The 72,089-nt window shown below is 42.2% G+C and overlaps 2 protein-coding genes across 3 annotated transcripts; one reads left to right on the forward strand and one right to left on the reverse strand.

Moving 5' to 3' along the window:
* Positions 1-5,062: 5,062 nt before the first annotated feature.
* EIF3L (eukaryotic translation initiation factor 3 subunit L) lies at positions 5,063-22,655 on the reverse strand. Of its 2 annotated transcripts, XM_075182971.1 has the most exons (16): positions 22,552-22,655; positions 21,992-22,057; positions 19,952-20,000; positions 17,959-18,169; positions 15,572-15,651; positions 12,748-12,809; positions 12,569-12,638; positions 12,388-12,461; positions 12,075-12,246; positions 11,643-11,797; positions 10,894-11,064; positions 10,662-10,795; positions 7,889-8,062; positions 7,622-7,811; positions 7,409-7,489; positions 5,063-5,215 (listed from the first exon to the last, which is right to left on the reverse strand). In XM_075182971.1, exons 1-16 carry the CDS (start codon positions 22,570-22,572, stop codon positions 5,177-5,179), a joined length of 1,749 nt encoding a protein of 582 aa, XP_075039072.1. In that variant the 5' UTR covers positions 22,573-22,655; the 3' UTR covers positions 5,063-5,176. The 2 variants fall into 2 exon arrangements, with proteins under 2 accessions (XP_075039072.1, XP_075039073.1); XM_075182972.1 differs by lacking the exon at positions 21,992-22,057 and having other exon boundaries at positions 22,552-22,636.
* A 13,582-nt stretch (positions 22,656-36,237) lies between these two features.
* On the forward strand, positions 36,238-43,854 carry ANKRD54 (ankyrin repeat domain 54). The gene is made up of 8 exons (XM_075182974.1): positions 36,238-36,495; positions 37,533-37,580; positions 37,660-37,758; positions 40,264-40,335; positions 40,423-40,470; positions 40,584-40,708; positions 40,946-41,053; positions 41,502-43,854. The coding sequence occupies exons 1-8, from the start codon at positions 36,288-36,290 to the stop codon at positions 41,574-41,576; spliced, it is 783 nt and encodes a 260-aa protein (XP_075039075.1). The 5' UTR covers positions 36,238-36,287; the 3' UTR covers positions 41,577-43,854.
* The last annotated feature ends 28,235 nt before the right edge of the window (positions 43,855-72,089 follow it).

Below are 72,089 nucleotides of genomic sequence, written 5' to 3' on the forward strand. Positions count from 1 at the left end.
CCAGAGGCTGGCTTCAACAGCCATGCCATTAAATTGAGCGGAGGTAAATTCTGGTGATGGAATGGACCTTGAAGAAGGTAGTCTCGATACGGAAGGCGGAATCCCGGACCTTCCGCCATAGATATTATCTCTGCGAACCACACACGCCGTGGCCAGAAGGGAGCTACTAGAATTACTAGTAGAGAGCCCTGCCGTACTCGTCTAAAAAGACACGAGGAAGCATGGGGATCGGAGGAAACAGGTATCCAAACCTGAATTCCCATGACATTGTCATGACGTCCACTGCCACCGCTAAAGGATCTCTTACCCTTGCGCAGAACCTGTGAACCTTTCTGTTGTGTCTGGAGGCCATGAGGTCTATGTCTGGAAGACCCCACCTGTGGACCAGAGATTGGAAGACTTCCAGGTGTAGTGACCACTCCCCCGCCATCATTTGGTTTCGACTTAGATAGTCCGCCTCCCAGTTTTCTATTCCTGGAATGAAAACTGCTGATATTGCCGGAACATATAGCTCTGCCCAAACCAATATTTGGGCTGCGATATCCATCGCCGCTGCGCTCCTAGTTCCTCCTTGTCTGTTGACATATGCCACGGCCGTGGCATTGTCGGACTGGATTCTGACCGGGTGGCCCTGAAGAAGGGACTGTGCTCCCCGGAGGGCCAAAAGAATGGCCTTCAATTCCAATACATTTATTGGGAGAGCAGACTCCTGAACCGACCACCGTCCCTGGAGCCGGAGGTGCAGGATTACCGCCCCCCAACCTTTCAAGCTGGCATCTGTCGTGGCTATAATCCACGACCATGGTGCGAAAGATCTGCCCACATTCAAGTGATCCTGGCACAGCCACCACTGAAGAGATATTCTCGCCCTCTGAGATAGAGAGATCTTTTGAAGTTCCAGGTGTAGGTGTGATCCTGACCACTTCGACAATAGGTCCCACTGGAAACATCGAGAATGGGCTCGACCGAAGGGAATGGTCTCGAAGGAGGCCACCATCTTTCCGAGTAGCCTCATGCACAAATGCATTGAGGGTTTGGGGGAAGACAGAACCTGAGTAGTTACCTTTTGAATTGAGGTGACCTTCTCTACTGGGAGAAATATCCACTGCTTGCTGGTGTCCATAATGAGTCCCAGGAACACCATGCGCTGACACGGAACCAACTGGGATTTCCTTGAATTTATCAGCCATCCGTGGCCCTCGAGAACCGCCTGGGTGAGGGATAGGTGATAGCCTAGGCAACTCTCTGTGGAAGCCTTGATGAGTAGGTCGTCCAAATAAGGAACGACCTGAACACCCTGCAGGTGAAGACATGCTGCCATTACCGACATAATCTTTGTGAAAACCCTTGGCGCTGTTGAGAGGCCAAAGGGGAGGGCCCGAAACTGATAGTGAACTGATCCCACCGAAAATCTGAGAAGGGACTGATGGTGGATCCAAATGGGAATATGGAGATACGCGTCCTTTAGATCTATGGACGCTATGAACTGATCTTTCTCTAGGCCGTTTATTACTGACCTTAGAGATTCTATCCAAAACTTGTCCACCCTTAAGTGAACATTGAAGCCCTTTAGATTTAAGATAGGGCGAAAGGAGCCGTCCGGCTTCGGGACTAGGAATAGGTTGGAATAAAACCTTGTTCCTATCTGGCAATCTGGAACCTTGGCGATGACCCTCTGAGCTAGAAGAGAATCTACACAATCCTGTATAGCCTGTCTTTTTACTGGATTTCGGGAAAGAGGGGCCTGGAAGTAACAGCGTGGAGCCGGGCCTGAAAGGTCTATTTTGTACCCCTCTGAAATAATTCCCCGAATCCAAGGATCTTGGGAAGACGCTGCCCACTGTTCGTAAAACAGAGACAGACGTCCCCCCACAGGCACCCCCTGCAATACAGGGTGGTCGTCAGGACGCAGGCTTCTCCTGAGATTTAGGGGCCTGGCGTTTGGATGCAAACGAGGACCTCCCTCTGGTAGAGGAGCCTCTGGAATTGGATTGCCTGCCTCTAAAGGACTGTCCCCTATGGGGAGAGGCCCCACGAAAGGGCTGACGAAAGGAGCTACCCCTCGGGGCACGGCTCCTGCTAGCATAGACTGGCAAGGACGTGCTCTTGCCCCCCGAGGCCTGGGAAATAAGGGTATCTAATTCCGGGCCGAACAAACCTGCAGCCGAGAAGGGGATAATTTCAACGGACCTTTTCGATTCCGCATCACCTTCCCAGGATTTCAACCAAAGCGTCCTTCTGGCTGAAATGGAGGCCGCCTGAATGGAAGAGGAGACTGCCGCTGAGTTCTGGGCTGCTTCATAAATATACCCCGAAGCCTCCTTTAGGTGTAAGGCTAGGGGAAGAAATTTGGAGTCCTGTAAGGCCTCAGCTAGCTGGTCTGCCCATGCCTCCATGGCTCTAGCCACCCAGGCCGAGGCAAATGTGGGTCTAAAGGCAGAACCCGCAGCCGCAAATATGGATTTGAGCTGTGATTCAACCTTGCGGTCATTGGCGTCCGGCAGGGACGCTGAACCCGGGGCTGGGAGTAAAGTATGTTTTGCGAAGCGAGCAATGGGAATGTCCACCTTGGGAATACTTTCCCAGCGAGCCACTTCTTCCTGTAAGGGATACAGGGAAGAGAACCTCTTGGGGATAGAAAATCTTTTATCGGAATGTTTCCATGCCCCTTCAGCGATATCTCTAAGTTCCGCGGAGGGAGGAAAACGGCTGGCCTTCCTCTTGGCCTTTTTAAAGAGACTTCTGTCTCTGGGGGTTACATCTTCCGGTTCCGGGAGATCCAACGCCTGTCTTACCGCTAAAACCAAATAGTTTACAAATTGGCCCTTAGACACTTCTCCCTGCTCAGAGGAATGACCTTGGTCAGTGTCCGAATAAATTTCCCCTTCTTCTTCAGACTCCTCCTCAGAATCTGAGAGGGTCAATAGGGGATTAACATATCTAGGCCTTTTTCTTTTAGCAGGCGGGGTACTAGAGGGGTCAAAGTAGCTGGTTAAGCTTATTCAGCCCTCTGATAAAAGCTGTAGACCATGCCGGTTCTGTAGCAACCAGGGCTGGGTCAGTCTGTAATGAGGATGGTCCCGGCAAACTCAAAGCACTAGAACCTGAGGAAGCCGGGGGGTCTGACTGTAAACTTGCATTACTAGCCACAGAAGTTGCCACAGTAGTCAGCAACTGGTTAGACTGAAGGACCATTTGAGCTAAAGAGCTAACCGACTGCGTAAGGGAGGTAACCCAGGCCGGTTCCACCGACGGTGGGACTGAAACCTGCGGTATCTGTGCAGTGGAAGCCTCTGCTTCGCATGTCGTGCAGAGCGCCAACGGGTCCCTCTGAGCACTAGGTAATTTAACATTACATTTTGAAGATGTGAAATATTTTGGCATAGGGCCCTTTCCCTTATCTGTCATATTTATAAAGGAAGGCACACCAAGCACACAGAGTAATAAAAAAATCTAGCTGAATATACAGATAGATAGTTAATATAGAGAGTAAATAAGCAATGAAAAACAGAGCAATACCAAGTAAACAACTGATATATTCTAAAAGTTGTACTTGAAATAGTAAACACCATAAATATCAATGGCTAGTAGGAGGCTATAATAGTAAACCTGCTAGCCCAGTATAACCACATCAGATATGTGTGTAAATAAAGGTGATACTTAGCCAAAGGCCACCCTGGGGAGCAGATCTGACAGCAGTCTCTGCTTTCTCCTCAGCTCTGTTCCTTTTCCCAGGCTTGTGCTGGCGCCAAAAGACCTGGGAAGGACCATCTCTCTCTCTGAAGGAAGGGGGGAACTCTATGTATTAGCTCCCCCTTGCTGTAGATCTTTTTTCCATGTCTTCTCCTTCTTCTTCAAAAGAACTATCATAATAGTGGCAGAGTGGTGGAGACCTCTAGGACAGAGGTCTCCGCAGCGGAAGGTATCCGACGCCCCCCTCCTATGACTGAGGGGGGAATCTTGGTTTAGCCCCTTCTCCTCGGCGCTTCTGCCGAAATCCAAGATGGCCGCCGCCATCTTCATTACCCGATAACCAGCGCTCTATGCCTGTAATGGCAGCGCCGGTTATCGGGGAGGCTATGGGAGTGCAGCGGTCCATGAGACCGCTTGTCACTCCCTTCAATCAGGCACCTTGTCTTCAGCCCCTGTCAGTGAGAACCGCTGGCTCTCTGCTGACAGGGGAATGCCTGCGCTGCCAAGCTGTGAGTGAGTTCTCTATATTAGAACACACTCCAGCACTGCCACCTAAAAAAGGAAAAAAGGAAAAGGAAAAAAATAAATTTTTAAACATTAAACTAAGCAGTAAAAAATAAGGCTGCCCAACTCCAGGGCACCTAAAAAAAACTGGACAGGAAGAGGCAGGGGGTTTGTAGAGGGGAGGGGTTTGCCAGCAGTACTAAATTAACTAGTTAGGTGCCAACTCCCAAGCTCCCCTCCACAACCCATGGTAAGCAGTGTCCCCCAGACTGGATGAAGGAGAAACACAGGTAACATGGGGGAGGCGCATCTGACATATTTTGTGTCTTAGTCGGAAGGACAATGATCCAACTTTAGGTAGACGCTATATTATTCAGGCCCCAACGCCACAGGGATATGTGGGCTAATGTGCCAGGCACACCGGCTCTACCCATAACATCTCCAGAAATATAATAAACCCTGTTTCTTTCCTATTACAGGTACAATGTATGAATATAATCTAAACTAGAAGTACAAGCTTTTCTCTTAGGAAATTGTGCACATAATTTAAATTGACACATCCAGCACTGTATGTGATGCAGTGCCACCCACTGAAATATCCAATTTAAAAAACAAGTGTTCACAAGGTTGGCTTCCACAGCAGGAACATTTACAAATGTCCCCATGTAATTTCTCACAGCTACCATATATAAATAAAAGGTTAATTTTGGAAAGTATTAAGAACCACTTTATTTCCACGATAAGGGCTATGCAAATGCATAACAGACAAGGCAGTCTTGAGATGGCCACTATACCTTCATACATTTCCTACACACAGTCACAGATACAAACATAAGCTAAAAATAAAAACATAAAGATACTTGAATGTTTTGAGCATTTTTATTAAAACATTTTCGTCCAACTGGTGTTAATTGTATCGTGTTGGTAGCTGTTGGTTGACCTCAAGTCCTTATAAATATTTTGTCTATGGGGAATCTTTTCAAGGTTTCTGGCTCATCTTCTTCAAGGTTTTATTGAGCTGTAAAATATTTCAATACACAACACAACTCAATTATTATAAAGGCGTTTCACAATCCCGTCCCACTCAGAACTAGCTATAATAGATCACTTGTATAGTGAACCATTTAATGCACTAAATTACTCAACTCTGATTATTGGATATAATCAATTTTTGCTCAACCACCATATTTTAGTCAAGGGCTGTTTAATATGTATTAAAAGAATATGCCCACTTTTGTAATGTATTTTATACATGTAATCGACCTACCTATCTACAATAGATAATCTATAGAGTTTTTGTTGCTAACCATTGCCTACAGAAAAGTGAATTTGTTGGCTGCTTCAGGGGGTCTTCTGATGTCCACTCAATAAGTGTTGGTGGGGCCAAGCATTGACTTTTACCCCCATACAGCGCTGGCCCATTAAAGTAGCCAGCAAGGCAATTTCTTTTAGTTTCTGGTGATGTTAGATATATTCTACTTCATAGTGTATACAGCATAACCAACAATTATAGAGAAGAACATAATTTACTTTTTCCCCTTTAAGTAGGTATTAAATACACAAGACTCACCAATTTTAGCGAGTCTTGTGTATTTAATACTTATTAAAATATCAGAATAGCACTTTTACACACGGTTGTGCCTAATCAAGGTGACGGGAAAAATGAGAGAACAGACCTAAACTTTGTATGACAGAAAAAAAGCATCATGGTATTTTCCCCCAGTGTTCTGCCATTAGTGTGTCACCCACTGCTGATGGAGTATTAACTATCTGTCTATCCGCAATACATTTCTAATTTAGTAAACATACACAATAAACAGTTAAGTGCTTCACTGCACATTATTCAACTACAGATCTATGAAATACCAGGAGACAAACAATGTAGAAAAGGTTTAAAAAACAAATTATATATATATATATATATATATATATATATATATATATATATATATATATATATATATATATATATATATATATATACATACATATATACATATATATATATACATATATACACATACACACACACACACACACATATATACATACACACATTAACCCGTGCATGATACTCATGCATTTTTTTTGTCAAATAATGTCAGTATACCAAATTTCAGGTCATTCAGATGAGCCCTCTCTGAGAAAATAGATTTTTCCACAGACACACACACACACTAACACACGCCGCCGCTACACATTCAGGGGCGGATCTAGAAAATGTTTGTTCCCCGGGGGGATGTTAGGGTGGGGCGATTTAGGCCCCGCCCCCTTTCCGATTTCTGAGGCTGCCGGGGGCTGCACAGTATGTGCAGGTCCGCTCGGCAGTGACAGTGTGTTTAAAACACAATCAGAGCAGCCGGGCAGCACACTGTCACTGCCGAGCGGACCTGCACATACTGTGCAGCCCCCGGCAGCAAACCCCTGCTAGGGGGGCGATTGCCCCGATCGCACCACCCTGGATCCGCCACTGTACACATGTGTTCATGAGGTAAAATTACCTCACGAAAATGAGTTTGACCCCTCAACTCGTCAATAATGTCAGTATACCAAATTTCAGCACTTTGAGTTTTTTTCCACACACACTAAGAATTTAGTAGGTCAGTTAACCCGTGCATGATACTCATGCATTCTAGTCAAATCAAGCTACTTAAGCTGTTAAAAACTCCCCACTGTCACCCCCGGCAACCACCAACCACTCCCAACTGTCACTTCTCCTTCAAGAAATATATAGGTCAGTGTATAACTCTGCCCAGCAGGTGGCGCTGCAGCTTTTTTTTTTTTCACACAGACAGACTAACACACGCCACTAGACACATACACATACACATACACATACACATACACATACACATACACATACACACATATACATATATATACATACATATACATACATATACATACATATATATACATACATATACATACATACATATATATACACATACATATACATACATACATATACATACATACATATACATACATACACATATATATACATACACACATATATACATATACACACATATATACATATACACACATATATACATATACACACATACACATATACACATATACACACATACACATATATATATATAAAATTAGACTTATATGGCCAGCAGAGAAATTAGCAAGGAGATGCAGATAATGATTGTTACTGAATTAACGGGAGGATCTAATGAGAATGACAAATCCTTACCTCTTCAAACTTATGTATCTGCCGTATGAAGAAATCTCCATACCGCCGAGCAACTTTGGTATCTGCGATATGAATCATGTCCTGAGGGAAAATAAAATGTTAAAGATGTAAGGTGTAAAATGCCTGCTAAAATATGGATTTCAATAAACTGACGGAGACTTGTACTCTTTTTTTTTTTTTTTTTTTAACATCAAGTCTGCTACTTTTGATCACCTTATCTATGTAGAAGTCAACTTCTGACGCAGATTGGAATTCTCCCTCCAGTGCAGAGATACCACTAGTCCACACCAGATTCTTCATCTTGTGTTTGAAAACAAGCAACTGGATACGGAACTCCTGCTCTGGCAGGTCCAAGAATCCTGCCAGCTTAGCCACTGGCATGGTGGTATACAACTTCAGAAAGCTGAAAGCAAAGGCGAAAAGGTGAGGAAACGTATGATGGAAACAATCTCCAAGAAGGTCACAGGAAGAGAGACTGACCTGCGGATGGTGGACAGCTGGGCCTGCTGTTGAACTTCATCCAGAAAGACTTTGAGCTGTTGCAGATACGGTTCCTTGTGATAGTTGGGATGAACATTGTCATAGTTCGGTACAACTGGTGACAGGAACTTGGGGCAGGCAAAATTAAAAAGCTCCTCATAGATCTGTGCTTCTCTATTTGATAAGAGAAAAGGAATAATATCACAAAATGGTCAAAACATTTGCCATAAAAAGTCAAACATTTTCTTATTTGTTTCTAAATCCACAAACTGTTCCCAAATGAATTCAGGATAGACTTTGGACTATTCAATGTATCTACTCTGCCTTTTGTTTCACCTATACTAGAGATAATTGTATGTACTTTCTTAATTTCAACAGAAGCATGACATACAAACAAAAAGCAGCAGTTATTGAAGCATAATAGAAAGTGAAGAACAAACGGCTGCATGACCTTTACATGGGCGAGTACATGCAAGTGAAGAAAAAGGTTTCATAATATTTGGGAACTTGGTTGTCCTATCCATCCCTGCATCCCTAACCTTAGTTTATGATTAAAGTGTGTAGTTGCGAGGTCCCGACATTGACGCTTTAAATTTACATTTATCTGTGTCGCTGTATTAAGCTACATCAAAGTAAAGTGCCGGACAGCTGTGTACTCGGAATTAGTTCCCGTCACCGTCATTGGAAATGTGCTGCTTCGGTTTTGAGGGAAGTCTGTATTATGTTCCTGTCGCTTTTGTAGTAATCGTTTTATTTTTTTGTAGGGATTCTGGTTGTCCGGAGTTTTCTAACTCAGGAAAAGGTACCCAACCCTTCAGGAGATTAACCAGGACTAGCTTTCAAAAAAAACAAAAAAACGCATATACATACTAAAACTACGTTTTGACTGGACATTTGGGTTAAGTTTTTAAAAAAAACAAACAAACAGACAAACAGGTATATCGGACCAAAGTTAAAACTGCAATGAGTATATATACTATAGTGATATTTGAACAAATGTCAGGTTATGGAAGCAATCAACATACATACTTGAAAATAGAGGAGTGACACAGAGAAAGAAGTTAGCAAGCAAGGCAGCCAGACTACAAAAAAAAAAAAAAAAACCAAACCCAAAAAAACCAAAAAGGTATTTCATATTGCATTCTTAGCCATATATCTTTCCAAGTATACCCCACCCCCTCCAGAATCCCTTCCACTGAGGATTTAGCAATTGAGGACTAATTAGAGAAGAGTTAAGGATGTTTAATATTAAACACTCCCATAGCAAATATTGGAACCACAGCATGTAATGGATAATGCTTCAGGAGAGGAAATAGTTTGTCAGCTTGCAGATGATCCCCCCCGCAACAAGAACAGAAAGTCTACACAGAAAAGGCCTTATCCACCAGGATAATGTCTAGGAGTAAAGTCCAGCAACAAAAACTTGTTTCCTTGTGTCTAGGCTACTCTAAGTGAGGGGGCATCAGAGCATGTCTATCTCTGCATAAGAGACCATAAGTGGAAGCAAGCAGGTATAAACAGGTTGGGAAAGTTTCATGCCTTAGAGGGATAGTTATTGTGTCCACAGTAAAACATTAACGTTACAAGGGCTCTATCAAAAGGTTTCAATATCTACTCAACTATTAGAGCCAAAAGTTAATTGCCAGCAAACTATTCCAGCCAACCGAGATTTAACAGGTGATTAGAACATGGTCACCCAAATATGTTCTAAACATGAGCTTGAAAACTCAGGAAGGATCTGTGACTAGCAGAAAAACTGAAAACCTTATGTATCTGGTGAAGCTATCAGAAGGTATCTATGACAGGGAGAGAACAAAGATTTCAAGAACACAGATCCGTCAAATATAGACTATATGTATCCCATCCCTCCAAGAAAGAAGGAAGCTCTTAATGCACAGGATGGAACATGACACTATAAATCTCAGATGTGCAAAAGAGATCTTAACCCCAAAGTACTTAACAGTCATGCTCACGAAAACAAATGGAAGTTGCAGTAATGGGAACCCATCCAAGCATAAGCAGAAGTATGGCAATATAAAAAAAAAACTGGAATGGGAAAAGTATTGACTTCAGAATTTAAACAGACCAGTCAAGAACTGAACTTATAACCAGACTAGAAACCTGTTTAGAGAGAACAGATGTTAGGAACTACAGCAAGAGTCTTTGTCCAGAAAACTGTTGCAGGGGACATGGATAAATACTGAAATTTATTAAAATGCAGAGCAAAAAGTCCACCTGGAAAATGTGTTTTACAACTGCTCTGTTATATTTGTAATCAAATTTGACTTCTACTTAATGCATACATGTAATTAATTTGTTTTACTTCCTATTAATTTGATAGAGGTGGCGTGGACCTAAATTTAAAATTCTATGTCCCAGACAAGCCAGGAAAGTTGAGCTTATATCAAACCTAAACAATTTTTAAGAAAATAAAATAGTAAAAACGGGTTCAGAATCGTATAATTTGTGGATTCTTAAGCATCCTAATTAAACAGTACTTGTAGGAGGGAATTTAATTGACCACATTGCAGTGCGTGGGCAGCAACAATGCAGTCAATTGTAGTCCCCCTTTAATGTACTAAAAAAATGTATGCACCACCCTGAGTGTATAAAGATGCAATTAGAATATATTCTGCTACTTCTGAAATGGCAAGGACTTATCTAAAGAATGCAAAGTAAAAGTGGTGTTCAAATACTGAGTAGGCTTTAAATTGTCAAGAAAAGAACAGGAAAACATGGTGTTTCAGATACTAGAAAGAACCGCCTTTCTTACCCTTTCTGCATACGCAGCATTTTGTCACCGTATTTCTCTCTCAGTTGAGTGTGAATACTCTCATCAATGCGCATAGGATACATTGTAAGGGCGATGGCCAGCAGACCGTGCATCTGCTCATTCTGTTTGTTAATCTAAGTAGGGACAAGAGAGGTTAGTGTTCCAGGTGACCATCAGAACATAATGTGATGAAAGGTGAAGGACTGGATCATAAGTAACAGAAGGTACATACCATCTCATACTTGTAAGTTGTCCTCTGGAACATACTCTTCGTTCTCTGGATATATAGCAAGATGTTGGCAAACACACGTATTGCGTCCTGATATCTTCGCATCATAAGGTATGCAAACCCCACATAATAGTATGTGGTGACTTGACACTCAGGAACACGTGAGTACATGCTCTGCAAAGACAAGAGAACTGGAATTGGTGGACTCATAAGCAGACATGAACTAGCATAGAACAGTGTCTCCTAAGTAATGTAATATGAAATATTTTAGAGGGAAGAGAGAAGTCCACTTAAAAAGTCTTTAATATTGAAAAATATTAACAAAAGGAGGAGACATTTAAAAAGTGGCTGTAAATGAAAAATTAGCAAATCTAGTATTCCTTTGTTCATCTCAATTAAAAAGCCTGGCTACGCAGGGATTTTTTTTTTTCTTTCCAGTTTGCTATGGATCAGTTATACAAAAGTAAAAAAGTTACATAGACATATGATTATAAAGTTACAAATTATAATTGAAAAGAGTTAGGTGCCACAGAAAAATAAATTGGTATTTCTAAATATTGCAATATTTTAGAACATGGCCAATAAGTGGCAGTGTAAAATTTGTCTATGCACAAGATTTAGTTTTACGATAGCAAGACAAGACAGATTAATGAAATAAATCTATAACTGTGGCTCCATGTGAAGACTGACTTCAGGACAGTGAAAATAATCTAGATCAACAGGAGAGATAATCTTTCAGGAGGGGCTGATACCTTCTTGTTGAGCTCTATGTTCTCCAACACCTTAATAGCCTGGTAGTAATCCCCAAGCAGTGAGTGTAGACGCAGCAGGCCAACCAAGCTGAAGTATCCAAGCATCTTATAGAGTGAGTGTCTGCCATACTCTCCAGCTACACTTTCAGGGTCACCTGGGAACACAGAACTATCAGAAACACTGTACAACACCATACAGAAAACATTGCATGATTAGATGCTACAGTAACACAGTTCTCAAATTTCCACATCCCAAATATACAATGTAATAATAAAACAACTTGGTAACCGTATAGAAGTTCAGACTGCCACAGAGCAAAAGCTATGTTTTACATTTCAGAATCACATTCTTTTTCCCCCGTTATATATTAGGGAGCAAAGAAACTACACATAGACAAAACCACTCTTCAGGTCACAAAGCATTTCGCTCACCTCCACTGGTGTAAACCTCCAGCTGGCGGTTGATGTTGGATTTGTCCACCAGAGAATGAAGGACATTGAGAACACTGTGAACATTCCAGATCTTGGGGTTGGAGCGCAGGAACTCAATTTCCTCTTCTGACTTCTTTGCTGTCTTGCACCGATACTGACTAAATGACTGAAACTGAAACAAAAATGGACTTATGAAGCCAAAGCTTAAAAACGAAACAGGAGTAGAAATGAATGAAAGTAAAAGCCTGCTACGTAGTATGGTGAAAGTATTACTCATATATAAGGTGGTACAGGATCATCTTTCATCTGTTACCTGGTATATGAATTCATCAATGATATCCCACAACCACTGGTTAGGCAATTCCAAGGGGGCTGGTCCATCTGCATCTATAAAAAGGATACATGTCTTATGCTATCTATCCAGTAACAAACTACAGACACATACAACAGAGGAAAGGAATCTGTCTTGTGCATATCTGAACCCAGAAACTTACTGAGAATGTAGTTAAAGAGGTTGCAATAGTTGTAATAGGATTCAAAACGCTGCTCCAATGTGGGCCCTCCCTATAAAGAAAATATACGCAAGTTCTTATGACTACAAACACTGATATCAGACACAACAGCTACACAGTCCATGCACCTGTTCCCCAAGACATGCAGAATGGATACTTACACTGACTTTGGCATATATGTGCCTGTAATATAGTTCTTTATATAAAATTAAGAACACTGCATCTGAAAGAGTGGTAAAAGATAGTCATGGTTAATCAAGGTTCACTATCAAAATTATAGATACTGCATAAGCTGTTAAAAACAATACACAATTACCATAAATGATATTTCTGTAAGTGGAGATTATGAATAATTGGTAGAACAGCCAATGAAAATGATTTACAGTTCGTACATTTTAGAAAGGAAAGAACAAAGGGAGGAATTCAATTGTCCGCGTTACTTGAAAAAGTAACACGGCCTGCGCACCATTACTGTTATCACGGTCATAGTGCGCGTAAATACCATTAAGGTAGTTTTAGCGCCAGCTTTTTGCTCAGAGCCGGGTTATTACCGTAATAACGGTAATAGTTTTTACACGGCAGTACTTTGGGGGTAATTGAATTCCCCCCAAAGTATTTTTATATTTCCAGCAATAACTTCAATACCTTGAATGAGTACATGCTCATTTCATTGTAGAACATTACATTTTTAGTACATTGTAACATCGACAATTGTACATAATTTCTCTGTCTCACATATACACTATATATATATATATATATATATATATATATATATATATATATATATATATATATATATATATATTACAAGTTAACCTGTGCATGATACTCATGCATTCTAGTCAAATCAAGCTACTTAAGGTGTTAAAAAGGTTCTTGTCATGCATTTGGGCCTAGCCCAGGCCTCCTCAGGGGAAGAGCGTTACTTCCCGACGCAAGCGCCCTTTTTTAACGTGGTTTTGTCCACATGTCACCACCTCATCATTTCTCCATCACCTCATCCTTCATCAAGCTACTTAAGGTGTTAAAAACTCCCCACTGTCACCCCCAGCAACCACCAACCACTCCCAACTGTCACTTCTTCTTCAAGAAATATATAGGTCAGTGTATAACTCTGCCCAGCAGGTGGCGCTGCAGCTTGTTTTTTTTTTTTTTGGTTTTTTTTTTACACACACGCCACTAGGCATTTATATAGTAGATATCAGACTAAGGTCCTAACATCACACCTGTTAATGAATTAATCAAGGCGTCAGCATAACTGTCCGTCCTCGCTTGGAGTTCGAGAATAAAATCCTACTAGATTTATTAGCCAAATGAGTAAGTGCTTTCAACAATGAATTTCATTGACGTTCAGTATCTCAATCAAATTGTGCTAGTTCTTCACAACTAACACCCGACAATAGCTGTGCGACTTATAACTTGGATGCAACAAGTATATGCGGGGATAATCGTTCTAACAGGACTGACCAGGGGGAGTTCTTAACAAAACTTTCTACTTCCAATAACACTACTCTGTGCATTGTCATGCCCTATACTCAGGATACCAAATACAAAACATACTATAGTAATGCTCCATGTTTGGAAATGTTTTTTTTTTTTTATCATTACTGCACAAGTTAGGCTGATTTTAGATGATATTTTCTGAATTCCTCTGATATTAAGCTTTGAATAGTTTTTTGTTTTTTTTTCCATACGTGAATAATTCCACTAAATGTATGTGGATTTGTGTACATTGAAGTTAAGTCAATTTCTTTTGATCATAATTTTGCCATGACTTGAACTAGAAGGTGAGTTACTATTTGATTACCATTACTAAATATTAAGATTTTATTACATTTGAATAATTATATTGATTTTCCATACACCACAGTGATGTTTCCTATATAGTTTGTTTTTTGGAGTAGCAATATTCCCTTCTGAACAGCTGCAGTAGTTGGCATCAACAAAATTTAATAATCTCACAAAGCACCAGATATTGTAATTAGTTTACATTCACACTTAAGCCATTTCAGTGAAAAAAAAATGTAGATTTTGCTCAAACATGTCTTCACCTGCCTATCACGAGAGTCAAATCATGCCTACCAAAGTGCAGTAAGCCTTTAGTTCAGTTTTAATGAGAAAAGTTCAAGATCTAAGGATCTGGGACATAACTGTTACAAACTGTATTGCACATAAAGAAAAAACAAAACAGTCTAATAGGAAATTATAAGCAACCAATAGTTATGTATTCTCTCAATGCTTTGTCTTCTGTTAGTTTTATTGTTAATGGAAATCAGTATTTTAAACACACAAATGTATATATGAACAACTTCAATAAAGGAACAATTGTTTAAAAACCAAAACAATCTCACACTTATAAACTCTGTGTCAGAACAACAGATAAATAAAGACCCCTGGTCATTCCTTCTCTCTCGCCCTATACCCGATGAGAGCGCGCCTTCTAACAAGCTTATCTCCCATATTTTGGCAGCTGCTAAATCCCTAATAGCAAAGCATGGAAAGACCCTAGGGCTCCCTGTATGCAGGAATTACGGTCCTACATAGGGCATGTCACAAGCATGGAGAGTACAACGTGCTGCCTGCATGATAAATCATATAATTTTGATAGGGTGTGGGCCCTGTGGTATTCACTAGAAAGCCGCAGCTGCCTATCCAGTACGGCTCCCCCTCTCGCAGATGGAATATAGTTCTTGGACTGTCTCCGGATCCCCTAAGTTGGATATGGCGCGCTGCTGGCGAGTAACATTCGTATGCTATTTTTCTTTTTTGTAGCCAATGTAATCGTGTGGTCTAGCTTTTCCTAGCAATGCCACAGAGGAGACACCTTGTATATTAATACTTTTATGTCAAATATTTTGATTGTTTAAAGAGGAAACAGGAAAAATACAAAGAGTTTAAAAAAACAAAACAAAAACACAAATGCAGTCACCTTCCGTGAAAATTGTGGTAGTGGGAAATCTACATACATCTCCTCACTCTTACCATTTCCAACTTGCGGAGCAATAGCTTCTGCTTCAGGCCAGGGGGAATTCTTAAAGAAACGCTCTGTTAACTTTGCCCAGCTGTAATGTAAACAGAAATTTACTAGAAAGCAATCTGTGATAAATTTAAAAAAGAGGACTTTTCATGCAATTGTTTTTTGAAAAGCACATTAAAAACAGGTCAAATAAAAGTTACGTGTCAGTTATTGTGTTATAAAATTTAATTACCGCATTTAATATGTTAGAATGTGGCACAGCCTATTTCTTATGTGTTATTCTGCTCTACAGGTACAATTTATTGTATTGGTAAAAGCACAATGTCTAGGACTAAAACACTTGTGTGCAGTAGTTTTCAAGCATTGTACCCATTTTCACGGCACAAATGTATGAGCAAGTCCTTAATGCTGCAAGGAAGGAGAAATGTAAACGTTTTTCAAATAGGAGGCCTCATATACACTAAATGGCCAAAAGTAAAGGGACACCCAAACATCACATTCCTATGTGCTTGTTGAACATCTCATTCTAAAACCATGGGCATTAATTATGGAGTTAGTGCCTCATTTGCTGTTCTAACACCTTCCACTCTTCTGGAAAGGCTTTCCATTAGATTTTGGAACATTGTTACGGGAATTCGCATCCATTTAGTCATAACATAAATGAGGTCAGGCACTGATAATGGGCGATAAGGCCTGGCTTGCAGTCTGTGTTCCAATTCATCCCAAAGTTGTTTGATCAGGTTGAAAGTCAAGACTTTGTGCAGGCAAGTCAAGTTCTTCCACACCAAACTCTAGAAGCCCTTTTTTGATGGACTTTGCTTTGTGCACAAGGGCATTGTCATGGTGAACCTTCCCCAAACTGTTGCCACAAAGTTGGAAGCACACTTTTCTACAGAAGGCCATTGTGTGCTGTAACACTAGATTTGCCTTCACTGGACCAAGGGGCCCAAGTCCAAACCATGAAAAAAAGCCCCAGAGTCCTCCTCCAAACTTTACAGTTGGCAGTATGCATTTGAGTAGAAGAGTTCACCTGGCATTCGCCAAACCCATACTCGACTATCAGACAATGAAACATGATTTGTCAGTCCAGAGAATAAGTTTCCACTGCTAAAGAATCCAATGGAGGTGTACTTTGCACCACTTTAATCAACGTTTGGCTTTGCGCATGGTGGGGCCTGTGTGCAGCCATGCAAACAGAATCAATGAAGCTCCCAAACAGTTAAAGCCACCATTGCTTATAGTCAGTTTGAAACTCGATAGTAAGTGTTCTGCGAGCTTGTGGCTGACCTGTAGTTGCTCCTAAATGTTTCCACTTCACATTAACAGCACTTACAGTTGACCAGGGCCTTGCTGGAAAGGTGGCATCCTATGACCATGCCACATTGAAAGTCACCAAGCTCTTTAGGACAAACCATTTCACTACAAATATTTGACTATGGAGATTACATGACTGTATACTTGATGCACCTGTTAGTGTGCTTGGCCATTTCAGCCACATCCATTGCCAACTAGGAGTGTCCACATACTTTCCTATTGGTCGCTTTTTGACGATAACAGGCCATAAAAATAATGTAAGGGAATAGACCTGTACACACAAACTTTCTGGCAACAGTTCACTTAGCACAGCTTTATTGCTGCAGGCAACATTGAAACTAATGCAAACACTCAGTGTGTGTAGTGACACGATGGTCGAAAGTCTGCCCAAATGGACGATTGTTGCCTCATTTGGTTGGTCGTACCGTTAAATATTTTCGCTCCAATCTCGTTTCCGTTGTGTAGTGTGTATAAACTTCCGACCGATCCACAACAGTGAGTACGAAATTACAGTCATTGCTCACGACAACATGGCTGTAAAAAGTAGCTAACGGGACAGCTGCTCTTCCCTTTATCGTCTAAAACAAGGCTAGTGTGTATGCAGTCCATGGACCGAGCGATCGGACCATTGATCGCATGTAAAATCGATCGGCACAGAAAGTTGGTGGAAAATTCTGTAGTGTGTACCCAGCTTAAGTCTTTATGTTAAGTGACAAAAACCTGTTATACCCAGCAGGCTGCAAGGAAGCTTTGAAGCACACAACAATCTTTGCAAATTGTATTATTTGAGAATCATGTATCAAGAAATTATCCAGTGAAGTTGCCCCCAAAAAACAATAAGCTATATCATGATCCTATAAATCCTGATAGTACAAGACTGACTTACACACAATCATTGCGCAAACATGACATCCAGACTTTATTTCACCACACGTTTAGTGAAGGATACAGATACCAGTTATTCTGTACAATAAAGATTTTGCTTACTTCGTGGGATATGCAACACTGTCAAGGTCAAAATAGTAGAAGGAACAGAACAGTGCAATGGTAGTGCATCATTAATGATAACGGTTCTTACCTGTTTTCATATATATCTTGGATCTCATAAACCTTCTGGTCGATTAGATCACTGGACACTCTGCTGGCCTGCAGCTCATACACTTTCTGGTCAATTAAGTCAGACACAGTTTTGTGGAAGTACTGGATGAAGTTCTTGATCACCTCAGGGATGACCTGATAAGTCTGCTGCTCATACTGACGTTCGTATGCTAGGTCCTGTTTCGGGTCACCTGTGACAGAAGGGAGAATATTTTGTGGAATAGTTTATTGCCTGGACTCCGTACAATTTAAATTATATATTCCATCTGCCAAGGTCTTACAGGAAAATTGTGGTTGTGTAAAGTCAAACCTAAACAATTATAAAATAAGCACCTAAATACACTAGGATACAAAAATGTATCCAAATAAACACATTTGCATTACCCAGTATATTTTAACTATTTATTATTATCCGTGCCCTCAATTAGTTATTACTTTCATTGATTTGACATCTGCTACGAACATCAAAAGGTGTATACATATCCCCAGGGGACATAGACATTACTCTGGGGTTAACAGACGACAGGGACAATCTTACAAGTGGCTTCGTGCCCTGCATAATTTACACCTTTTTTTAAAAAATATTTTTGTTACCTTGATATCTCTGCATTCAGTCTGTTGGATAACCTTATTGCTGGAACCCTGAGTGTGGCATTGGAATGATCCCCTCCACAGGATACTACCCCTTTTTGTGGAAACTTCCTTATCACAGCACAGTGCACACACTTAACGCTTAGCTCTTTACCCTACGGGCAAGAAAGGTGTTGGGAGTTCCAGCGTGATGCATGCACTTAGCACTTGTGTAGGGGCCGTTATGTCCCTCCAACAGCATCTCGTATCTTGCACACCCCAAGACAGTGGAGTGCCAAAGCTCAGCGTAGGCTGTCTCAGATGCACACTCAAGACTACAGAGTGCCAATCTACACTGTCAGCCATCCCCCGTGTACAGTGCACACACCAAACCACAGAGTGCCAATCTACCACCTTCCCTATTAAATTAACACGAACACCAATTTAGTAAGAATCCAATTAACCTATGAAAATATAAGGATATTACGACTAGCCATGATTTATAAGGTGTGCCTACAGAAAATATTAAGTCATTCACATCGGTCCAATGGGGCTTACATTCTATATTCCCTATCACACGAACAAGGGTTAAGATCGCCAGAAACCAATTAACCTACCAGTAAGTTATTAGACTGTGAGAGAAAACCAGAGCTCCAAGAGGAAACCCATGTTAACACAGAGAAAATACAAACTCCACACAGATAGATTCTGACCAAGGCCCTAACACATGCTGCCCGTTAGGCAGTAATATTAACCACTGGACAACTCCATGATGATACCACCCTGGGTCAGAATATGACCCAAGTTTCCTAGTTTTACTAGCCACAAAAGTTGCAAATGTAATTCAAGCAAATACTAAACACACAAATTACAAAATTAATTAACTAACAACATTTCTGGACAGCTTCAATTCCTGGCAATGTGAATTTATTTTTTAAACAGCTTCTTATACCTACTCTGTTAAGTGGTCTGAATACAGCTATTAATGCCATTATAGGAAATTCCAGAAAGAAAATTAAGGTGGTAAACAATTGCTGCTGTTCCGTGATCAATGATCATGTAATATATAGACATGATCACTAAATACTTTATCCGCTTGCAATTACAAAAAGAATGTAACTGCATCAATTAATAAGGAAGGAATCTATGTAGACGGAGCGAGGAAAAACAAAAGTCGATTATAAATGCGACTTAGTAGGGTTTAAGCATGGTGCACCATTCCAAAATGGCAATGAGCATATTACAGAGCATTATGAGCATCGCACAAATGTTCTGTATACCACAGTAACCAGCCACTTTAATTTTCTATACTTTTCTTGGGAAAATAAATTAGAAACCGATTCCTATAAACTGCAGCATATTGTGTCTAAAATTTCAACAAATATACAGGAGTGATTACATACCTGTGTGTGCATCATACTCTGCTTGGTAACTGTATGGGTCATATGGGGTCTACAAAAAAGTGGTAACAGGTCAGTAAGCATATTATAATCTTTTATTTATAAGGCGCCACAAAAGGTCCACAGTGTCATACATGACATTCACAATGGTATACAATAAACAGACAGCAACAATCCATAATATTACATAATACACAAAAGTGTAATAGAAGGACCAGATTACAGATTTAAAAAAATAAATAAATACAGATAACTTAGTAATGCAGATCAAGTTATTTACGGGACAGTGAGTGAGAGTGATGGTAGTATCTAATGTGAATTAAGCCTGGGCTCAAGAACACAGGCCTAGAGATACAGAGGGCGATGGAAGAGTAAAAGGAGAAAACGAGGAAAGAGGGCCCTGCTCAAGAGAGCTTACATCCTAAGTGGAAAGGGAAGACACAAATAGGGTGATACCCGAGACAAAGGAGGTCTTAAATTAAGAAATTAGTTTTAAGGGAGGAGAGAGAGCGGAAGGACAATATTTTATAGTATGGGGGAGACAAGGGCATTAAATTGTGACTCACAACGATGAGGAGTCAATTACTAGAATCCATACACAAATATAAGTTAATGGAAACAAATTAGTTTTAATAATATAATTTAAACTAAAACATAATATTAGATGTATTACTAAAACATGGCACATGCCTTTTTTGCGTATCTCCAAATATTCAATATTTGAAACAGCTGTTATATCATTAATGATGCCTAACCAGTGCACTTATCTATGAAATCCTTTTCCAAAAATAGAAATAGACCATCATAGCTGATCTTCATGGGCTATGTGTAATGTTATTGTTTCAAAGATGCAGATTCCATAAGACAACGTTACTTTAAAGTACACTTGGTTAGATCCGAACTTACAAGTGAAACAAGCAACACAATGTTTTTTTTTTTAATCCCATTAATCTGTAGATAAAACTTCGATGCCGGCATCATTAAGAGCACACTGTGCAATCCGACTTAACAGGGACAGATGTAAATTCTCTCATTCAGAAGTATTCAATATGACAAATATTTCTTCCATATAAATCAACAGATATCCAAGCTGTATGCTGCTCAAACATTGATTGTAAAAAGCTGCAACAGTTGCTGCCAGTACAAACAATCTGGCTATATGTCACTTCTGAAATATACCACGTTTTAGCACAGGAAGATACCAATGCAGATAGCTACTGTCTTCTTTTCTTTTTTCCTTTGGAGTCTTCAAGTGATGTTTCACTTCATAGATTTCCCGATCCAGACTTAGCAGACTTTCCGGATATGGATCTGTTCGCTGTTCTTCAGAAACAATTTTCACTCAGCTTTGAACCAGAGTGCTACTCAGCGTTTGAGCAGCATACAGCTTGGATATCAGTTAATTTATATGGGAGAAATGTTTGTCATAATTGATATTTCTGAACGAGATAGTTCACATCTGTCCCTGTTGCATCAGATTGAGCACACTGTGCTCTTAATGACAGCAGAATAAAACTTTTATCTACACATGCTCAAAAAAACATTGTGTATTTTGTTGTTGTTTCACTTGTAAGTTTGGCTCTAACAAAGTATGCTGTGAAATAATATTGTCCTATGGAATTCTAAAACCCCAGATCAATGTGATCTAAGACACCGTATATTATGCTGCTGGTTTGATTTGCATCTTTGAAACAAGAACATTACAAATAACCCATTAAGATCAGAGCTGACAGTCTATTTCTATTTTCAGAAAAGGATTTCATAGATCAGTGCACTGATCAAGACTCACTAATGATACAAAAGCAGTGTTTATATTGAATATTTGGAGATATGCAAAATAGAATGTGCAATGTTTTAGTAATACATACAATACTATGTTTTAGTTTAGTTTTAATAAAGTAATTGATTTTAATTTATGTTTTCATGAGCTAATTTTTGTGTGTGGGTTGTGGTAACCAACTCCTTAGCAATGTGATTTAAAGTTTAACTGTATTTGGTTTCAGGAGCACACAGGCTCTCTCACAGCTGCAGAGGACAATTTACCATCTTTCCATTGGTGACTTCTTGATTTAAGGTTTCCAGCGCCAAAGGATTAGTTTGTTTTCTTTTCTATTGGAGACAAGAGCATTTTTGAAGTTGGAGGGGAAGGTACCAGAGGAGAGGAATAGGTTGAGATGGGCAAGGTGGAAGCAGGCCTCAAGACAGAGAGAGCAGAGAAGGTAAGCGAGGGTGAGGAAGACAGAAGGTGCAGACTTCATGTGCAGATACTGGAGTGATGAACTAGAGAATGGGGGTGACAGTGAGGAGCTGTAGGAGGGAGCAAGGAGAGCGAGAAGAAACTGAAGCATTAAGATAAAACAGTGCAACATTGGTGATTCATTCACTCTCAAACATAAAGACATAACAGTAAATCAGCCGAGTTATAAAAAACACAAAACAAAAACCATTTATACTGCATGGGAAGTAAATCCCACTTTATCCTGCTATAAACACCGATCAGCTGTTTTTCCTCAATTGGTATCTCCACACATGGACCTATAAACAATAATTTCACTGTAAATAAAAATAATTAAATTCATTAAACAATATGTGACCAGACTTACATCGTAATCCTCGTACGACATGTTTAATTCTGCTGCACAAACCGGAGCTGATGACCGGTAACAGCAGCGCGGACAGAAAGAAGAGAGGAGAGAAACTTCCGGCGACGTACTATTACCTAACTTCCTGTACCATGCCTGTCCAATCGCAGGCGTTCTTACAAACCCATTTCCGATAATGTTTTTGTTATTCTCCAGCCGATTGGCTGTGAGTGGCTACGTCTAAGAAAGCTGCTTCAGCGTGCTCGTGCAGCCAGCACATGGAGCTGAGCGCCTGCATCAGCGCTTATGTAAATAGGGGAAGGCGGCTTGTGGCTCGTCGGAAAATTATCACTTTGAAGTGCTCCCTAACAACCCTTTTGAGACCACCCCCTTCATGATTTTAAAGTTTTGTCCCCCCCCCCCCAAAACACTTGTTTTGAGCCTCATTTATGTACTAGATAAAGCATACGAATGAGTGGGCATCGCCTGTTTTTATTACATGTAGCGGTATTGTATAGCGTTATATTTTAAATTACATTGAAAAAGTGCTTTTGTGTAAATAATGCAACTGGAAAAAGTCATCATTCAATCAAAGTATATGCCAAGGAGTGATCTTCACCACCTCAGAGTATGTGTAAAATTCAAGCCCTTTTGTTGGAAGAAAATGGATCTGTATACCTTTATTAAACCTTATAAATGCTCTCTGTTCCTTGAGTCTCATTTAAATATCCTGTCCCAATAGGGCTGGCCTGGCATACCTGTAGCTCTCCAGGTGTTGTGAAACTACAAGTCCCAGCATGCCCTGTCGGTTAACTACTTGCAATGCATGCTGGTGCCTGTAGTTTCACAACACCTGGAAAGCTACAGGTTGGCCAGGCATGCAATAGAAATACCTGCAGCCCCGTATTAAAAATACCATGTTGTTAAAAGTAGGTAAAGTTCTAAAGAGTACACCGGTCCAGACGCTCTTCTCTGCCTTTTGATTAAGATCAATTGTAGTATTTGTTCTTATCAAGGAGCAGTCTCTGGGCCCTCTAATGTAGACAGGTTACCTTGGTCCTCTGGCCAGTAGGCCAGGAGCTGCGCTGAAAGCCAGGGAAAATATGTGCCTCCGGAGTGGTGACCCAGGGGTGTCAGAAAGTCACAGATGCGCTGCACATGATTTTTAAGGCACTCTTGCACATTTTGACCAATTTCCTTTATGCATCACCTCTGGCTGGATGGGAGAAATTTTATATTAGGCTGGGGCTGTGTCCACATGGCACTCATTTATTTTCACTCTAACTTTCACTTTTATTTTTTTATGGCTTTTAAGGGTGGGGTGGGCCCTTATGGGCTCTGTATTCCTGAAGATCCAGAGGGTGGTCAGTGTAGCACTGCGTTTCCCTTCCCCCTGAAAACCTCAGATGTTCCAGAGGTTATCAGGGTGGGATTGGGCAAGTTTCCAGGCCCTTGGTGAAACTGGTGGATCCCAGGGCAAAGGCACCCCCCCTCACCCCCTTCAAGCTTTGTGGTCTTAAGACCCTTACTTCCTAAGGGACCTTTTGGTCTTGGGAGTTGGGTATAGAGTGGCCCTTCATCTTTTGAGGAGGGCCTGAAGTTCATCCTTGTGCACTTTTTTGTTTTTTACACCTATCCCAGGCTTTCAATAACAAAAAAACATCTCTCCAGATTCCTGCTTGAAATACAGAATATAAATTATTTGTGCGCTGACTCACAGTTGTTACTTTCAGGGTGACAGCTCTTCCCTCTGCCAAGGCAGATAGAGAGTGATAGACAAGTGTGTGCGTAGGGCTCTGCTGATCTGTCCTGTGTGAACAATTGTAACTACATATATAAAGTGACAGTGTTTCAGGGTCAGGGCAGAGGGGATAGTAGGTGGCATGGACTTTTCATAAGACAGCTAAATAGATTCTGATATATACATTATATCTGTATAATATATTTACTTAATATTGCCCACAAGGATATTATATGTGTATTTTATATTTGAATGTAGCATTATCCAAATGCTTCCTAGTGAAGTGGGCAGAATTAGGTCCCAAACGCCGCAATTCCTGGTGAATCGCGGCGTTTGGCCCCGCCCCCGGCTGTCAAATGATGCCCACCTCCCCCGCAAGGCTCCCGGAAACCAACATTTTAAAGTTGGTAAGTATGGTGTTTTTGAGTCTTGTATTAATATATATATATGAAATGTATTCATTTAGATTACATTGTCATATTCTATCGTATAGTTCAGATGTATACTAACAGTTCAGACTCAGATGGGCGAGTCTGGGTTTGGCAGACTGCATTATGCCAACTGTGAAGTTGGTGGTGAAGCGATAATGGTATGGGGCTGTTTTTCAGAGTTTGGGCTAGGCCTCTTATCTCCATTGAAGGGCAATCTTAATGCTTCAGCATACCAAGTCATTTTGTACAGTGCTATGCTTCTAACTTTGTGGCAAAGTTTGGGGAAGGCCCTTTTCTTTTCCAACATGATTGCTCCAGTGCACAAAGCAGGCACTACAAAGACATGGTTTAATGAGTTTGGTGTGGAAGAACTTGACTGGCCCGCACAGAGCCCTGACCTCAACCCCTTCAAACACCTTCGGGGTGAACTGGAACGGAGATTGCGAATCAGGCCTTCTCTTCCAACATCCGTGCCTGACCTCATAAATGCTCTACAGAATGAATGGGTACAAATTCCCACAAAAACACTCCCAACATCTTGTGGAAGCCTTCCAAGAAAAGTGGAAGCTGTTATTGCTGCTAAAGGGGGACTAACTTCATATTAAATTATATGTATTTGAATACAAGGTCATTATAGTCCCTGTTGGTACAATGGTCAAGCGTCCGAATACTTTTGTTCATATAGTATATATATATATATATATATATATATATATATATATATATATATATATATATATATATATATATATATATGCCATGGCCTTATCTATGTGGAGTTTGTATGTTCTCCCTGTGTTTGCGTGGGTTTCCTCCGGGTGCTCCAGTTTAATCCCACACACCAAAAACATACATGTAGGTTATTTGGCTGCTATGAAAATTGACCCTAGTCTCTCTCTGTATGTCTATGTGTATGTTAGGGAATTTAGACTGTAAGCTCCAATGGGGCAGGGACTGATGTGAATGAGTGGCGCTATATAAATAAATGGTGATGATGATGATATATATATATATATATATATATATATATATATATATATATATATATCTACATACACAGGGGTGTAATTACTGTAGTAGCAGGGGATGCAGCTGCTATGGGTCCCACAGTCAGGGGTGGGAAAGCAGCAGTGGGACTTTGTCACCAGATTAGATGTTACTAGTCACCAGGGATGCCAAGGCAAGATGTATTGGCATGATATTGTTAAAAAATATGTCGTTTAAAAGTTGTAGGGTGCTCAAAATTAGTCAATTTCAATCCACTTTTGTATTCTGAAAAATGCTAACCCTACTTATGATGAATTAATTGTAATGGGTGAAATGAGTCATGTTGTGAGGTATATATAGGTAGACTCATCTGGACATGTGTGACTTGAGTGTAAAAGGGTTAATCGGAACAAACCCTAAAAATAACTACCCACAAAAAAATCTTTATCGCACACTATTAAACACCAAGTATTTTCATCACTAAGATTTATATTCAGTTCAAGAGCTGAACCTTGACAGCGAAAAGCACATTGGCATTTCCAACATGTGTGCCTAAATCTGAGTGTATGAATGAGTTATCATAGTTATTAGAGTTATTAACAAGGGGTTAATTGAGCTCCTAAAAACTTGTGCCCAGGAGTGATTGACAGGAGGAGGATGAAGGCCCTGATTGGCTGGGGGATTAACAGGAAGAGGATGTGCAGGAAGGAGGAGAAAGATAGAGCAGCATGGTAGAAGGAACAAGGGGGAGGATGTGCAGCCGAGCAGAGAGAAGATAAGCTGCTGCCAGAACTGTGATATTGCCAGCAAAGCGGACGGAGAATAGCTGGGGACACGCAGTGGGCGCCAAAGACAGTCTCCACTAACTGCAGAACCGTCTCAAGGTAAAACCCTAGCCTGCAGTGTACTGCACACACCCCAGTGTCAAGGGAAGAGTGATGAGAGAATCTATCCAAAACTGACATTGCATTCTTGTACAAGGAAGGACTGTGAGAGCTTTCCCCCCAGATCATACCTTTACACAGGCTGCAGGGAACAATTAAGACGGTCGTTTCAGCTTTATCCTGTGTGTGTGCTGATATCTGGACATTATACAGTGTTGCAGAGCACATATTCTGATAGAGATTCATTGACTGTTGAGAGAACAGCGCCATCTTGTGGCTGAAATGAGCAACAGCACTGCTTTCTACTATAATACTTAACCCTTGATGGAAACCTCTGCAGGACATTGGAACACTACCAAATTCCTGTGCACAGGTCAGCCCAGGACTGAGCGGAAAATATGGTAACGTTACCGGGGATAATATTGGTGCACCAAATGTTTTAGATGATGTTAATGTTATGTGATTTACCTAAAAATTGATTTATTAATATTGAAGGTGTGACATTCAGTGTTAGTGGTACCGCTGCAATTCAAGTTAACTCAGCAGTAGATGCTAAAAGTGGGGCGCCTGACCCATAGGGAATAGCACGGTACCCCAAACACCTGAATAAGAAGTAGCCCTCTAGTGGGCGCGGTAGTGACCGTAAGAGTCTTGATGGGTTATTATTGATGGTTTTTGCATCATCACCAGTCAGATATTGTTAATGTGAAAGTAGTAACTGTGATTACCAGTGTGCCTTATTAGACAATGTGCATTGAAGATGTTATCGTTATTCTGCCTTATACTCACCAGGTGTATATCATATGTTAAATGCTATTGTGCTCTATGCTGAGCAGATGCATTATTTTTTCATTACTATTGAGCTGAAGGGGTCAGTGGCGCGATGTCTTACCGAAACTATCCTTACCGCATTCTCAATAAAACCAAGTTGTTTGACCAATCCTTGTCCCTTTCATTGAAGTATTTATCTCCTGACCACCGGATATCCGAACAGAAGGATTCCCATCAGTACTCGTCCACCACATAAACTTTGGCGTCAAACCGAACAGGATCCGAGTGCATCAGGAGAGTAATACCGTCAGTGAAAAATGGATCAGCAACAAGGCGGGGGAGCAGCGCAACCGGCAGGGCCACAAAACCCAGAACAGGCTGCCCCAGCAGCAACACCAAATATGCCCATAACCCTACCGTACTATTTCTGGGCCCCATGGCTCCCGAAGTACAGCGGAGACGACAAGCTACAGGAGACTTCACAGAATTCAAGAACAAACTGGAATCCATGTTCCGGCTATACCCGTTGAATGAACAGCAGAAAGTGGAGATCTTAATAGCGCAACTCACAGGGTCGGCGCTCAGAGAAGTAATCTCATGGCCGATGGATGACAAGAAAGAAGAGGCACAAGTTTTAAAAAAAAATTCCACAACGTTTGAGACAAGAACTCTTCCGGAGCTGAAGATGAAACTATATGCTCGCAAGCTACAACCGAACGAGACACTGCGGGACTATGCCCTGAGCCTACAAGAGATGCTAAGAGCCATTCAGGCAGTGGACAAAGAGTAAGTATGAAACGTGGACGAAGCCCTGACCGTGCAGTTCGTAGAAGGAGTCACCCAAGAAAGCGTTAAGATTCAGCTACGACTGATGAAAGCACAGATGCCAGGCAAAACCTTCCGAGAGTTTAAAGAGACCGCCATCGCCATTGTCGGTAACCAACGGGGAAGGGAGGAAGAATACCCAGAATTGGTGGGCTTCAGAGAAAGGGCAAGCTCGAGGGGAGCCATGGCAAGCAGCACAGAAAAATCAGCACGGGCCCAAGAATCGGTAATACAGAGCGGTCAGTATCCCACTGAAGACCCAATACAAACGCTCAAAAAGCAAATGTAGGAGCTGGCCGTTGGATTGGTAGAAATCCAGCGAGAGATGCGCCAAATGGCGAGGCCACCGGCACCCACCTACGGGCAACCAGAGTGGAGGCCCGAAAGACAAAGACCAGTCCGAGGCATTTGGGAACCACCTCGCGAGTATGTACGGCGATTGCCCAACCAATTCGATAGTCAAGAGCGCCCGATATGCCGCCGGTGCCATGGGATAGGACACATAGAACGAAACTGCAACCAAAACGAACATTTAAACTCCGACACCCCGAGATCGAGGGCCGAATCTCGGGGCGAGCCCCGGGAATAGATCCGGATCCAGAAAATTGGAGGCCCTAGTTCATCGGACAATGTCCCACGTTACCCGTTACAATTAATGGAGTGGAGACCCTGGCTATGCTTGACACAGGGTCGCAGATTACGACCATCTGGCTACCTACATTCCACAAGTATTGGGGCAAAGAGCAGCTGTTATCACCACCCCCAACCTGGCTGCGGCTGACCGCCAGTAACGGCCTCGAGATTGCATGTGAAGGGTATTGGGAAGCGGACATCCAGATCGGAGCGACCTTGTTGCCAAGACAAGGCTGTCTCGTCACCGCCTCCTGTGAAGGGAACATAGCCCTCATCATCCTGGGGATGAATGTGCTGCAAAGATGCCCGGATAAGCTAGTGGCAACTTTGAAGGGTAAATTAACCCAAGCGGCGTCCCCCGGTCATCAGGCCTTTCAACATACTGTTCGGCTCCTACAAGGTCATCAAAAGTCCGCTGGTCCCCATGTAAAGGTTTTGGGCACTGTCAAGTGGTTTAATGTGCGGAATGGATATGGCTTCATCAACAGAAATGACACCAAAGAAGATGTCTTTGTCCACCAGACAGCAATAAAGCAAAATAACCCACGGAAGTTTCTGCGTAGTGTTGGAGACGGTGAGACTGTGGAATTTGATGTTGTGGAGGGAGAGAAGGCCGAGGCAGCAAACGTGACTGGCCCTGGTGGTGTACCAGTAAAAGGAAGCAGATTTGCACCCTACCAACGAAGGTTCCGCAGACGTTTCTACCGGCCAAGAGGAGAGAATGCTGCAGAATCTGGTGGAGAAGTAAGTGCAGAGCATGTGAGCGAGGGAGTGAGAGCAGAGGAAGTGTCCCCTCAGCAGAGACCTGCTCAGCGCAGGCGCCCTCCTCCGTTCTTCTACAAACGGCAGAAGAAAGACTACGACCGGGATGCGCAGGCCTGTCGGCTGCCAGAAAGGAGCATTTGGTCGAGGAATTGCTTCAATAATCGTGGGGCGTGAAGATCCTCTTTTAGCACCCATGATCTCTCTTCTGGGCCGAAGCCCTTCCAATGGACTAAGAATTGGTGTCGTCCATGAAGAACACGGGAGTCCAGGATACGACTTACTTCGAACTCTTCACCATTGGTCGTCCGTACAGGAGCTGGACGATGAGGCAATTGATGAAACTCGTTAAGTACAAGTGGTTTTAAAAAAGAGACATGAAAAACGTTATGGATTTTCAGGGATGGAGGTAGCTGAAGTCTATAGGTCACCGGGTTGATAACATGTGTTATAGAGAAGGGCCCGATATAACAAGGAGCCAATTTCTGAGAAGGTACCCTCAACTTGAGATTGCGTGTAGACAACCATACTTTATCGTGAATGTGTAATCAAGGAATAAGTCTCCGATGTCGGTCAGCAGCTTGCTTATAACGCACGGAAGTCTCTTGGAATTTGGTTTTGGTAGTTGACCAAATCTGAGAGAAGTTCCGCATTAAATCCTCCACAGCTGTAACTGACGAAGAAACCTGACCGGAGAAATCTGGGAGGGTGGGTTGGGTTCCATAGACGACAAAAAATGGAGAAGCACCAGAAGACTCGTGATGATGAAAGTTGTGAGAAAATTCAGCCCAAGGTAGGAGATTAGCCCATTCGGTTTGGTTGTCTGAAGAGAAACATCGTAAAAAGATCTCGAGGTCCTAGTTAACCCGCTCCGTTTGGCCATTAGTTTGTGGATGATAGCCGGACGAGTATTTGAGTTCAGAACAAAGAATTTTACAAAAGGCTCTCCAGAATTGGGAAACAAACTGTACTCCCCGATCCGAAATGATTTTGCGGGGGCAGCCATGGATTCTGAATATCTCCTTAATAAAGATGAGGGCCAACTGAGAGGCAGACGGTAGAGCAGGCAAGGGTACGAAGTGGGCCATTTTAGAAAATCTATCAACAACGACCCAAATGATGGTAAACCCATTACTGAGGGGAAGGTCAGTGATGAAATCTATGGATATACTTTGCCAAGGAAGGTCTGGAGTAGGAAGCGGTTGTAGAAGACCTGATGGAGCCAATCTGGGGTTTTTACAACAAGCACACAAAGCACATGAGGCCACGAATTTTCGTACATCTGAATGCAGGGCCGGCCACCAACATTTTCTGCGAAGGAATTCGTAGGTTTTCTTCACCCCTGCGTGTCCCGCAAGCTTGGAGGAGTGTGCCCACCGTAACGCTTTGGCTCGTAGACTAGGTTCCAAGAAAGAACAACCCCTGGGAGGTGTCTTGGGTGAGGTAATTAGTAAGGGCGATAACCCTGGTAGGTGTTAAGATAGGTAGTGGCGTCAGGTATGTGCAGATGTCAGTATTATCAAAAGACAGAGACAGAGCGTCCGCACGGATATTTTTGGACACAGGATGGTAAGTTAAGATAATATTGAAGCATGCAAAGAATGATGCCCATCGAGCTTGACGTGGGTTGAGGCACCGAGCTTCACTGATATAGAGCAAGTTCTTATAGTCAGTAAAAACTGTTACTGGATGATGAGAACCCTCTAAGAGATGTCGCCACTCCTCCAAGGCGGCCTTGATTGCGAGCAACTTTTTGTCGCCTATACCATAGTTTTTCTCATGAGGCAAGAATTTTTTAGAGAAAAATCTGCAAGGAAGATGGGTACCTAGTTCAGATTTCTGGAAGAGCACTGCTCCAATCCCTACTGCGGACGCATCGACTTCCAGGAAAAAGGGTTCCAATTGATTTGGTTGAGAAAGAACCGGTGCGGACGAGATGGCTTGCTTTAGGGAATCAAATGCCTTCAAGGCATCGGAAGACCATTCTCTGGGATTGGATGATTTACGGGTTAGAGCGGTTATTGGGGCAATAATTGAGGAGAACCCCTTAACAAACTGTCTGTAATAGTTGGCGAACCCAATAAATCTTTGAATGGCCTTGGTGCCTTGGGGAAGAGGCCAACTATTAATAGCGGACACCTTCTTAGGATCCATGCGTAGTCCTGATCCCGAAACAATGTACCCAAGGAACGGGAGTTGCTCAACTTCAAAGATACACTTATCTAATTTGCAGAAGAGTTGGTTAGCTCGTAGTCGTGATAAAACTTCTTTGACATGAAGACGATGAGAGGAAATATCTCGAGAGAAAATCAAGATGTCGTCCAGATAAACAACTACGGAGTGATATAACAGATCTTGGAAGATCTCATTAACAAAGGACTGAAAGACAGCGGGGGCGTTACTAAGCCCGAAGGGCATAACTAGATACTCAAAATGTCCGTCCCGCATGTTGAACGCTGTCTTCCATTCGACCCCTGGACGGATTCGAACCAAATTATATGCCCCTCGGAGATCCAATTTGGTGAAGACTCGAGCTCCGCTGATTCTGTCAAAAAGGTCCATTATAAGGCGCAGAGGATAACGATTCTTAATGGTAATTTTATTTAGTTGTCTATAATCAATACAGGGGCGTAGGGATCCGTCTTTTTTCTTGACGAAAAAGAATCCTGCTCCGGACGGAGAGGAAGATTTCCCGATGAACCCTCGGGCTAAATTTTCAGAGATATATTGTGACATAGCCTGGGTCTCTGGCAAAGACAGGAGATAAGTCCTACCACGAGGAATCTGCTTTCCCGGAATTAAATCAATCGGACAGTCCCAAGGGTGATGAGGTGGAAGAATCTCCGATCTCTGCTTGGAAAAGACATCCTTAAAGGTTAGGTAGACCGAGGGTAGTGCGGATGTCTCAGAATTGGTTTGAGTAAGGCAAACGTTGGAACGAGGAGAACAGATACACCGCTTATGGCACTGTGGACCCCAGGAGATAACTTCGGCACGAGCCCAGTCAAATTGTGGGGAGTAGGCCCGGAGACAGGGGAGCCCCAGAATTAAGGGGTTGACGGATTGTGGTAATACTAGGAATTGAATCCATTCTTGATGTAAGACTCCAATCCGCAACTGAACGGCACTAGTGATGCTGGAAATGGTGCCGTTGCTGACCCGATTACCGTCCACAGCTGTTAGTGTTAGCGTCTGAGGAAGAGCCAGAATGGATAACTGAAGCTGTGGGACCAGAGAGGCCGAGATGAAATTTCCAGTCGCACCGGAATCCAAGAAGGCTAGAATCTGCTGGGGTCCGTTAGAACTGACCAGTAGTACCGGCATAAGGAACTCAGGGTTAGAAGTTGAGTAGGGAGTGGAAACAGCTACTCCTAAGGCGGCTTCCCTCTTACCGTTTGGGAGGGAGCGTTTCCCGGCCTTTTGGGACAAAGGCTTAACACATGTCCGGACTCTCCGCAGTATAGACACAGTCTCTGTTTGAACCGCCTTTCACGCTCTTCAGGCATCAGTTTTGAGCGGCCCAGCTGCATCGGTTCCTCTGTAGTCGAAATAGGATTTTGAAAGGTAAGTGCCAAGCGGGTGGGGCGTCTTGTGAGAGATCTCTCTGACGTCCTTTCTCTGAAGCGTAGGTCAATCCAGATGCACAGGGAGATGAGGGTATCCAGGTCAGAAGGAAGTTCCCTGGTGACCAGCTCATCCTTAATTCGATCAGTAAGGCCCTGCCAGAAGGTAGCAATGAGAGCCTTGTTGTTTCATAGAAGTTCTGAAGCAAGAGTACGGAACTGTACCGCATACTGACCGACTGACATCGAACCTTGTCTTAGATTCAATAGACTAGAGGCAGCAGAGGAGATCCGACCTGGTTCATCGAAGACCTTGCGAAACATGTCAATAAAGGCTGCGGAGTTCTCTAGTAAAGGATCGTTGCGTTCCCATAAAGGTGAAGCCCAGGCCAATGCTTGTCCGCTGAGCAGAGAAATCATGAAGGCTACCTTGGTGCGCTCAGATGAGAAGGCTGCGGAGTTGCACTCGAAATGCACACTGATTGAGGAACCCCCTGCATTGTTTAGGATCTCCGTCATACTTCTCGGGAGAGGGAATTCTAAGCCCGGTAGGATGAGCCAAGGAAGGAGACGGAGCCACTGGAGCAGCCGCAGCCAGAGACGGAGCAGCGGGAGGTTCCGCCGGGGGAGGTTGAACCGCCTGTAACGAGTCTAGACGGGACATGATCCCTTGGACACACTGAAGTAAACGGGCCTGGTCGGCTTCCTGCTGTTCCACTTGAGGGCCCAGGTGGATAAGAAGATCCCGAGCTGAGGGTTCATTAGTTCCATCCGACGTCATGGCCAGAGTATACTGTCACAACTTAGAATATTCTGCTTACTGGTTTTGGCAGTACTCACCAAAGAGTAGTATGGTCGCGGCCCTCAGAGGGAGCAACCAGTGAAGCGGTAGGATGGAAGCGGAGTCAGGCAGGCTAGGTCAGAACCGAGGAATCAGGATATGCCACAGGGAGAATCCAATATCGTAGTCAGGGATAGCAAGGGTCAGAACCAAAGGTCAGGATATGCCACAGGGAGAATCCAATAACGTAGTCAAGAATAGCGGGTCCAGGGTCAGAAGCACAGAAGAGAATAGTCAGCAAGCCGGGTCCAGTACACAGGGAGAACAGAGGAAGAATGGTCAAGAACAATCCGGGTAATTCACAGAGGAACAAGAACTGCACAGGAACGCTGGAGCTAGGGTGGACCTAATACTCTGGCACTCTCCTAGTGCCAGAGTGAACTTTAAATACCTGCACTAATCAGCGGCGGTGGTGACGCTGAACACCACCGTCGGAACTACTGGAGAGCGTTCAGAACGCGTAACCGCTGACCCGGAAATGTGCTCGGTTGCCTAGCAACCGAGCGCTCAGCGGCAGTAACAGGCGTCCGTCCCTATGCAACGGACACAGCACTGTGCCACGCCTGACACCTCAATGCTCTCCCCATGCTAAAACCATCTTCAGATGGTGTTAGCCATCCGGCAAGAATTGTGAAAATCTTTGATTTTCGGATTTGTTAAATCACACAAAATAACTGTCCCCATAGAAACCTATTGGGACAGCTTTTGCGTTCAAAATCGGTGGGAAAGCAGCTGATATCTCCACTATAAAATTGTAGTGGTCCACCTTTTTGGGGGATTAGGAGTTTGTTAAATAGGCCTCTAAGACTGATTACCAATAACAGACAAATTACTAAATAATTTCACTTTTTTTTTAAAAAAAAAAAAAAAAAATGTTTTCTTGCACAACCCTCTCCTCCGCAAGAGAGCAGCAGAGGTGCACACTGGACTCCAGTAAAGACACCGGAAAGTTTGCCGCATGACAGGGCTTTACAAATATGTATTATGCATACCTCCCAACTATTCCAGTTTGAGCAGTGTCACCATCATGGTAAGCATGTGCCTTGTAAACATGCCTCTGGTGAGTGTGGCAATTCAACTGTGTTTTAAGGGAAATGGAGGGGGATTTGGGACGAGCAAGAGATTCCAGAGGAGGCCAATGTTGGGAGATATAATTATGAGTATAATTGCTTTGACCCATTATGTTTCCACTAAGGAATGTATACAGAACTTGAATTGGTCCAAATATTATTCTTCCTGGACAAAGGAATTTTAACCAATCTTGATTGGGCAATAAAAAAGTGCATCTCTAAGTAAAAAATGAAGGTAAGCGGACAGAAAGCAGGACCCTGAAGTGAGGGTCGTCTTAACAGCATTATAGTCCCCCGGGCAAAACAGTGCACTGGGGCCCTACCTACACAACCACTCACGGGAATAAAAATGTAAACTAACAATAAAATTAAGCTTATATTTATCGTTACCTCCAACAAAATCAGTGTTTAAACATTAAAAAACTTGTAAAGCAGAGATTAATCCATAAAAACGTTTGAACAAAATAAGCCTTGAAGTTGAAAAAAAAGAAATTCAACATAAAAATGGTATTCAGTTGGTAAATAATACAGACGGAGATGGTACAGTACGAAATTACTTTGAATGAAACATTTGCAAAAAATTATTTTTGAATTGTTTCAAAAAATTATGTGTGGTGATTTTGACTTGCTTATATACAAATAGCACGTGCTCGTTATTTTCGTCAAGGTCAAGATACTGAATAAATCTCCCTGAATATTATGCTGAAAAGTTGGCAAGCCTATGGGGACACTATGCTCGTAGGGCCTCCGGGCAACTGCTCAGCGTACCCATGCGTTAAGACAGCTCTGCCTGCAGTATGACTGTTTCCATCATTAAAATACATAAGCCCCTTGTTTTGCTTAAACAATGATTTCTTGGAAACCATTAGATTACAGTAACTTCAGATATTAAGTTAGATCATAACAACATTATCATATCATTTGATAATTATCATGATTAGGATATAATCATGGCAAAATCATTTGCTTAGTCAAGTCACTGAGACAATGACTGCACACAAATATGACAGATGACTCAGAAAATATGTTCCCTCTTTTGCATGGAATGCAGACCGCAGGTAATAAAAGTGAAATCTGTCAAATGATATTCAAATCAGCAAGGCGTTCCCATTCCCTATTGGTTGAATTAACAAGGGGCTCACCCGCCACTGTCAGCCTTCCCGTCATCTTTTGCTATCGCTGATTGGCTACCGTTCCTAGTTGTCATGGTGACTGTGGCCTGGTGGCCTCTCTGGAGCCTGTGGAGCGGATGGAGCTGGAGGAGCAGGGCAAGGCGTCTGCTCCCGGGGACCTGGGCCTGGGGGTCTCAGGCGGGGAGATTTGCTCCCCCGCTGTGCCTGAGCTGCTGAGAGCGTTATGGGAAGAACCGGAGAAACCGAGGAGGTGTCCGAGAGGCCGTGTGAAATCTCATCGGCAGCACCGTTACCGCCTGTGTCCGCTGGGTAGAGAGAGCTATGGTGAGCAGCGCCCGGGCAGAGTACAGTGCAGAAAGACGCCTATTGGTCATATGTTATTATAGGGGGTAAACAGTGCCCGTTTATCACCGTTTTATATCATAAAGCTGAGTATCGGTGTTGGAGCAGGAAAGTGGAAGATAATGCAATCTATTTTGTCGTGTGTATTGTGTTCTAATTTTAATCCATTCTTATTAAAAGGGAATTTATACTACCATGTAAGATGGGGCAACCATCATAGACTATTATAATTTTGCCTGTATGGACAGGTTGTTACAGAATCATGTGAATGCCCCATTAATTTATTACAGTGCTCATATGGAGTCATTAAAGATAAACAATTAAAATTCTTGGGTCAGCTTTAGATTAAGGGGTCTATTTATGACCTATTATATTTTTTTTCGTGTTATAATTTCTCATCGCATTGATCAGAAATGTGATAACGTATTGACTTTGTTCAGATGGGACAGCGGCTTGATGGGAGCTTGTCCCGACTGCTGGTTAATAGTAAAGTGATGGCAATTGCTATCACTTTACTTACAGGTAGAATTAGCGATGGGGAGGAGCACAAATTCTTCCAGGAGGGATCCCAAGAATCCTCAACTGTAATGTTCTTCCCAAAGACTGCAACGACTAACGCCATCATCCGATAGCATTAGCTGTCTGGGTCAAGCTCTGAATTTCGAAGCTTGATAAACAGTGCATTATTACAGTCCCCATAGACCGCTATGGGGACTGGCTTTGCGAATGATGATGCTGGGACCATAGCAGATATCTGCCTGTAACTGCAGATTTCTGGGAATTTTAACCTCTTCAGAGGTTGATAAATAGGCTCCTAAATGTAAGGTTTGATTTAGTCATTGAAACATCCTTTACATAAAATTACTGTTTACAAGATAAACTGCAAATGAGACGTATTCAGTTTTCATATTTATACCACAGCTTGCTACCACAAATTAATGTCTTCCATCATGCATTGCATTAAAGGTACAGAAGTCCTCTCTTCAATTGATCCACCAAACATTTTTCTCTACCTACAGCACTAAGGAAGTTAAGAGAAGCTGCCAATGGGAACGACATAGACACAGGTGCTTGATTATATTATGTTTAATGATTGTAGAATCTGGTTATGAGAATTTGCACACTAAATATCTCTTAATTTTTCAGTCCAACGCTTGCTTGATGAAGGAGCAGATCCTTGTGCTGCCGATGACAAGGGCCGGACTGCTCTGCACTTTGCATCCTGCAATGGAAATGACCAAATTGGTAAGAAGAGTAAAGTGCGGGAGGGGTGTATTTTACAGAACAAATCTATATTGTGTTTTATTATCTCCACTTTTAGTTAAACTCCACCTGTATTGTACCTTTTATACATAAAGAATTTGATATTTGAACAGAAGATGTTCCTTGATGGTATATGTTAGCTTTAACAAATATAGACCAGAGGTTAAAGGCAAATTCCACTTTTAACAAACCGTGATGTGTTCTTTAATTTCAATTCTGGTATTGACACACAAGAAGAGGTAGGCTTCAATGTGATCTTTTCAAGTATACAGTTTTATACAAAATGAGAGAAACAATAACAGAGTAAAATACTAAAACAATGCAATAATTCAACAACATAAGATAAGTACATTTGCGCGTTAACATATTTTGATTTCCAAGAGGAACTAAGAACTAGGGGGGGATCGGAAAGGGAAGCTTAGAGTCTGGCTCATGGTGACCATGCAGAGGTACGGCTTTTTTTTTTTCTTTTTGAGAAATACACAATTGGAGCGATGAGGAGGAGAGACTATAACATTGCTAGTGCCTTTCTCAAGAGGTCAAGTGGTTGGGCCAGCGATTAAATATTAGAGCTTTAAGTGTCAGGGTTGAACTTCAGCCACCCTATGTCACCATGTCACCCTACCCAAGGTAACTGTCTGTAGCTGCTAGCGTAATGTTGGGGATCACTATTTCAAGATCAACACTCCTACACCATTCTTCGACAGAATGAGTGACTAGGAATCTCCAGTGAACTGGAATGAGCTCTGTAGAGACTTTAAGTGCTTCATGAGTGACCTCTTCTACATAGAGAGAGGATTATCAGAAGGCACTAGTAGCCAGAAGCCAGGGTCAGCAACCACATGTGCTCCAGCACCGCTGACATAAATTGCCAGTCTACCTTATTAGTTTTTCAAAGTACGTAGATACGAAATTGTAGTTATACTGGACTTAGAAATTTGATGGATTAGATCGATAATTCTGAACTTAATTTCAACTTTTAACTGGAGGGTGACTGTTCAGACAAATACCTCGGATCTGAAATCTTGTTATATGCTTGTAAGGGAAGAAGAGATTATTTCTCATTAAATGTCTCGTATGTTGTGGAGAACCCATCAGGCCCTGTACATTTCTTTTGTGGGGAAGATTTTCTGATCTCTTCTATCTCTGAGGGCAAGAAGGGTAACTCCAGTGCCTGAATTATGTCTTCTAAAACTTTTTTCTTTTTAGAAAAAGTCCTCCATATTGGAAACGCGCAAAGACAAATTTCAACCAACGTTTTTTCAAAAATAAATCGAACACTCCCTTATCTGAATGGTGGGATTCCTCCCCTCCATATGATTTTCCTGTTTTGTGTGGAGGTGAGGACCTCAGTTGAAATCAGTCCTAAGTGCTGGAACTTGTGTTCTGAAGCCTTTTTTATAAGATCAGGTGCAGATGCCCGTGTACGCATTGGAGCTTGAAGGCACCTTTTGTAGGCTATCTGCCATCACCTGGTCCTCTGCCCAGAAGGCCAGTGGTGTTTGGAGCCCAAGGTGCTGACGTGTCCCAGGTAAGAGAAAGGGCCAGGGGTTCCTAATAATTCACTGGTGATGGAACTGCAGCACCATCACTGTGAACAGAGTATGGCACAAGCACTAAGCACTTTTACCTCCTTTCATCATCATATTATTTCTTGCTCATGGTCTTGTGGCTGGATCAGAAAAATATTTCTACCCACCAGTAGTGGTCGAAGTGGCGGTATGGAAAATGTAATGTGAAAGTAAGTGAATGGAATTTTAGTTTTACAATGAAGGCAGTAGGAGAAGTTGCGGTATGGCATACCACCATGGTTCCAGTCCACTTCGACCACTGCCCACTCTTGGGGTTGAGGATATCAAGGGGCCCTCCCTAGCTTCGGCGAAGGTGGGCCTGACTATCTCCCCAAATCCCCCTACCCCTCTCTGGGGCCTTCTGGCACCTGGGGGATGGGGAGGAACTAAGTCCTCTCTCCTTTTGGGAAGGGTCCCAAGCCCCCAGCACAGTCAGTGACTGGGTGATTTGGAGCACGCACCTCAGGTTTAAAGCAAACAAACAAAAAAAAAAACTTGAAGCAGTGTAAAGAGGTGTAGCAATATGGGCCCAACATAATTCTATGCTGTAGACAGCTCTGCAAAGTTTTTATTTCTTATGTGCCTCTGATGCACATCAATGCAGTTGCAAACTTACATTCATCTCAATGGGAGTGCATTGTAAACACCGTTAAATTTTGTCATAGAAACCTGTTTAACGAATGCATATTAAATGAATGTTTAAACTCATAAAAATTTTGGCACCTATTGGAAATTGCAGTGTGTATATAGCCTTAGTTGTCAACAATTAATTTTAATTATTTCTGTTGTAGGTTAGTGAAACGTGTAGCAGTCCATTCAAAACTTGTTCTGAGAGAACACAAAATATGCAGTATTTACATTGTCAAATATATCTTCTCCTGCACAAAACTTTAAATGTTTTTCTCTCTCCTTGTAGTACATTTGCTCCTGGACCATGGGGCTGATCCAAATCAGAGGGATGGACTAGGGAATACCCCATTACATCTGGGTAGTATATGGTTTGGTCTCTTAAATTGCATCCGAGTTGATGAGCATTGTATGTATTCTGTAATTTTATTTTAATATTTTTCCCTAGCTGCTTGCACAAGCCATGTCCCAGTGATTACAACACTTTTGCAGGGAGGTAAGACATTTTTTTTGTATACTACCTTTTCTGCCATGGAATAGACCTTACGGGAAATTAAACCGGTTACATTTAAACCGAATCGGCTGCTTCCCCTTTCTCTTTAATCCAAGGTGCCAGAGTGGATGCCTTAGACCGTGCAGGCCGAACCCCACTTCATTTAGCTAAGTCAAAGCTGAACATCTTACAGGATGGAAAGTCACAGACTCTGGAATCTCTGCGACTGGAGGTGAAACAGGTGAGCGTTGGATATCACAAGTGTACTGACTAAGATGGATAAACCATATGCCTTAGTTGTGCTTTGTGCTTTTTAATGGTCTGATGACCTCTTCAGAATCTGACTTATGACTTTATTTCTTCATCTGACTCATCATTATTATTTTTTTATCATAATTCATTTCAGAGCAGAATAATGTAGTCCAGTCTAATTTAGGGAAATGTGGTTTTTAAACAGATTATGTTGTACAATTTGTAGATCATCCAGATGTTGCGGGAATATCTGGAAAAGCTGGGCCAACAGGAACAGACAGAACAGCTGGATCAGATCTGCTCCAGACTACAGAGGACAAGCACCAAGGAGCAGGTTATAACTCGTCCACACTCTCTCTAATGCATGCAAAATACTGATCTCTTTCATATTGGCTAGTTTCTGTTTGTGCAGGTTATTCTATCTATCTAAAAGTACCAAGGTCCACTTTATGAGGCGGGGTTATTAGTTGGCATTTCTGTTAAAATAATGAATTTGTAAACCTTCTCGTTCAGCTGCCGTTAGCACATTATTCCCAAAACTATAAAGATCCCAATCAGTACCTCAATAAATAGGTCTATAATTTTCACCTGACTGATCAATATGTGGTGAGATCCCAAAAGGGCAGTTTTAAGAAACGTGTTTTTCCTGCATTTATCACTTCCAAACAGCAGTTGGTCTTTTGCACATAGGCATGGGTGCAGAAAGTACTTGGGATCCACTTGGGCTACAAATAGTGCCATCGTTAATGTAATGTGTTACAAACATCTGCTTTTATTTACAGGTGGATGAGGTGACAGAGCTTTTGGCCAGCTTCACGTCTCTTAGTCTCCAGATGCAGAACATGGAAAACAGGTAGCCAGAGGTGCTGAAACTCATCCTAACTGCTCTACTACACCAGGAGCCCTGTGATATTCCTGTCTTACTGTGATAACCTGTTCACTGTCACAGACATGCATACCATCGTGCACTCTGTTGGCTACCTCGCTTATTATAGAGCCACATTAGCATAGTTTTCCCATCGCTAACCATCATCAAGGTTCAGAGTCCTTGGTTAGTGGCTTCTAAAAGGATGGAAATTAAGCCATTTAAAAGTGGGGGAAAAAAGCCTTTAATAAAGCAGACTCTTTCCTAAACTTAACAATTATGCTATTGTTACAGTCTTCACCCCAGCATTGTTATGTCTCAATTTGAGGTGCTATATAGTTCAAGTTGTACATGAATGTCATGTCCTATGTTTTGTAGCCGTGCTGTTCAATTGTAATGTTTGTGCTATGTTGTTACAATATTTGCTATTTTTTTGTGCCCGTTTGAGCAATATTCTTGTATACTGTGTGTTTGCATCTGGTGGATCACATTGACCACATGTCTTTCTAAATGTAGACTACAGTTTCAAGGAAACTCCTTGCAATTGCTAGGTACTGAGGTCACTTGTAGTACATGTAAGAAAGTGTTCTTTTCTAAACACCTTTTTATGCTCCTTTTTATAGTGTCTTTAATGCAGATCTCGTCAAACGTGCTGCTAAACAATTGCTGTGGTTATGGAAAGTGGTAAAATGCTACTACTTCTTTATGTGAATAGATTACTTACGGCTAAGCACTAAAAGTGTCAGCCAATGGTCCAGTGATGTGATGGTGTATTGCATGTGATTGCACGTTAACCTGTTAGTAAAATGTGCTACCCCACATATGGCAATGAGGGCTTCCAAGGGTAATTTCTGGCCCCGCTACACAAATTTCTTGGGGCCCCTTCCATAGCTGCCGAGGATGTGACCAGGTTAGTGGCTCCACCTACTACACAGGCATGTGAGGGCCCTCTGGCATGCCTGGGCCCTGGTACTTTGTATCTGCCCCCGTGCCCCCTCTCAGCGCTCCTAACCACAAAACGTTGTTGTCGGAGAGCTGTTTAGAAATACAGCAGGCCTGGGACCACATCAAATTCTTTTTACGTAGGACCACTGGAAGCCAGGATTGAAATGTTCCAGTATGGACCATGTAGGCCATAAATGTTGTTTACTATACTCTGTTAAAAAGTAAAGTATTACTTCATCATTGATTTGCAGATAAAGCCCAACCCCTATCATAATTGCATCTGTTGCAGTCAGTTAAGCTGCTCTGACATCACTGCCCATGCCCCCTGTTTATGAACCAACTAATCCACATATAGTATTTCTGCAGAATAAATATGCAAGTTTGTCAGTCAATGTTTGCCAGCTTGGTTAGTGAAGCACCTCCTCTGCAAGCTGTTGCAGAGGAGGAAATGCATCATTATGAACTTAAATAAGTATAAGTCCTTCAGTTATTGCAGGTATAATTTTCAGGGCAGTAATACACATCCTTTGAAGTTTATCATGGTCAACTACTGTGTTTACTTGCTCTATAAAAATATTACCATTGCCCCAGCAAAAAGCTGCATTGTGCTACACACTGGGCCTGATTCATCAAGGATCTTAAATGAAGAGGATTCTTATTTTGGTCTCCTGGACAAAACCATGTTACATTGCAAGGGGTGCAAATGAGTGTTCTGTTTTGCACATAAGTTAAACACTGACTGTTTTTTCCTGTAGCACACAAATATCAACTTTAAAATTCAGTGTACAAATAATCTATCAAGTATTTGTGTGCTACATGAAAAAACAGTCAGTATTTAACTTATGTGCAAAACAGAACACTCATTTGCACCCCTTGCAATGTAACATGGTTCTGTCCAGGAGACTGAAATAAGAACCCCCTTCATTTAAGATCCTTAATGAATCTGGCCCACTGACTGGTGAACAATACTCTGTTAAGATGCTGAAAAGGTTAATGAAATTTACTCTCTATAGAATTCTAGAAATAAAATAACAATATGCATATCAGCATTTCTTATTTCGCTACAGATTTATAATACAGTTTATTATACATTAATTTTCTGTATATCTTCATGTGTAGCTCAAATATGGTTTTACAGTTTTTTTTTTGGGGGGGGGGGGAGAATCTGAGTGTTTGACGCATGACATTAGATATCTTCAATTTCCCTACCTGGAAAAGACTATGTACATTCCTATTGTTTTGATTGTTGTGCTTTGAGAATGACAATGTAACCCTAATGTCATAAGATCGTATCTATTGTTTGTATAAAACAAAACCCAAAAATCCCTCTGTATCTACACCATTTTTTTTTCATCCTCCTATCAAACTATGCAGGCATCCAGGACTGACCACATGTAAAAGTTTCTAGAAGCCTTATGGAAATTGTATGAGTTGCTATTAAGATGGAGTTATGCAAATATTCTTTGCCATTTTCATTAAATCTGCCTAGTCCTGTTTTTGTTGCCATTTAGGAGACTGTACCAAAAAACAAACAAAAAATCCCACTTCAGTTGCAATGTACTTATTTTTGCTTACCACTGCTCTGCATGTCTCCTAGTGTATGAATACTGCACAGACAAGTAACCCTGTCAGGTGCTGTCTCTGTACCTGCGCACAGACAAGTAACCCTGTCAGGTGCTGTCTCTGTTCCTGCGCACAGACAAGTAACCCTGTCAATGCTAGTCAGAAGCTGTCAAATGAGCATTTCATTGGACAGTTGATTTCTGCAGTTAATATTTTGATTTGACAATTGTCAACAGTAGGATCAAATGACAGCATCAAGGCATTGGTTGTGGAAACAATCCTTTCTTCTAACTTATGGTTATCAGTGCCTAGGTGGGGATTTGTCTGTGGGTGGTGTTTTCTTATAAAGTATCAATTCCGTGCTTTATTTTTAAATTGCATAAGAATAGTTTCTGCTCAGCAGCTACTATTTCATGTTCATGCTTTTGTTAAACTGACATTGATTATATCAATACAGGTAAGGGAGTTTATTGGATTCCTACACCGCAATTAACTTGGGGTATAACCTGCTTTACCTGGACAGCAATTTTAAAGTGCACATGTCAATTGTATGTTAAACACACTGTTGTTGGACCTCTGGGAAGTGGCAATGAATTCCCCCCAAAAAAGCAGGCCTAGTCCCTTGGCTCCAGGCCATGCCCCAAGCTGCTATATAATGAGAAAATTGTCACACGTGAACAAGGGAACTCTGAAAGTAGGTTCTGGGAACTCTACACGCTGACTTAGAAAAACACCTGTCATATTAATTACTATAATTACACAAAGGGGAAAAAAATAGTTACTGTTTCTATAAATGTGCTTTCATTTTAATTAGTACATAATAGGTGAGTTAAACACTTTGCACAACTCTGATATTGTAATATTTTGTAAAGTGCTTGCATGTGCAGCTTTATGTTAAAACAACTCCTGTAAGTTTTCTATATGTCGATGTACTGTAAGTACATACATGGTGCTTAATGTTTTAACATTGCATCCAGTTCATATTTAACAACATTCTAATATGAATGTGTTGTGTGTCCCTGTATAATAATAAAAAACATTTAAGGTTAAAATGTAGAAGCTCATACATTCGCCGGAGATACTGACTGTGACAGGATGGACTTCATCTACCACCCTGTCCATGGTGCTGGGACCTGCTGGGCTTGACTTGCCTCCACCTCCTTTCTTTATCCCAAATGCGCCCCTCCTGTCACAGTAGAAGGAGCCTGCTGCCACCATTAGGCTCCTACACTGGCACCAAGAACCACTTCCTTATGGGTAACTTTCACTGCTGGTGTACCCCCTCACTGGTCACCTGGGCTGGTATCCCTGACCTCTTCCTTTAGACCAGAATTGCTGTGGATGGCTCACCCTGGCCAATTACACTGGCCAGAGCTACACGCTAGTGGGCCGAGCAGTGGCGCCAGTTTGTGGTACCAGCGATCTGTCCAGAAATTACAGAAGGTATGATGATACGTGACATTGGCAAGACGGTGTTCCTTTTATACACATTCTGACACGCATGTTAGCAGGGGGTAACATCCTAGACGGTTCTGCAAAGACTGAGATATTACATCATATATTTAGTATCAGGATGCAATATGTTCTCCCAACTTGGATTTAAACACAATGCACAGTAATATACAGCAATCTGTGATATCCTAAATCACATTGTTCAGAGGTTTCCTTTCACTTTAACAAGGCAGGATAACAGATAACGACTCCCTGCTGTGCTTTCAGGCTAAAGAGATGTGTTGTTCGCTTCACATGAAAATGATTAATTAGCATGAGGCTTCCTTTAGAAAAGTTACCAAAATTAATTTTTCTCCCCTGTCCCTCTCTCAGAAATAAATACATTTCCTATACGGAAGTACAGCACAATATTAAAAAATTTGTACATTTGCAATGCTATACAGCGATGCCTTTCATCCCTAATTAAAAAATATCTACACTAAGTTATTTCTACATGATACAGCCACACTGACATAATAGGGACCTTGGCGAGGTAGACTCAGGATGCTCATCTTTGCTATAATAAATAAAAAGTAACTATTTAATACATATTTATCTGGAATAGGCCCTTTGACCTGTTTGACGCTTTTTGGCTTGTACCACATGTCTCTTATTTCCTTGTTTAAACACTTGTGTGTCTGTCTTCTCCATTATTCTCATCATCATGTCTTATTTGCTAATTTGTCTTTCAAGTTTTGTACCATAATATTGCTGTGATTATAATAAATAAGCATAGCCTTGTGGCAGAGGGCCTGATTCATTAAGGAAACTGAAGTTAAAAATTGTGTAAGTAATCTTCTGGACAAAATCATATTACAGTGGAAGGGGTACACATTAGTTTTCTACTTTGTGCATAAGTTAAATACTGGCTGTTTTTTCATGTGTCACAAATATCAACTTTAAATTTCAGTGTACAAAGAAGCTCTCAAGTATTTGTGTGCTACATGAAAAAACAGCAAGTATTTAACTTATGTGCAAAATAGAAAACTAATTTGCACCCCCTTGCACTGTAACATGGTTTTGTCCAGGAGACTGAAATAAGAATCCTCTTCATTTAAGATCCTTAATGAATCAGGCCCTAAGTTTTTTTCACTTAACTTTCCTTAATGAATCAGGCCTAGAGGTAGCTTACATTACAAATGGATGACGTGTTGTAAGATGAAAAATACATAATTGTGATGTAATCTGTTACATTATTAATGTAGACATGATAGCTGTCATTGCAAATTACATGGTATTTCAATAAATAAAATCAATTCCAGCGATACTCTCCCAGTCTCTTGGTTCCCAGCCCTACGTGATTTCATTACCGATTACAATAATACCTTATTGACGAGAAGGAAAATAGTGATGAAATCACCCTAATGAGTGTAGTGTTCAGAGAACACAGCTCCTCTACAGAAGCCTCTGCCATAGTCTGGGAAGCCCTCTCTGAATCGAAAACGGATTCAGGCAGGGTTGCCCCCCTGTCTCCCGTCCTCTACGTCCTGACCATGGAGCCTCTAGCAGCTATTCTTCGGAACAACCCCAATATCACCTGAATCAAAGTTGGGTCGCAGAATCATAAGTTTGCTTTCTACGCAGATGACACTCTCCTTACTCCAACATGCTCATCGACGAAATTGCTGAACACAGTCATCATCATATATATAATTGTATGAATGTGACTTTGTAATTGGTTAGTAAGACAGGGTTTATATTGAGTCAAATTCTGGATATATGCTTTCAGTCACGAGCATGACCCTATAATAATTATTCAGTGTACAGTTATCCTGTTCCTCATAGTAATAGGACCACTAACATGGAAGCCATTATAATAAGAAAGCCGGACAATCTTATCTTTATTATAATAAGGAGGAAAGTTATAATAGGGACACCACAACAACTATCAAGCTGGATAATTTGTTACTTTTATTATAACAAGGAAGTTCGTATAGGAGTGGCTCATTGACAATATATACAAGTTGATTATCATGGAATTCAACACAAGAATTAATTGATATATATCAAATTTTGCTATTTTAATTCATCATTGCACTTTAATCACTTATTGCATTTTAAATATTTTGCTAATCGAATGAGTAGGGAAGTAATATACTTTTATATGTATCAATAAAGATTTTGATTTTAACTAGATTGCTGAGTGCCCCAATTAGCACATTTTCTTTTTCTTTTCTTTCTTTTTGATAATATGTACATTTATGTGTGGGTGCACCATCCGATAGAAATACTATTGGGGAGATAATTATCTTTCAAAGAGAATTAATAAATTGGAATAGTGATCACCTGGTGCGGTGGTAATTTTCTGTTTTCTAAAACTACTTCAAGCTAACCACAAACTGTACAAATTGAAATTCATAGGCGTATATTTAACCAAGCATTACGACCAGTTATTCTCCAATAACTTCCCACCACTAATAGAAAACCTTAGAAAAGATCTTCACTCCTGGGTCTCCCAATCCATTTCCTGTATAGGTATTCGCTTTAAAGTTCTTCATAGACACCCGAAGGATGGAGGTTTGGGGCTTCCACGTGTACTATCTTCTCATCTTATGCAGATTATAGTAACCCATTCAAATGTCAACACAGGGCTATGGGTAGACAAAGGGTCAATTACTGCATATGCTCTCCCTTTACTCCCTTCTTTGGATGGTTCCTAAGGACCACTCATAGCCCTCACACCTCCCTCCCACGCTGTGTATCTCGATTTCAATTTGGAACTAATGTACCCGCACCTTTGACCTCATAGATTATGCCCGTAGGATAGCTTCTCTCTGGGAAAACCTGGCATTTTCTTTGGGACTAGATCCCAATGCTTTTGTCCAATGAACTAAACATAATGTCAAGTTATTTCATGACATAGCATGCTTGAATATTTTCCCTGAGTTCTCAGAGATCGCTTTAGATTACCAACACATGTGTTTTACCAATAATTACAACACTTCTAGATACACTACTCTACATTTATCGCCGTAGAACTGTATTTGCTTGCCAAAACTGTCATTTTGTCTCAAAATTTATGTAGTGAATAAGCTATAATTTTAAAAGAAAATAATGGAGTGCAGACAGATAGAGAAGGCCACCAATAAAAATATACCACATTCCCAATATCTAAAAATTCAATCAGATTATTTACAATATATAAAACACAGAATTTTTTAAAAATTGGAGAATTATGTTCATCCAGGATATGCTTCCAACATTCCAATGGTACAAGTTAAAACATAAATTAATTCCTTGAAGGATAGACACTGAAATACAATTTAATAACCAAGTAATAGATTTAAGTCTCCTAATAAATGTAAGCTGACATAAAGTTTTTAGAGATACAAAGTAAAAGTCAGTGTACTCATTGACAGGCAGTGCATGTGAGGGAGCAGTGTAGAGTATAGATAAGCCTTCAAATATGTCGTAAATTGTGGGACGAATGCGTTTCTTTAAAGAAAAAAGGCAGTTTAGAGGTACGATTTTCATGAATGTATTTAAAAAAAAATAATGTCATTTTAGAAAAAGAAGTCTCTTTCTTGGGTCATCGGGAGATAATGAGCAAGTTATTCTTAACATTTATTTATATAGTGCCAGAATAACCCACATAACTTTACAATTGGGAACAAATACAGTAATAAGACTGGGTATTAAGAGATAAGATTACATTGCAAATCTATAGATACACAAGGTGACAATGGGACCCAAGTAGGGTGTATCCTAAATTGCCAGTTTCACCTAACTTCCAAAGATAATTACAGGTTTTAATGTATGTATGTGTGAGTGTATTTTTTTTAATACTGACAGTTTTACAATATGATTTGCCTTATTTTTTACATATAATGCAATTCTCACTATATAATCTTAGGCTCTAGGTTTTATAAGAATATATTTTTGGCAGCAAAGCATTTAAATCAGCAATCCCACCTATTATTTTCTTTAAGTAGCAAGCTGAGTATCTTTTAAGCTTTTTTCTGATAGTCATTTGTCTTTGCTGTATCTCCTTTTCAGAATCTCTCTGGAGGTTACAAATATGGATAACAGTTATACAGATGCAGGCTCAAAATTCTCAACATGTCATGTTGAAGACACAAACCAAGAAAAAATGGCCAGGTGCCAACATTCTTCTTATAGCCTGCCACAGGGATTTACAGTCAAGTCAAAAAATATTGGGACATCGACACAATTCTCATATTTTGGGCTCTATACACCACCACAATGTATTTGAAATGAAACAAACAAATTTACATCCAAATCAGGTGAACAGTGTAGGAATTACAACGGTTTCTATATTTGCCACCCACTTTTCAAGGGACCAAAAGTAATGGGACAAACTAAACAATCCTACATCAAACTTACACTTTGTAATACCTTGTTGCAAATCCTTTGCATAGACATCACCAGACGCTGGGTTTCATCCCTGGTGATGCTCTGCCAGGCCTCTACTGCAAATGTATTCAGTTCCTGCTTGTTCTTGGGGCATTTTCCCTTCAGTGTTGTCTTCATCAAGTGAAATGCATGCTCAATCGGATTCAGGCCAGGTTATTGACTTGGCCATTGCATAACATTCCACTTTTTAGCCTTAAAAAACTCTTTGGTTGCTTTTGCAGTATGCTTCGGGTCACTTTGGGACTTGTGCATCTGCACTGTGAAGCGCTGTCCAATGAGTTCTGAAGCATTTGACTGAATATGAGCAGATAATATTGCCTGAAACACTTCAGAATTCATCCTGCTGCTTTTTTCAGCAGTCACATCATCAATAAAGGGAACCAGTTCCATTGGCAGCCATACATGCCCACGCCATGACACTACCACCACCATGCTTCACTGATGAGGTGGTATGTTTTGGATCATGAGCACTTCCTTTCCTTCTCCATACTCTTCTCTTCCCATCACTCTGGTACAAGTTGATCTTTGTCTCATCTGTCCATAGGATGTTGTTCCAGAACTGTAATGGCTTTTTTAGATATTGTTTGCCAAACTCTAATCTGGTCTTCCTGATTTTGTGGCTCACCAATGGTTTACATCTTGTGGTGAACCCTCTATATTCACTCTTGTGAAGTCTTCTCTTGATTGTTGACTTTGACACATATATACCTACCTCCTGGAGAGTGTTCTTGATTTGGCCAACTGTTGTGAAGGGGTTTTTCTTCACTGGGAAAAAAATTCTTCTGTCATCCACCACAGTTGTTTTCCATGGTCTTCAGAATCTTTTGGTGTTGCTGAGCTCTCTGGTGCATTCTTTCTTTTTAAGAATGTTCCAAACAGTTGATTTGGCCACACCTAATGTTTTTGCTATCTCTCTGATGAGTTTGTTTTGATTTTTCAGCCTAATGATGGCTTGCTTCACTGATAGTGACAGCTCTTTGGATCTCATATTGAGAGTCAACAGCAACAGATTCCAAATGCAAATGTCACACCTAGAATCAACTTCAGACCTTTTACCTGCTTAATTGATGATGAAATAACAAGGGAATAGCCCACACATGTCCATGAAATAGCTTTTGAGTTGATTGTCCCATTACTTTTGGTCCCTTAAAAAGTGGGAGGCACATATAGAAACCGTTGTAATTCCTACACCGTTCACCTGATTTGGATGTACATACCCTCAAATTAAAGCTGAAAGTCATCAGTTAAAGCACATCTTGTTAGTTTCATTTAAAATCCATTGTGGTGGTGTATAGAGCCCAAAATATGAGAATTGTGTTGATGTCCCAATATTTATGGACTTGACTGTATGTTAAAAATAACACACACCATATTTTTCATGGGATTACTGCTTACAAATACTAATACATTACAATATAATCACATTTGGTAAATATAAAGAGGGTTGTAGTGCCCTAAGGTCCATATAATTAGGGATGTGCACCGGCGACTTTTGGTGTCTCGTGTTTTGTGTTTTGGATTTGGATTTTCGTGATGTTTTGGGTTCGGATTTGTTTCGCAAAACACCTGCCGAAAGGTTTTGGTTCGGATTTAAGGTTTTGGATTCGGATTTTTTTTTATAAAAGCATAAAAAGTTCAAAAATCAAGTTTTTGGGCTTATTTTCACTCCTACGCTATTATTAACCTCAATAACATTCAATAACAAGCATTTCCACTAATTTACAGTGTATTCTGAACACCTCACAATATAGTTATTAGTCCAAAACGTTGCAACGAGGTATCTTTCTGGACTGCGTAGTGGAGTGGTCCCCATAATATAATAAGAAAACCATCAACTGGTCTTAATCGCACCAAAAAATGTACTTGGACTGCGTAGAGGAGTGGGTCACCACAATATAATTTAAAAACCCTGAACTTGTATGATTCGCACCAATAAATGTATCTGGACTGCATAGAGGAGTGGTCACCACAATATATATAATAAGAAAACCATCAACTGGTATGAATCGCACCGAATAATGTACCTGGACTGCGTAGAGGAGTGGTCACCACAATATAAATTAAAAACCCTGAACTATTATGATTCGCACCAATAAATGTATCTGGACTGCATAGAGGAGTGGTCACCACAATATATATAATAAGAAAATCATCAACTGGTATGAATCGCACCGAATAATGTACCTGGACTGCGTAGAGGAGTGGTCACCACAATATAAATTAAAAACCCTGAACTTGTATGATTCGCACCAATAAATGTATCTGGACTGCATAGAGGAGTGGTCACCACAATATATATAATAAGAAAACCATCAACTGGTATGAATCGCACCGAATAATGTACCTGGACTGCGTAGAGGAAGTGGTCACCACAATATAAATTAAAAGCCCTGAACTATTATGATTCGCACCAATAAATGTATCTGGACTGCGTAGAGGAGTGGGTCACCACAATATAAATTAAAAACCCTGAACTTGTATGATTCGCACCAATAAATGTATCTGGACTGCGTAGAGGAGTGGGTCACCACAATATAATAAGAAAACCATCAACTGGTCTTAATCGCACCAAAAAATTTACCTGGACTGCGTAGAGGAGTGGGTCACCACAATATAATTAATAAAAAACCCTCCACGGCTCTAAATTCCCCAAAAAAAAAATCTGGACTGCGTAGTGGGGTGGCCCCGGTACTAAATTTGATACCGGGGCCACAATATAATAAATAGTTACACCCTCAACTGATCAGAATTCCACCAAACAAGTATCTGGACTGCGTAGTGGGGTGGCCCCGGTACTAAATTTGATACCGGGGGCCGCAATATAATAAATAGTTACACCCTCAACTGGTCAGAATTCCACTAAACAAGTATCTGGACTGCGTAGTGGGGTGGCCCCGGTACTAAATTTGATACCGGGGGCCACAATATAATAAATAGTTACACCCTCAACTGGTCAGAATTCCACCAAACAAGTATCTGGACTGCGTAGTGGGCTGGCCCCGGTACTAAATTTGATACCGGGGCCGCAATATAATAAATAGTTACACCCTCAACTGGTCAGAATTCCACTAAACAAGTATCTGGACTGCGTAGTGGGGTGGCCCCGGTACTAAATTTGATACCGGGGGCCACAATATAATAAATAGTTACACCCTCAACTGGTCAGAATTCCACCAAACAAGTATCTGGACTGCGTAGTGGGCTGGCCCCGGTACTAAATTTGATACCGGGGCCACAATACCTACTCCAAGTTCCAAGTGTAGTGTTTATAACATATTAACACTACACTAATTCTAGCACGTCAAACCCTCTTGTTTTAAATAATGACAGGGCATTTAACTTTTGATTAAATTTTTTGAATTTGTTGACATTTTCTTTTACTTTTTGAACATGGCAAACGACTGTTGAATGGTCACATAATGCCCAAAAAATTGTTGCAAGATGGAATTGTCCTTGGGCCCTCCCACCCACCCTTATGTTGTTGAAATAGGACATGCACACTTTAACAAACCAATCATTTCAGCGACAGGGCCTACCAAACAACTGTGGCTGAAATGATTGGTTTGTTTGGGCCCCCACACTAAAAAAACAATTCATCTCTCCCTGTACAAACTAAACAGGCTCTACTGAGGAAAGATGTCGTCCTCATTCTCAACCTCTGATTCCTCTCCCCCTACAGTGTGTACTTCCTCCTCCTCACACATTATCAATTTCTCCCCGCTGGACTCCACAACCACAGGTCCCTCTGTACTATCTGGAGGGCAGTGCTGTACTTCATTGAGGAATTGATTATTCATTTTTATAAACATCATTTTTTCAACGTTGTGAGGAAGCAACCTCTTTCGCCGCTCACTGACCAGGTTCCCCGCTGCACTAAAAACTCTTTCCGAGTACACACTGGAGGGGGGACAACTCTGGTAAAATAGAGCCAGTTTGTACAGGGGCTTCCAAACTGCCTTTTGGAGTTCTAGCACGTCACTACCTCTAGTTAATTTAGATTGCAAGGCTTGTAAATACTTTGAAGATAAAAAAAAGCAGGCTGTACAGACTGTGGAGCTAGAAAGTGAAATTAAATGGACCACGTTACTTTGGTGGCTATCTATGCCCCCCCCCCCCCCCCCCGCCCTACACTTGTAGTTGAATATAAAAAAAGTAGCCTGTATAGACTGTAGAACTAGAAATTCAAATATACAAAGAAATGGACAAAGGCAGTTTGGTATCTGTCTGCATCAGATCCCCTCTCCACTAGGAGTATAATAGAAAACTATTCAGCCGTTATATAATCTAGAATATAAATAGAAATTGAGAAAGGCAATTTGGTATCTGTCTGCATCATAATCATCAACATCCTCCTCAGCGCCAGCTACATCAATATCCTCCTCCCGGTGTACAACATTCACACCTTCATTAGCCAAATCTGTAACTGGACTGTGGGTGATCCTTCCAGCATATGCAGAGGGCGTGCTGCAAATGCTGGATGGAGTCACCTCTTCCCGTACAGTGATGGTAAGGTCAGGGTTCACAACCAACAACACCCTTGGACTCGCCTTGGGGATTTGTGATGTCATCTGTTTAGAAGGCAGAGTTCTTTGCTGTTTTGTTGTTGTTGCTGACCGCATAACTCTCTTACATTTTTTGTAGGAGGTGGGAGGAGGAGGGCTTAGATCCCTGGGTGAAGCTGGACCACTAGTCATGAATACGGGCCAGGGCCTAAGCCGTTCCTTGCCACTACGTGTCGTAAATGGCATATTGCCAACTTTACGTTTCTCCTCACATGATTTTAAGTTTCTCTTTTTGCTATTTTTTGAGAACTTGAGCTTTTTGGATTTTACATGCCCTGTACTAGGAGATTGGGCATCGGGCTTGCCAGACGACGTTGATGGCATTTCATCGTCTATGTCATGACTAGTGGCAGCAGCTTCAGCATTAGAAGGAAGTGGGTCTTGATCTTTCCCTACTTTATACTCCAAATTTTGGTTTTCCATTATATGTAGCACAAGAGAGCGTACCCCTAAGCCACACACACTCGGCAAAGCCTTTAAAAATTATATGCGGCACAGGAGAGTACCACTGGACTTATACTGCTGAATGTCACGGGGCACTAGGAGTCTTTGCCCAGGATATCACCAGATGATGGACTTACCAGAGTAATATAACTGGTACTATGGTTCTCTGGTAGCAGGGTGACAACGGAACAGGAGAATCAGCAGATGGTGAGAGAATGCTCAAGGAAAGTCTATGACTAGCAGCAACTGGTAATGAGTAGATGTATGTACACGAGGAACCAGATGGGACAAGTAAACGTGAGGAAAGTCAGTGGTCTGCGTATAGCAAGTTGCACCACTGCTATAGTGAGGAGGAATGTCCAGGAGTAGCGAGGAGGTAGTGAGAGTCAGCGGTCTGCGTATAGCAAGTTGTACCGCTGTCTATAGTGAAGGAATGGAGTCCAGGTGAAAGTAGGTAACGGGGAAGTCAGTGGTCTGCGTTATAGCAAGTTGTACCACTGCTTATGTGAGAGGATACTTGAAACTGGTGTCACAGGGAACAGGAGTCAGTGGTCTGCGTCAGCAAGTTGTACCACTGCTATATATATGTGAGGAGGGGGCACGAGGAGATGAATGTAAAGCAGAGTTATACACGGGGCACACAGAACTTGATCCCACGATGATATCCACAATACAACAATAACTGACAAGCGCTGCTTGAAGTATACAAAGTCACAATAGCTATCCAGGCCATAGGAAACAAAGTCAATGGTAACAATAGCTTCAGTGGATAGGAGACTCCGGAGAAGAACACAACTCAGTCCAGATGGATATGCAATAGAAAAGCAAAGTCAATGGAAAGTATGCATACCGCGGTTCAGGAGAGCAGGCTGTCAGAGAGACGTGCAGGGATAGCTGAACGGCTGAAGGCCGGCAGGAGGAGAGTCCACTGGAGGATGGAAGCGGTAATCAGGTTGGTGCAGCGCACGGCAGGTAATCCAGAATCAACAAAGCAATACTCAGGAAGCAGTAGTAAGTGCAACTGGAAACATGATGAACACGGGAGAGTTGAGGCTGTCTGGTATCCAGTAGTAGTGGTGGAGGCAGCGGAGAGAAGGCACACTGAACACGGGAGAGTAGAGGCGGTCTGGAACCCTGTAGTAGTAATGGAGGCAGCGGAGAGCTGACACGATAAACACAGGAGAAATGAGACGATCTGGAACTCTGTAGTAGTAGCAGATAGGAATCAGCTGAGTGCAGGCACGATGAACACAGGAGAGTTGAAACGAACTGGAGTCCGGTAGTAGTAGCAGATAGGAATCAGCTGAGTGCAGGCACGATGAACACAGGAGAGTTGAAACGAACTGGAGTCCGGTAGTAGTAGCAGATAGGAATCAGCTGAGTGAAGGCACGATGAACACAGGAGAGTTGAAGTGGTCTGGAAACCACAATAGCAGTAAACATGAATCAGCAGGAGCTGAATACACAAGGAAACACAGGAACACCTTCAGAGGCTCATGGGGAATGAGACTCCAAGATCAGGCAACCAGGTAATAATCACAGGTGGTTTAAATAGGGAGGGTTGCCTGATCATCCAATCAATTAAAAGCAACAGGTACTGAAGGTTTGATAAGGGCTGCACATGCGCAGACCCTCAGGATGGCGGACGGCCACGGTTCCTGAACACACGGGAAATGGCACTCACAGTCCGGTGAGTGACACTGAATCAGTGAACTTTGTAATAGCAGTACCACTGGACTTATACTGCTGAATCAGTGAACTTTGTAATATATCAGTACCACTGGACTTATACTGCTGAATCAGTAAACTTTGTAATAGCAGTACCACTGGACTTATACTGCTGAATCAGTGAACTTTGTAATAGCAGTACCACTGGACTTATACTGCTGAATCAGTGAACTTTGTAATATATCAGTACCACTGGACTTATACTGCTGAATCAGTGAACTTTGTAATAGCAGTACCACTGGACTTATACTGCTGAATCAGTGAACTTTGTTATATATCAGTACCACTGGACTTATACTGCTGAATCAGTGAACTTTGTAATATATCAGTACCACTGGACTTTTACTGCTGAATCAGTGAACTTTGTAATATATCAGTACCACTGGACTTATACTGCTGAATCAGTGAACTTTGTAATAGCAGTACCACTGGACTTATACTGCTGAATCAGTGAACTTTGTAATAGCAGTACCACTGGACTTATACTGCTGAATCAGTGAACTTTGTAATATATCAGTACCACTGGACTTATACTGCTGAATCAGTGAACTTTGTAATAGCAGTACCACTGGACTTATACTGCTGAATCAGTGAACTTTGTAATATATCAGTACCACTGGACTTTTACTGCTGAATCAGTGAACTTTGTAATATATCAGTACCACTGGACTTATACTGCTGAATCAATGAACTTTGTAATAGCAGTACCACTGGACTTATACTGCTGAATCAGTGAACTTTGTAATAGCAGTACCACTGGACTTATACTGCTGAATCAGTGAACTTTGTAATAGCAGTACCACTGGACTTATACTGCTGAATCAGTGAACTTGGTAATATTGCAGTACCAATGGGCTTATACTGCAGGATTGGTTTTGCAAATTTTGTTGTAATTATTTTTTTTTTATAACCTTTTAAAAATTTTTTAAACACTTGGGAATAATGGGGAAATAACTATGCCCTTAGAAGCACAGAGCACAGGACACAGCACCACTGGACTGAACAGGACACAGCACAGGACCCAGCAGCACCACTGAACTCAAAATTGACAGAGCACAGCACACAACACCACTGGACTGATACTGCTGAATGTGTGAACTTTGTAATATTGCAGTACCACTCAACTTTTACTGCTGAATGTGTGAACTTGGTAATATTGCAGTACCAATGGGCTTATACTGCAGGATTGGTTTTGCAAATTTTGTTGTAATTAAAAAAAATAATTAATTCGTTTTTTGTATTTTTTTTTATAACTTTTTTTTAATTTTTTAAACACTTGGGAATATTGGGGAAATAAGAACTATGCCCTTAGAAGCACAGAGCACAGGACACATGACCACTGGACTGAACAGGACACAGCACAGGACCCAGCTGCACCACTGAACTCAAAATTGACAGAGCACAGCACACAGCACCACTGGACTGATACTGCAGAACACAGCACAGCACAGCACAGAACTAAACAGCACAGCACGAGATCTACCAGGACAGAGGACCACCTAACACACCCTCCCTCTACCCTGATCAATGCCCGAGTGAAGATGGCGGCGATTAGCGGGGAATTTATAGGTTCCGAGTATCGCGAGATCCGACAGCGGGATTATGACTCCGAGCCTCGGTTTCAAGTTTTCATTTGGCGCCAATACCCGGATCTGTGTCGGATCCGACTCGGATCGGCAACGGTCGGGTGGGCTCGGATTCAGGAAATCCGAGTGCGCTCATCTCTACATATAATATGACACTACCATGTGTGACATTCTCCTGTTCAGCACATAAATGTCCCTGGGAATTATGTACCTGTTGGCAAGTATGTGTGCAGCAGTTACTTACAGTGATATGTTTATATAATATACATACATTAATTTGTTGTGTAATTACAATTGGTAAGGAGAGCTGTCAGGGCAGTAAGCTAATAAGTGAAGATAGTTTAATAATAACTGCTAATATACTCTATTTTACAAGGCTGAAGTTAGCTTCTTATTCGGTCAGCTTCTTATTCACTTCTTATTCACGCTCCAGCTTCTTATTCGGAAAAGGTTATTTTTAAAGGATTAAATCAAATTGGATCAGTGATTTTGCATCATATTAACACTAAAGGGTGTCCCTTACACAAACTGTAATAGTATTTAGCCTGACCCAGCAAGGTTTTGAGCATGAAGTTAGGGAACAGAGTAGACATATTTTATCATTTTGAATAAGTAACTAGTTTTGCAAAGGTTAAATGCCGTTGGGCCACACATTTGATAGTGGGAATCAATACAGAGTGGTCAGTTACATATAAAACACTTGTCTTTTGCCAAACACTGGCTAAACACTGTTTTGGGCATGAAATCCGGTGGAAAAATGGGCACAGATAGCATTTTTATCATTTTGAACAAGTAGCTATAGTTTTGCAAGGGTTGATGTTTTTGTTAAATATTGCAACAAAAATAAATCCTATATCACTTTGTCCAAATTGAAATAGACTATATACAAAATAAAAGGGTAAAAAGAACCAATAGGAATGAAACTTCACTTTATAATAACACCCAATTCTCCTATAATCCCTCCACAAAAACTACTGCATCACTTCACAAATAAGATAACTATATATATATCAAAGAAATATAACATTTCCTAATACAATACTTTGCATTACAACAACCGCGCCACCAATCTATAGTACCACCCACACACCCTTTACTGTCAGGAAATGAAAACAAACTTAAAATGTAAGTAAACCTTACTAAATAAAAAGAATGATTTCACAAAATCTAATAATGAAAGAACAGGATAAATAGCCCAGAATCGAGAGACTGCCAGATGTTAGCTGCCACTTAGGGAGGTGTAAACCTCTGCCAGAGTCTTCCCCAGCTCGTAGCATCCATCCGGCCCCTCTCCATTTCCTTTATTTTCTAAACCTCGTGCAGAATACTATCCACCATCTCACTACAGGGAAGGGTTTTGCCCTAATGGACACTAAACACCGTGCACTCCATGTGTAAAATCTAACAACTGCGCTAAGTAAAAAACGAGTGCTTAACTCAAAATCTCCACACCTTTTGAGCGCTCCATACACCCAGTTAGGGTAACTAGGCCCCGAAAGACATGGAAGACGTAAGGCGTGGGACACACCCTTGTAAACCCCTATATTAAAAGGACACTGACCAGGTACTCAGAAAACACATGTCTGATTTTCATGAAGAACTCCTTAGCCCTCTCCCTTCCCTCACCTCCTCATCCTTCCCTCTTCCTTCCTCCCTCGCTTCACCGTTCCCTAACATTTCCCTCTCCCTTCCTCCATTCTCCCTTCCATCACCCATCCCTCTCCCTTCCTCCCTCGCCTCTCCATTCCTCCCTCCCCTTTCCTCCCTTCCCCATCCCTCTCCCGTCCTCCCTTCCCTCTCACTTCCATCACCTTTCCCTCTCCATTCCTCCCTTCCCTCAGCCATCCCTTTCCCTTCCTCCCTCCCCTCACCCTTCCTTCACCGTTACCTCTCCCTCCTTCCGGTCCCTACCCTTCCTCCATTCCCTCCCCCTTCCTCCCTCCCCTCACCCCTCCTCCCTCCCCTCACCCCTACTCCCTCTCCTCACCCTTCCTCCCTCCCCTCACCCTTCCTTCTTCCCCTCTGTCACTCACCGGACTGTTAGTGCCTCTAGTTTGGGACATGGGTCTCTCTCGCTCCTGCCGGCGCCTCTCCTGAGCCGCGGTCGTCTGCCATCTTGACTAAGATTGCGCATGTGCAGAAACCCTGAACTGTTAAAACCTCGCCTCTAGTCTCATTGGTTAATTAATCACCTCTCAGTACTTAAGGCACCTGTTGCCCTATTACCTTTGCCTGTTCTTGGTTCTCATTCCCTTGAGACTCTGAGGTGTTTCCTGTTTCTGCTCGTGTTATCCGTTTGCTGTGGACAAGTCTCCTCTTCAAATCAGTAGTAGAACTCACCTGTTACAGACTACTCTCGCTACCTCCGTTACATGCCTGCACCTGGACAAGTCTCCTCTTCACATCAGTAGTAGAACTTACCCGCTGCAGACTACTCTCACTACTCCGTGATATGCCTGCACCTGGACAAGTCTCCTCTATACATCAGTGGTAAAACTTGCCAATTGCAGACCACTCATGTTACTCCGTTACATGCCTGCACCTGGACAAGTCCTCTCTTCACATCAGCGGTACAACTTGCCAATTGCAGACCACTCACGTTATCCGGTTACATGCCTGCGCTAGGACAAGGCTTCTCTACACAGCAGTGGTAAAACTTGCCAATCGCAGACAACTCACGCTACCCCGTTATATGCCTGCACCTGGACAAGTCTTCTCTTCTCATCAGTGATGTAAACTGCCAACTGCGGACCACTCACGCTATTCCATTACATACCTGCGCTGGACAAGTCTTCTCTACATATCTGTGGTGAAACCTACCAGCTGTAGACCACTCATGTGTCACGGAGGTGACTTTAGCACCTGCAAGTATTGGCTCAGCTATGCCAGGAGGCGCGGAGTCTAACACGCCGCCGGTAATCACCAGGGACCCCCGCAAGGGAGTTTGGACTTCGCGGCGAACGACGTGCAGGTCGTGGCCCTCCCAGGTAGCTACTTGCGAGGTAAGGGCAAATCCGTGGAGGTACAGGCCGAGTCAGAACCAAGCGGGCAGGTAAGGTACAAAATCAGAAGGCAGAGGATAGTCAGCAGGCGAGGTCAGAACCGAAGTATAAATGCAGGACACAGGGAAAATCCAAAGGCGAAGTCAGGAAGCCGGGTCAATAACAGGAATCAATGGAGAATACACTAAGGATGACTGAAACGCTGGAGGCTAGGAAACTAGTTGTTCTGGCATCCTAGTGATGTCAGAGCAGGATATAAATAGCAAGAGCTAAACCCTCATTGGTGGGCAGTGATTCGGCGGCCAGCTGTCTGGCCGCCGACAGGAAATCATAGTAGCGCGTCCCGTTGTCATGGCGACGGGCGCGTATGCGCACACCGCCGCCGGAAGGTGCGTCTCCGTTGCCTAGCAACGGGACGCTGAAGGAGAGTCAGACGTCCGTCCCTGCTTAGCGTGGAGGCGCGGGGATGGCGTCTGACAGTACCCCCCTCCTCACAATCGGAAGACCTATCTGGTAAGGAGCGCCGTTTAAGAAAGGCGGATAGTAATCCTGGAGCATGCAAATCTTCTTTAAAAACCCAGGACCTCTCCTCTGGACCAAAGCCTTTCCAATGTACCAGGTACTGTAAACGTCCTCGAAATTTACGTTCCTCCAGGATTTGACTAACCTCATATTCGTCCCCCATAGTGGTTGGAATGGCATGAGGAACAGGGGTGACGTGGGAAAACTTGTTGAGTATCAGAGGTTTAAGGAGGGAAATATGGAAGGTGTTATGGATCTTCAGTGCCCGAGGAAGTTGGAGTCTAACCGTAACTGGGTTAATAATTTGAGTAACTGAGAAGGGTCCAATGAAGCGGGGTGCCAGTTTCATGGAGTGAACCCGAAGTCTCAAATTCCTAGTGGACAACCAGACCTTGTCCCCGACCTGGAGGGCTGGTACGACTCTTCTATGAATATCAGCGGAGGATTTATAATGACGTCCAGACTTGAGAAGATTCTGTTTGGTGGAAACCCATAGTTTAGCCATATCTTGAGTCATGGCGTGGGCGGCCGGGAGCGTGGGGGGTGGGAAAGAAAACGAGGGAAGCATGGGATGGGTCCCATATACAGTAAAGAATGGGGAATAACCAGAAGAAGAATGATTGTGGTTGTTGTGGGCAAATTCGGCCCAAGGTAGCAGAAGACTCCAATTGGATTGGTTGTGTGAAGAAAAGCAACGAAGAAATAATTCTAAATCTTGATTAACTCGCTCCATCTGACCTTTGGTTTGTGGGTGGTACCCAGAAGAGAACTTAAGACTGATACCTAAGTCCTTGCAGAAGGCTCTCCAGAAGCGAGAAACAAACTGGACGCCACGGTCCGAGATTATCTCCAGAGGACAACCGTGTAGGCGGAAGATCTCTTTAATAAAGACTTGTGCTAGTTTAGTTGCAGTAGGAAGGCCCTTGAGGGGAACGAAGTGGGCCATTTTAGAAAATCTGTCGACAGTGACCCAGATGGTGTTGTAGCCGTTGCTGGGTGGTAAGTCGGTGATGAAATCCATTGAGATGCTAGACCAAGGGTGGTCAGGAATTGGAAGAGGTTGTAACAGTCCAGCGGGAGGTTGTCTAGGTACTTTATTCTGAGCACAAGTAGTGCATGAGGCTACAAACTCCCGGACGTCAGTACGGATGGTGGGCCACCAGTATTGCTGAGAGAGTAGTGAAAGAGTCTTCTCTGATCCGGCATGTCCAGCAAACTTGGAAGTATGTGCCCAACGGAGCACCTTCAGGCGAAGGTGTGGTTCCAGAAAGGAGCAACCGACAGGCGGTGTCCGAGTGACGGCCACAATGCAAGAAGGTTCTAAGACCGGTGGAGGTTCTACCGAGTGAGGAGTATCAGAGGTGTCGAAGGAACGGGACAGAGCATCAGCCTTGGAGTTTAGTGAACCAGCACGGTAGGTGAGTTTGAGATTGAACCGAGCAAAAAACGAGGACCATCTGGCTTGACGGGGGTTCAAGCACCGAGCCTCCCGAAGGTAGATTAGATTCTTGTGATCGGTAAGTACGGTGACCGGGTGGAGAGCACCTTCCAGGAGGTGACGCCATTCCTCGAGTGCAGATTTTACAGCTAATAACTCTTTATCCCCGATGCCGTAATTAGATTCAGAAGGGGAAAATCTCCTAGAGAAGAACCCGCAGGGTATTAGTCTCCCAGAATTAGTCTCTTGTGACAAGACTGCCCCGACACCAACCGAGGAGGCATCAACTTCGACTAGAAATGGTTTGTTCTGAGCAGGTTGAGCAATCACTGAAGCGGAAGAGAAGGCTTTTTTGAGGAGTTCAAAAGCGGTAATGGCTTCCGGAGACCAAACTTGGGAATTAGCTGTTTTTCTGGTCAGATGGGTAATGGGTGCAATGATGGAAGAAAAGTGAGGTATAAACTGTCGATAGTAGTTGGCGAATCCGACAAATCTCTGAATTGCTTTTAGTCCCACTGGTCTGGGCCATTCGAGTATAGCAGATAATTTCACAGGATCCATCTGCAGTCCGACTCCAGATACAATGTAACCCATGAAAGGGATCTGGGATACCTCAAAAACACACTTCTCGGGTTTGCAGTATAATTTATTTGTTCTTAACCGAGAAAGAACCTCTGCAACATGAGCACGATGGGTGACCAAATCTGGAGAGAAGATTAAAATATCGTCAAGATAAGCTACAACAGAAACGTAGAGAAGGTCTTGAAAAATCTCGTTAATAAAGGACTGAAACACAGCAGGGGCGTTGCACAATCCAAAGTGCATCACGAGATACTCAAAGTGACCCTCTTTAGTGCAAAAGGCAGTCTTCCACTCGTCACCAGAGCGTATCCGGATGAGGTTGTATGCTCCTCTCAAATCTAATTTAGTAAAGATCTTAGAACCAGAGATCCTATCAAATAGTTCCGAGATGAGAGGCAACGGGTATCTGTTTTTCACAGTGATGGCATTCAATCGCCGGTAATCTATACAAGGCCGTAAAGTCCCGTCTTTTTTTTTGACAAAGAAGAATCCCGCCCCTGCGGGAGAGGTAGATTTCCTGATAAATCCACGCTGGAGATTTTCAGATATATAAGTAGACATGGCAGCAGTCTCGGGAAGAGATAATGGGTAAATCCTGCCCTTGGGAAGCGGTTTATCAGGAAGAAGTTCAATGGAGCAATCCCAGGCCCGATGAGGGGGTAGGGCCTCGGCTGCAGTTTTGCAGAACACATCTCGGTAGGAGTTATATGCAGAGGGTAATTCAATCTGAGGAGATGTCCGACGACAAGGAAGAGTAGAGTGGCCAGACTTTAGACCAGACAGGCAGGACTTAAAACATTGTGGGCCCCAAGAGGTAACCATAGCACGATTCCAATCAAATTGGGGTGAGTGAAGCTTGAGCCAAGGTAATCCTAAAATGACAGTGTTGACTGAACGAGGAAGAACCAAAAACTCGATAAATTCAGAATGTAGCACCCCTACCGTCAGCCGAATAGGAGAACAGATGTGGGACACCGACCCGTTGGAGATCCGAGTCCCATCCACTGCGGTGAGAAATAACGGCTGAGGCAATTTTAGAGTATTTAATTGGAGTTGCGATGCCAGAGTGGCAGATATAAAATTCCCGGCAGAGCCGGAATCCACAAAGGCTAAGGTCTCAAAGGGGCCAACAGCTGAGTCCAAGGAGATGGGCATGAGGCAATCTGTGCTAGCAGTAGTGTAGGGAGTGGTAACTCCAACTCCTAAGTCGGCCTCCCTGCCACCGACTAGGAGGGGGCGTTTCCCGGTCTTTTAGTGCAAGAGGATATGGTATGACCAGGATCCCCGCAGTATAAGCACAGATTCTGTTTAAAACGTCCCTGGCGTTCCTCAGCGGAAAGTCGAGATCGGCCAATCTGCATCGGTTCCTCCTGAAGTATCGGATTTTGGAACATGGGAGCTAGGCGAGTAGGGACCCGTCTGGAGGCGGAATGTTCCTGTGTACGTTCTCGAAATCGTAGATCAATGCGGTTGCATAGGGTGATTAATAAATCCAAATCAGTAGGAAGTTCCCGAGACGTTAACTCGTCCTTAACTCGATCAGACAGGCCTTGCCAGAATGCCGCTACTAGGGCTTCGTTGTTCCAGCTGAGTTCAGAGGACAGGGTGCGAAACTGAATGGCGTACTGTCCGACTGTCATGGACCCTTGACGGAGGTTAAGGAGGCTGGAGGCAGCAGAGGATACGCGGCCTGGCTCATCGAAGACCTTACGGAAGGTCTCAATAAAGAGAGTTAGCAAGCAGTGCGTCATTTCGCTCCCACAAGGGAGAAGCCCAAGCGAGTGCCTGTCCGGATAATAGAGAGATGATAAAAGCCACTTTGAGGCGTTCTGAGGGGAACGAGGCAGGATTACACTCGAAGTGAATAAGACACTGGTTTAGGATCCCCCTGCATTTCTTAGGCTCTCCGTCAAACTTCTCCGGCGGGGAAAGTCTCAAAACAGCAGTGGATGCCACGGCAGGAGAGGAGGAAGTTGCTGCAGCCGCAGGAGTAGTCACGGGAACATTCTGAGCTGCGGTCATGGAGGCCTGGAGGGCCTTGAGACGTGAGGCGACTCCTTGAACACAATGAAGCAACTGTGCTTGCTCAGCTTCTTGTTTCTCCACTCTATGCGCCAAATGAAGTAGTAGATCACGTGCAGAAGGTTCGTTAGACGACTCGGTAGACATGGCCAGAGCAAACTGTCACGGAGGTGACTTTAGTACCTGCAAGTATTGGCTCAGCTATGCCAGGAGGCGCGGAGTCTAACACGCCGCCGGTATTCACCAGGGACCCCCGCAAGGGAGTTTGGACTTCGCGGCGAACGACGTGCAGGTCGCGGCCCTCCCAGGTAGCTACTTGCGAGGTAAGGGCAAATCCATGGAGGTACAGGCCGAGTCAGAACCAAGCGGGCAGGTAAGGTACAAAATCAGAAGGCAGAGGATAGTCAGCAGGCCGAGGTCAGAACCGAAGTATAAATGCAGGACACAGGGAGAATCCAAAGGCGAAGTCAGGAAGCCGGGTCAATAACAGGAATCAATGGAGAATACACTAAGGATGACTGAAACGCTGGAGGCTAGGAAACTAGTTGCTCTGGCATCCTAGTGATGTCAGAGCAGGATATAAATAGCAAGAGCTAAACCCTCATTGGTGGGCAGTGATTCGGCGGCCAGCTGTCTGGCCGCCAACAGGAAATCATAGTAGCGCGGCCCGTTGTCATGGCGACGGGCGCGCATGCGCACACCGCCGCCGGAAGGTGCGTCTCCGTTGCCTAGCAACGGGATGCTGAAGGAGAGTCAGACGTCCGTCCCTGCTTAGCGTGGAGGCGCGGGGACGGCGTCTGACATCATGTCTCCTTGTGATATAGCTACTACTCAGTATGGTACCTATGAGCTGGACTAAAGTCTACAAGTGCCTCTGTATTATAGCTGCAAGTCGCTGACTCTTCTACTGCATTGTTGATTGGTCTTTGCCTAATGTTATCCAGTTATCAAGTACTGGCCTGCTATATGCTACCTGCGTGCTAAGGCACTTGGACTCTTTCCTCATCGTATCCTGCTTACTAATCTGCTGTACCATCACAGTTCCTCGGTGCCAAGACTCAGCATTTATACTATTGACATTCCTTTCCTCTATTCTATTATATGGTTCCACTGATTCACCACACTACCCAGAGGTCCGCACCTCTGGTAAGTGTAGCTACACCTGGTGAATTCTGGGTAAAACTCCTAGTGCTCGTGACACCCTCACCATTACCTCTCCCTTCCTCTCTTCCCTCACCCTTCACTCTCTCTTCCTCCCTTCCCTCACCCTTCCTCCCTTCACCCTTCCCTCTCCCTTCCTCCCTTCCCTCTCCCTATACTCTACCTTTTAGAATTAGAAATACTAGTAACAAAATCATTGATTTAGGATCATGCACTTATATTAATAGATATAAGCAAAATAAAGACAACTTTGCCATCTCTCACCCTATCTATTCCTTAATGAAAATTTTCAGACTTATACACCTAACAAAAGGTTGGAATACATAGATAATAACTTTGATCTTTGGGACAACCAGTTTTAGTTTAGGAAACATCACAAATGGTCATATGTGCCTACATTATCGCTTAGTTGGTAAAAAAAAGTAAAGATTATAAGTAGAAGTATAACAATGTGAACACACAAAATATAACATCTATAAAATCAATTAAAAAGAAACAAACCTTTATTTACATCCAAAAGTAAACACGTTTTAGAAAATGCCCAACATAAAATAGACAAGGACAAAAACAAAGTTCACAGATGGAGCAATAGAGCTGCATTTTTTTTTCTTTCCCTTTAAAATGTTATTAATAGGCTGCTGATCGAGTCTTGCCCCCAGAGCTAAAATTTGCCAGCCAGCCCCTGCATATAAAAATTTGCAGTAAAATCCTGATTGACCATGTGCAGATTAAAGTGATATTATTTCTAAAAATGATCATGACCTATATATTGCCAAGAATGGGTGTACTCCCTTCCCTCACCCTTCCTGCCTTCCCTCACTCTTCTTTCCTTCCCCCACCCTTTCTCCATTTCTTCTCCCTTCTCTCACCCTTCTTCCCATACACCCATCCTCCCTTCCCTCCTCCCTTTTTTCCCTTCCCTCACCCTTCTTTCCTTCCCCTCCCTCACCCTTCCCCCACGCTTCCCTCTCCCCTTCTCCCTTCCCTCTCCTTCTTCACTTCCCTCACCCTTCTTCTTCGTTCCATCTCCCTATACTCTACCTTCTAGAATTAGAATTACTAGTAACAAAATCATTGATCTCGGATCATGCACATATGTTAATAGATTTAAGCAAATGAAAGACAACTTTGACAATTTTCTATTCCTTAATGAAAATTTTATACACCTAACAAGAGGTTGGAATACATAGATAATAACTTTGATCTTTGGGACAACCCAGTTTTAGTTTGGGAAACATCACAAATGGTCATATGTGCCTACTTGGTAAAAAATTTAAAGATTATAAGTAGAAATATAACAGTGTGATGACACAAAATATAACATCTATAAAATCAATTCCAAAAAAACAAACCTTTATTTACATCCAAAAGTAAACACATTTTAAAAATTTGCAGTGAAACCCTAATTGACCATGTGCAGAGTAAAGTGATATTATTTCTAAAAATGATCATGACCTATATAGTACCAAGCATGGGTGTACTGGAATTATTGTAAGTGGAAAAAAGGACCTTAAATGAAAGTGAAAGGATTGCATGTGTTTACAAAGGACCACGGACTACAGCAGTAGTTCATAATTGCCGCGCCCCAATCAGCACTGTGTGAGTCGCGACGTCAGAAGCCAATGAGCGCGCACGTTTCGGTTGCCTGGGAGACCGGGGACGCGCTGCATTGTGATGGAAGAGGAATGGAACCAGGATGCCAGGGTAACGGTCCCGGGATCCCACAAATAACCTGAAGATCCGTTAAGGAGAATTCCGTTGCTGTTGAACAGATTTCATTACGGAGCTCGCTTGGTTACATTTACTTGTTTCCGCAGGGTACTGGTACAACGGGTGTCTCCAGTTAGTGCGCTGGTACTACGCTTGGGCAGCAAGACGATGTCGGTAGAGGAGACATAGTGCTCCAGACTCAAGTCCAACGTCGGCACCTGTAAGCATGATTATATGTTTGTGAGTTTGTACACCTACCTTGGGTTAACATAACTAATCGGAGTTAAAAGCATATTTAATATTTTTCAACTATTTCAATTTAGGATTTAGATCTTCAGTCCCCGAGTTCTCTTTTTCTGTACCACTGTACTCCTATAGTGCTTCATGGTGTCAACCAAAGCTGCATCTTATCTGTCCATACATGGAGATAATTCAATGTTTTGCATTGCCTAACCCTTTTTATACCGGATACACTATTATATTATATTTTAATGAGGGGGTTCTCAGACCTGTATTCTCAAAATCATTTGTGCCATCTATGTGCATACCACAGTAGTATCAGGAGAATGATATTTTTACTGATATGCAGCTGTTATAAAGCAACTATCATACTTGCCAACCTTTGAAAAGCTAATTCCGGGAGATCCCGGGCAGAGGGCGTGGTGGAGGGCAGGAGGGGCGAGGCGCGGCCAATCGCAACATTTTGGTCCCACCCCCCACGACAAAATGCCGTATTTGTTGCAGGGGGCGGGGCCAAAATGACGTGATTTACCGCAAATTGACGAGCAGGTTGCAGTATGCGGAATACTTGCCTGCTCTCCGGGAGACCTACCCTAATTCCGGGAGAGTTGGCAAGTATGGCAACAATGCTTGTATCTGGGCAGTGTCGGTCTGGGGCATGAAGGGCCCACCAGAGGCGGTGTGACCAGTCACTAGAGGGGGAATGGTCAGCCCCACGAAGGACAGCTAGCACCATAATCTAGTATATAAAGAATGCAGTGTGTATATAAAGAGTACACAGTCTTGACCTGCCCCTTAGATTGGGCGGAACACAGGGGCGCAGGCAGAGAGGGTTTCTGGGTCTCCAGAAACCCCTCCCCTCCGCTAAAAAAGTGCCCCACATAGCAGCACTGTACTATACAGCAGCCGCGGTGCTGTCAAAGAAGCATCCGCGGCGGTGCTGTATTGTATACAGCACCGCCGCGGATGCTTCTTTGACAGCGCCGCGGCTGCTGTATAGTACAGTGCTGCCGAAACGGAGCTGCTCCTTTTTTTTGAGGGGGGGGGGGGGGTGGAGGGGAAACCCCCCCCCCCCTCCCCTTAAAAATCCTCCGTGCGCCCCCGGAACAGTCACCAAAAATCGGGAATGTCCCACTAGAATCAGAACATTTGACTGTCCTACCTGTTCTTCTCACTTTCACCACCAGTGGCTGCTGGTTTCTTTAGTTGCGGCATGTCTGGATCCTTGATTGTTGTTACAACCAGGCCCGGCGTTAAATCAATAGGACCCACGATTAATACTTGTGCCTTCCCCCCTCTTCTTCATCACTCTGTGCTTCCCCCCCTCTTCTTCATCACTCTGTCCCCTTCTACCCCCCTCTTCTTCATCACTCTGTGTCTTTCTGTCCCCCTCTTCTTCATCACTCTGTGCCTTTCTGCCCCCCTCTTCTTCATCACTCTGTGTCTTTCTTTCTCCCCTCTTCTTCATCACTCTGTGCCTCCCCCCCTATTCACTCTCCGTATCTCTTTAGCATTGGCATTCAAAGGTGTTGGGGCCATAATAGTTGTAACATCTTTGAATTTAGATGAACGTATGTACTTTTCCGGACATTGTTTGTTAATTCTGTATGTTTTCATTTATTATCTAGCTGTGTTTGCCACTACCCTTTTCTGTCATTACGCCAGCTACTATGTCTTTAATAGCAATATTACGTCTGCTGTTTCGTTGTGTTCATAAATGGCATTTAATTAGACCTTAATCTTTTGTTCTTGGAGGAACCAATATCGTATTTTAGTTTATGATGTAAAATTGTAAATGTTTATATTAATTGTGATGTTAATTAAAGCAAATTGATGCATACCTTATAAGTTATATGTTTTAAGCATTAAATATATATTTTTTATTATTATATTCTCAATCATTCTTTAACAAACATTCTCTATAACCCTATTGCACTGTTTTATACATGTTATTCTCATTCCTTCTTATTTTTATATTAAAAGTTTGTCACTGTTTTACACATAACCAAGTATTATTTAAAACAGTTCACTTTATCATGTAAGCGTTGCACAGACACATTCTTTTGTATATGTATTTATTGTTAATAAATATTGTCATTATTAAAAAAATCTTGCTTTAATCCTGTCAATGTACAATTCATGCATAAAATCCATTAAGTGGACAGATAAATCTGTTCTTCTCAATTCTTTCATTTCACTGTATTTTTGAAAAACAAAAAGGACATTGTTACTATAAGAAACTGTATAGAAAATATTAACAATATCCTAGACTATAAATGTAAATCTCCTGTTTAAAGCACTTCAACAATAAGGATACATTTCAGTACAAACCAGCACTGTTTTATACAGTTTTTGGACACAGCCTAATAGGCTGTAAACCAGCCCCCTGAACTCTTTGCTGGCCCCAAGAAGTCAAGTTATTTTTAGTATCCGGATGGAAAATGTTTCCCCAAAAACATTGATTTAAATGCAATGCAAAGTTAACAAAATTTACACTAATCTGCTATATCCCAAAACCTTCTGTGTGCATTATTTGGTCAGGATCTGAGATGTATGATTCTAGCCACACAGAGAGGCAGTTGCCCCCCCTGCTGTGTATACAGGCTAAACAAAGGTGTTGGCCATTGAGATGAAAAGGTCTAATTAATATGAGGGACTTTCTTTAGAAAAGTTATACAAATCCAATCATGGCATCCTATCTCAGAAGTTACAAATCAATACCTCAGAAGGGAAGGCATTTCCTGTACGAAGTGCCACACAATATAATAAAATAAGTATATTTTCAATACACAGAATTAAGAATCCGTACATTTGCAACAACATAAATTGGCACACTGTGCTAATAATTTAAATATATTATTACAATAAGTTATTTATAAGTGATCCAGCCACACTGTCCTATTATTGGTAATGTGTTAAAAATTAAATACAGTGTCACTTTATCAAAAAATAATATTACATTGTCATTTGCAAATCTAATACATATACTCACCTTGGTTGTAGTCCATAATAATTTAATGTACATATTCTCCATGTGTATTGTTAGATCCTTTAATGTAATCTTAAAGACACTTGCATCTTTCCCTCATATTATCTTCCCTATATCCAAAAAACCAAAACACACAATTTAGTATA

This window comes from Mixophyes fleayi, chromosome 8 (assembly GCF_038048845.1).
Source record: "Mixophyes fleayi isolate aMixFle1 chromosome 8, aMixFle1.hap1, whole genome shotgun sequence".
In the NCBI taxonomy this organism is placed as follows: Eukaryota; Metazoa; Chordata; class Amphibia; order Anura; family Limnodynastidae; genus Mixophyes; species Mixophyes fleayi.

What these genes read in the sequence shown, in the direction of transcription:
- ANKRD54 (XM_075182974.1), top strand. Translation starts at nt 36,288, where the DNA reads ATGGAGCTGGAGGAGCAGGGCAAGGCGTCTGCTCCCGGGGACCTGGGC. An exon ending in CAATGGAAATGACCAAATTG is followed by an intron (nt 37,759 to 40,263) that starts GTAAGAAGAGTA and finishes CTCTCCTTGTAG; the next exon opens with TACATTTGCTCCTGGACCAT. An exon ending in TGCGACTGGAGGTGAAACAG is followed by an intron (nt 40,709 to 40,945) that starts GTGAGCGTTGGA and finishes TACAATTTGTAG; the next exon opens with ATCATCCAGATGTTGCGGGA.
- EIF3L (XM_075182971.1), bottom strand. Translation starts at nt 22,572, where the DNA reads ATGTCGTACGAGGATTACGAT. An exon ending in AGAGTATGATGCACACACAG is followed by an intron (nt 18,170 to 19,951) that starts GTATGTAATCAC and finishes CTTCTGTCACAG; the next exon opens with GTGACCCGAAACAGGACCTA. An exon ending in TTGACTTCTACATAGATAAG is followed by an intron (nt 7,490 to 7,621) that starts GTGATCAAAAGT and finishes ATTTTCCCTCAG; the next exon opens with GACATGATTCATATCGCAGA.